This window comes from Antechinus flavipes, chromosome X (genome assembly GCF_016432865.1).
Source record: "Antechinus flavipes isolate AdamAnt ecotype Samford, QLD, Australia chromosome X, AdamAnt_v2, whole genome shotgun sequence".
Classification (NCBI taxonomy): Eukaryota; Metazoa; Chordata; class Mammalia; order Dasyuromorphia; family Dasyuridae; genus Antechinus; species Antechinus flavipes.
In genome coordinates this window covers 44,688,600-44,760,688 of record NC_067404.1, presented here as the reverse complement: position 1 = coordinate 44,760,688, position 72,089 = coordinate 44,688,600, and the positions used below count along the sequence as shown (strand labels likewise).

Genomic DNA, 72,089 nt, shown 5'->3' with positions numbered 1-72,089 from the left:
AGCTGAAAATATGGAACACTTCACTTCTCTCCTTTCCTTCCCCCCACCCACGGTGGAGACTTCTAGTTCCTCCATAACCTCAGTGGGGCTGTTCCCCTTTCTTTCTTCTCCAAGCACCCAAGAGGAGGATTTTTTCCCTCCTTGGAAGATCGTTGTTCACGGTCCGGAGCTGGAAGGGAGTGACTTGGATGGCCTAGAGCCACCCTTCTTGCTTTACAGATGAGGAAAATGAGGGCCGGATAAGTTGGCAGACTTGCCAAAGGTCACATATAGTGGTAAGCTGGAGAGCCACGATTCACACTCAGATCCCTTGATTCTAATTACAATCCTCTGTGTCACACTGCATGCTGCGGTCAGGTTCCTGCCTCTTAGGGACGTTGTGGAGAAGACTCTCATTCCATTCTGGCCTAGATCTGAGGCCCAGAGCAGATTCTGTTAGGGGAGAACTCAACAGCAACAAAAAAGACTTATCTGCTTTCGAGGGAAGAATGGGCAAAATGAGCTCCCAGATCCCAGACAGGCCGAGTTTTGAGTCTGCAGATCAGATCCCAAGAGTCCTTCCTCTGGCTTCACTGGCTGGCAGAGATTCTAGGCAAGCCAGCACCAAGAGAGGTTATTCTTCCCCCCCACACAGGAGTAAGTAATAATGAAAATGGTAGCTGACACAGACCCACGGATTATTGGGATCAGAAGGGACCCCAGAGACTGGTGGATTCAGTCACTACCTGACTAGGAATCCCTTCTTCAGCATCTTTGGTGGGGCAGTGCTAGGTGGTGCTGCAGCGGATGGAGCACCAGCCCTGGAGATAGGAGGACCTGAGTCCAAATCTAACCTCAGACACTTACTAGCTAGATGACCCCAGGCAAGTCACTTAACCCCAATTGTCTCACCAAAACCAAAAGAAAACCCCAAAACCAAAAAACCCAACAAACCAAAAAATGAAAACAACAGAGATCATCTAGACTCTGCTCAAATACTTCCAGTGACAGGGAACTCACCATCTCCAAAGGCAGCCCAATTTATTTTGATGTTGCTCAATTATCAAGGGGTCTTTCCTTACATTGGGCTGGAATCCATTCTCTTCAAGCTCCTAGCCTTTTCTTCTCCAAGATAAAAAGCCCCAATTCCTTCCATTGAGCTTTCATGACCATTCTGTTCATTCCTATCTAAAGGCAGCCCTTCTAGGAAGTATTGCTTAGAACTGAGCACAAGACTCCAGACGTGCTTCATGACCAGGCAGGCTACCTCGGGGCTATCTGCCTTCTGAATTCGGGTCATAATGAAGCCTTGGTTTGCTTTTGGGGAGTGCCATCTTCAACGTATTTTGAGCTTACAGTCCACTAAAACCTGGGATTTTTCTTCTTTTCGACATGAATTCTAACCAGCCTCGCTGTCCTCACCCTGTGCCCAAACGATTTATTTTTATCTGAATATAAAACTTATTATTCATCATTATTTCACCTTCTTAGACCGAGTCCATTATTCTAGTGAGATTTTTTTCTATTTTGATCAACTCTGTCGTTCAGAGTGCTAGCTTAATCCCTGCAACTTCATGTTGTCTTCCAAACTGGCAAGAGTCTCTGCTGCAGCTTCATGCAAATCAACAGATAATGATTGGTTGGAACAGGGTCAAGGCCAAAGCCCTATGGCTTCCCATTACGGACTTTTCACCAATCATTCAAGCACTTTCATATCTTCCTTACTACATTATATTTTCATCTAGCCCACATATCTCCATATTCTTCATGGGAATGACCTTACTGGGTTTTCCAATGCCTTTCTGAAATCTCCATAAACGATATTTACTTTGTTCCCTTACCAAAAGGAGAATAGTCAGTATAGCGTATAGCATGACCTATTCTTGGCTCTTTTTTTTTTATAGCTTTTTACAAGTTATATGCATGGGTAATTTTTCAACATTGACTATTGCCAAACCTTTTGTTCCAATTTTCCCCCTCCTTCCCCCCTACTCCCTCCCCCAGATGACAGGTAGACCAATACATGTTACATATGTTAAAGTAGAAGTTAAATACTATATATATATATATATATATATACATATATATATATATATATATATATACATACATGTCCATACAGTTATTTTGCTGTACAAAAAGAGTCAGACTTTGAAATAATGTACAATTATCCTGTGAAGGAAATCAAAAGTGCAGGCGGACAAAAATAGAGGGATTGGGAATTCGATGTAGTGGTTCACACTCATTTCCCAGAGTTCTTTCGCTGGGTGTAGCTGGTTCAATTCATTCCTGCTCTATTGGAACTGATTTGGTTCATCTCTTGATCAGAATTGATAATCATATTGAAGTATATAATGATCTCCTGGTTCTGCTCACTTCACTCAGAATCAGTTCATGTAAGTGTCTCCAGGCCTTTCTGAAATCATCCTGTTAGTCATTTCTTAGAGAACAATAATATTTCATAACATTCATATACCACAATTTATTCAACCATTCTCCAACTGATGAGCATCCGCTCAGTTTCCAGTTTCTGGCCACTACAAACGGCTGCCCCAACATTTTGGCACATACAGGTCCCTTTCCCTTCTTTAGTATCTCTTTGGGATATAAGCCCAGTAGTAACACTGCTAGATCAAAGGGTATGCACGCTTTGACAGGCTATTCTTGGCTCTTGATAATCACTATTTTCCTTTCTAAATGTTCATCTCTTTAATAGTATTATTTTAACAGAGTATAATGATCAAATCTACTCTCACTACAATTTACCAGTTACAGCCTCCTCCTATTTGCCTTTCTCAAGGCCTTTAGTGCCTCTTCCATTCCAACTGATGCATCAAACATGTCTGATGATGACAGTATATATATGTATGTACCATTATGTCTCCATAGTCCTCCACCTTTTCAAGGAAAGGAAGGAAATGCATTTCTTCTTTTTTGCTCTGGGGCCAAGATTGGTAATTACACACATTGGTCTTCTTATATTGTGCCCTCCCATTTTTTCTCCCATCAGAATTGTTTCCGGTTTTTTTCTTCAGAACTTCTCATCTCTTTCCCCTAATGTCCTGCAGAAATTTAGATCCACTTTTAGAAATCTACTCTCCCCAAAGCCAGGATGTAGGTCAGACTGCCTTTTCTTCCCTTTTTCAGTCACAGAACCTGAGGTGGAGTAGTTACTTTCCCCTGAAGTTCCCATCATCTCAGACTGAGAAATTAGGGCACAGTAGACTTCTTAGTTGTTTTTTGCTAGGTTGCTACATGGCCCCCTTGGTATTCCTCCAGGGGAGGTCACCACCTCTCTGAGGCCTTCCCGGATCCTTTCTTTTCACCTCCTCCCAACTGAAAGTGAAAATTGCATGCCTTTCCTACATTTCTCTTAGCACTTAGTTTGGCTTTCCTTTGCCCCATCACATCTCCACTTGAGGAAACATATCCCCAGCCTCATCAGTTCATCCTTCTTGTCCCAGGGCTGTGGGCACTGAAGTAGACAAAGTGGGGGACTAACGGGGAATGAGGGAGAATGAACTTAACAGAAGAACATATTGACTCATAAGAAATGGTCTCCAAGAATGACCTATAAGTGATGACCCATAAGAAATGACCTTCATCAGAGGTCCTGTCCGTGGATGAGACATTGTAAAGGTAAGTTTGTGCTTTATCTGTCCCTTCCCTTGGGAGAAGCCCCCCACCCCCATACACACATAGCACAAGCAAGAGAGTAAACAAATGAATTTGTGGAAGAAATTGTGTTAGTTCATCTTTAGAGAGATGACCACGACAGCACACTGTCTTAGACTGGTCTCTAGTTCCCACTCATGGAATCATGGGATCATAGATCTAGAGCTGGGAGGATGACAGCAAGCATTTTTAAAGCCCCTGCTATGTGCCAAGCACTGTGCTAAGTTCTTTGCAAATATCATTTCATTAGATCCTTACAACAATCAAAAGGGAGGTAGGGTGCTGTTTTATAATGGACGAAACTGAGGCAGACAGATGTTAAATAGCTTGACCAGGATCACACAGCCAGTAAATGTCTGAGGCTGCATTTGAACTCAGGTCTTCACTCCTCCAGTCCCAGTTCTCTCTCCACTATAACATCTGATGCTTCTGAGGTCATCTAGTCCAACCCTCTCATTTTACAAATAAAGAAATTGAGACCCAGAAATGTTAACTAGCTTAGCTGAGGTCGTACTCTGTACCCCTTGACTCCCTTAGCTGGTAGCTAGTCCCCCTTCCAATGGCCATTTTGGTTTCTTTTTCCAAAAATGCATCAATGTCTTCTGTTTTGACTTTATTTCCAAACATGCTTTATTCTTTATTTCTTGCAAAACCATCCTTTGTTAAAAAGAATAAAAAAGAAAGTGGAAAAAAAGTAATTCAGGAAAATGAATCCGATAACATATGCTATGTTTCCAACCCACAGCCCCCCACCTCTTCAAAGAAAGGAGAGAGCATCTTTGCTAGCATCAACCTTGGTCCCAGATACCATTTTCTTTCTTCTTTTGAAATTGTCTCGAAACCTTTTTGTTTGCACATTTCCTCCCCCTTCCCATGCCCATCAAGCCCAGTATAATAAAGAATAAGAGCAAAAAGAAGAAACCGTCCAGCAGAATTAATCAGCACATCGGCTGAGTTTGACAGGATATTCAATGTCCCTTCCCCATGGACCCCCACCTCTTCAGAAAAAAAGAGGGAGGTGCATTTTCTCAACCTTTCGGGGGAACTGGATGGGGAGCCCTGTTGCCCTAGACTGACTTTTTCCTTTACAGTCCCTCGAGAGTTCTCCAACCCCAGGTCGATTACCAAGCACGTCTGGCACATCTGTCCTCTGAGGGAGGCCAGCTAGTTTACAGAGGTGGCTGGGAACCAAGGCCCAGGGTAGTGAGTCTGCTTTTTCACAGGTGGGGGTTCGACGAGTGGCAGAGCTCACGCTGGGACGGGGTATTTCGTGTCAGTCTCACGTGAGTTCTGAATTTGCCCCCATCGTCTCAGAGGTAGGTTGGCTCTCAAACTCATCAAATCACAGCATTTGAAAGGACGCGAGAGGGAGGGAGGAGAGTGAACCGCATAGAAAAACAGCTATTCTCTCTCCGATAATCCCAGAGCCACGGTCTGCTCTCGGAGTACTTCCACGGAGGGAAGGCTTCCCAGTTAGCAGGCTCCATAGAGACTCTGGCTCCACTGCCTCATTTCACAGGTGAGGAAACTGACCTTCTCAGTCAGAAAGTCAAAAAAAAATTTATTAAGCACCTACTGTATGAAAGGCACTATGCTAAGCAGGGAGAATACACACACAAAAAGGTAAAAGATAGCCCCTGCCCTCAAAGAGCTTATAATCACACAGGTAGAATGGAGCTGAAACTTGAACCCAGACCCTTTGACCTAGCTCATTGGGCCCTGATTGCAGGGGGTGATTTGGAAATCAGTTTTAGAAGACTGGGGGATGTGCTGAAGGCACCTCTGCAAGCCTTCCTCTGTCCTGAGCAATCTTCTCTCCCTCTTTCTAAGAATTTTTTTGAAGGCCAGTGATTCTCACTTCCTCCCCACCCCCAAGCTCTGGTAAAGAGGATGGCTGGAGTTCTGGAAAGCCCTTTGGGGATTCAATTCCCTTCTCTAACTTCTATCCCATTTCAGCATTCTGCCTCTCTTTTAGATTACAGCTAAGGGGTAAGTCATCAACTTAGAGTTTTCTTATAGAAGTATTCGAGGATGTGAGTGGGTGAGTGGGGGACTATGGGTATGTAATGCTGTGTATACTGCCAGAGTCAATTGTTATGCTAGTTAGCTTTACTGAACTGTTTTTCTTCATTTTGTGTCTTTTTTTTCTTACAAGAGATGGCTTATTAGGTAAGGAGGGGGAATATATTTGGAAAGGAAGATATATAAGAAAGAAAAGATAGCAATGAAAATCAAAAAGAAAAGGAAAAGGGAGGAAATGGTTATTGGGATCAACGTTGACTCTTGAGAAAATCTGAGAAATCCATCTCCCTCCTTCCCTCCGGGGCTGAGGTGGGGGACCATAGGTGAGGAACACTGTCTGTAACGTCACACTGAATATGTTTTGGTTGGCTTTGCTGAACTGCCTTTTATCTTTCTTTTTTTATTTTTCCTTACAAGGGATACTGGGTAGGTGGAGGGATCTATTAGGAAATGACGGTGATGTTAAAAAGAAAAAAGAAAGAAAGAAAAGAAATTATAGCAAAACAAAAAAACAAACGTAAGAAGTAAAAAAAAAAGGGGGGGGGGGAGGCAGGACGAATGGCCATGGGGACTAAACTTGACCCTAGAAAAAACGGAAAGCGAGCTCCCTCCCTTCTTGCAGTGGTGAGGGACTAGGGGTGGGAAACATTGCCTGTAATTTCAGACCGGTTAACATGGTTGTCAGTTTTCTCGGACTGCCATTTTTCTTTCTTCCAAATAATTTTTTTTTTTCCTTACAAGGGGGATGGCTTACTGGGTAGAGGAAGGGCTATAGGTCGAAAAACAAGCTGATCGGGGGAAAAAAAAAGAAAAGATGGCAATAAAAATTAAAAAGAAAACAAAAGAAGGAAAGGGAAAGGAAGGGAAGTGGCCATTAATACCTATCTGGGTAATAAAAGGGAAGATTTGCGAAAATGCACCAGCCTCCCTCCTCTGCAGAGGTTGGGGGGGTGAGGAGGGGGAAGGGACCGTGGGTGTGGAACATGGCTTGTAATGTCAGACTGTTGATATTTTTGGTTAGTTTTCCTGAATTTTGTCCCTTTTTGTTTTGTTTTGTTTTATTTTGTTTTATTTTGTTTTGTTTTATTCCTTATTATGAGGAGGCTTTGCTGGATAGGGGAAGGGTGGCAGATGTACTGAAATAAGGCTGATAGAAAAACATGATATCAAGACGAATGAAAAAAACACTAACTAAAAAAAAAATCTCGGGTGAGGGTAGCGCCGTAAGGAAAACGTCGGCTCCTTCAGAGATTAGATTATCCGAGTAGCCTTAGGATCCCGGAACGGGAGATGTTGGAGCCGGGAGGGACCTTGGAGATGGAGGCCGGCATCTCGCAGGAGGGAGAGAGGAGCCCCGGGAGCTTTAGCTTGGGCCCCGGATTCCTACAGGTAGCCAGTCGCAGATGTGGCCAGCGGGCCCCTGCTCCCGGGCTCGCCAATCCGACGTCTCGTAAAATGCAGCCCGGATGTCATCTCGGACCCCAGTCGGCATGATTTCCCCTCAGAGAGGGCTAGGTCTCATAGACAAGTCTAAAAACTCCGAAATCGAACTTAATGCAGTCAAAAACCCCAAACCAAATCCAAATCCCCCTAAACCAGCAGCAAAATCCCTTCGTCATGCTGCTTGGAGATCCCCAAGCTGTCCCCCTGCTTAGAGGCTGGCGGCATTTGGGCATGCAGACGGTGCAGAAACACGGATACACACCAAGTAGCGCTTCATCACCAAGGAATGAGCTATTCCCCAGAACTGCCTTTCCTGGAAAAATGAAGTTTCTCCCCTTTGAAGCTCTCGGTGTGTGCCCGGGAAAGAGCATTCCCAGCCCGCACAGTCTCCGAACGCAGCTGGCTTGGGATTGCGAACTAGAGAAGTTGTCCCCCCACACACACACTCCCTCCTCTCTGGGCGGCAGAGCAGGGCTGGGGGAAGATCATACCGCCAATCCCCTCCTTTACCGGGGGAGACAGCTCCGAGGCGGCCGCTCCGGAATTGGGAAGAGACTCCTTCGCCTTCCAGCCAGCGCTCGTTCGCTGCAGAGCCCCGGCAAAGGTCTGCGGGCCCGCAAGGGGCCTCGGGAGGGGAAGGGGAACCGGGAGGGGACCCGTCGGTCGCGGCTCCGGCGGGGGGCACCGGGGAGGGGGCTACTTGGGCAACTTCTCGACCCCGGCGGGGACCTGTTGAGTGGCGCGATCGGCGGCGGCGGCGGCGGCAGGTGTCCGCTCCCGCCGCCGCCGTTGCCGCCAGCCTGATGCTGCCGGGGTCCCGAAGGAGCTCGTGCCGCCGCCGCCGCCGTCGCCGCCGCCACCACCACCTCTCTCGGAGCCGCATCCCTCTTAGCCGATCGTGCCCTAGTCGCCGTTTTTCCCGGAGAGGCTCATCTGGCCGCCCTTGGTGCTTCTGGGGTCGTTCCCGCCGCCTCGCACCTAAAGCTGCCGTTACCGGCAAGTGTGTCTGGGGGGGGGGTGGCGGGGGGCTGCAAAGTTGGGCTTTCTGGGGAGCTGCATCGGCACCGGCGGCGGGAACGGCACCAGAGGCATAAACAGCGGCCAAATGAGCCTCTCCGAGAAAAACGGCGGCGGCACGAGCGGCCCGAGCGTATCGTGAGGGGTAGCTGGAGAAGCGCAAGCCGGGGCCGGGGCCAGAAGCAGGCTCTCGGTTCCTGCGGCCCCGCTACCGCTTCTCCTACTCCCCCCTTTTCGTACCCCCTTCCCGCCCCCCCCAAAAGAGCGCTGAGCACCAGGCACTGGGGGTGCGGGAGCTGCGGCGGGCGGGGGGGGCTGAGGGGGCGAGGGAGGGGGCGGGATGGCTCCAAAGCCGCAGCCCAAGCAAGAGAAGCCCCGCCCCCTGCGCCCCCCAAAGGGGGGACGGGAGGGGCTGGGCGGGACCGGAGGAGCTCCCAGCCAATCAGCAAGAGCCCCCACGCCCCCACCCACACCGTCTGGAGCTTTGGTTCTCACGCGCTTCGCTCCGGTAGGCACTCGCGCTTCGCTCCGGACGACGGTCAAGCCTCTCCTGAGCCAGCCCGAGCCTCTCCATCTTCCCTCGGCGCCCCCCGGCGCCCTCCGGCGCCCCGCGGCGCTCCTTTCCCCTGCCCTAACGCCCCTTTCGTATCCTGCCATTTATTTACCTCCCCTCGGTCCCCTGCCAACCTGCCTTCCGCTGCCCTCGGCTCTCTGCTGCTGCCCCCCCCCCCGCGCTGTTCCCCAACCCTCTCCGCTCCCCATTCCCCCCTTCTCCACCTCCTCCGATCGCTCCCTCTCCCCTGTTGCTTCCCGCCTTTCTCCACTGCCGTCGGTGCTGGTGGAGAAAGCTTAGTGTTGGGCTTGCGCTTTTTCTCTCCCTCGCTCCTAGTTGAAGCTGCTTGTCCCAGGGCAAGGGCTGAGGCTGGGGGCAGCCGAGACCGAGAAAAGCTTAAAGATTGCCTTTTCTTTTAAATTCCTTAACGTTTGACAAGGTTCGCTTGTCGGGTCTTTCGCCCGAAGGTAATGAGTTTTTTCTTTTATTCCCTCCTCCCCAGGCTGCTCAGTTTTGGCGCAGGGAGTGCTAGCGGGGTGGGGGGCATCCTAGTGATGTGGGATGAGATGGCGAAATCAGACTCCCCCGTGGCCTTTGGGGACACGCAGGGCTGGGGGCTATGGCTTTTCCATGGAATCCAGCCCTGGAACGCGTCGGGGTAGAAAGAGGGGATTTCGAGGCAGATCGGCGAATTTTTTTTTTGGGGGGGGGGCTAGCGAGCCCTTTGTAAGAGTTATGGGGGACCGTTTTGTAGGTTCTAGAGAGAAGGGCAATTTTAGAGATGGTCTAGACCGTCCCCCTCTTTTTGTGTGCGTGTGAGGGGGAAGCTGAGGTGTTGCGTATAGAAGACGGGCCTCGAGTCGCACGGTAAGTGGCAGAGTAAAGACTCGAACCCAGGGCATCAGAAAACAGATTGGGGCAATTTGACAGTTTCTGAGGCTAGGACTGGGTAGGGGGAGAGTCAGATTTGCTCCTGGTGTTTGTTCACATTTGGAGCGGCTGCTGTTATTTATGAGCTTTGCGGGGGGGGGAGGGGGTGAGGAGGGGGGGCAATTGTGGAGGAGCTCTTGGCGGCGATGTTGGAGACTCTGGGTTCGGATTTGGGCTCTTGCATTGATGCGCACTAGAGAGGACTGTTGGAGGAGTGAGGAGCACCTGTTGCCAAGGCTGGCTGTAAGATCGTCTTAGTGTTCTTTATATAGAATAGAATCAGTGGAGGAGAAAGGGTCTCGCCCTCCCCCCTCCCCCCGTGTGCCGTGCCCGGCGGGGGCCACGGGATGCGAGGGGGCTAAGATCTAGGATGGTCAGAAAATGTCGTCGCCTCTAGTCTCAGCTCTGTCACAGACTGACTGTAGGGCCAGCCCCCCCCCCTTCCTTTTTTTCAACCTCAAAATATTGAGGATTGGACTAAATGATCACTAAAATCCTTTCTAGCTCTAGATCCTATGGTCTAATGCTAGACAAATCAGTGGGGGGGGGGCTTTGGGGGGAGTAGATCCCATTTGGGTGGAAGGAAAGTGAGGGAGCTGAGGGAGACGTCAGTGGAAAGGTACTATGTGAGTGCTGGTGTGGACGCGACGGATGGGAGGGGGGAGGGAGGGAGGGGTGGGGTCGATTTGAGCCAGGAGCTTGTTTTGGTGCTGAAGAGCAATGGTTGCTAAAGATGATGTGGGGTGCTTGGTTTTCAGGGGTCCCCCAGATGATCAGCATGGTGGGAGGTAGAGGGCGATTATTGGGGTTCAAGGGGTGGGAGCTGAGGTCCCATCCCCCAGCTCACCTCTTCAGTGTTAGCTTCTGGCTAGCCACTGGGATTTCTCTCTGACAGGACAAACCTCTCTTCAGAATTTGAGAACCAAGCACCCTGGGATGAGGGGGGGGCGAGGGGGGAGGGAGACTTGGTCTTGCTGACCCTTCCTCAGGCGCTGAGGAAGTGGATTGAGCCTCTGGTCAAAAGGAGGGGAAGGGGAAGGGGAAGGGGAAGAAAAGGCCCATTTTGAGGTATATTTGCTGGTGTTATTGAAATGAAAAAAAAAAAAGAAAATGAAAAAATTCTAACCTTGGTATGGTATATTTTGCTTTGCAAATTGCTTTCATGTATGTTATTGTCTTTCATGCTCAAAGCAGCCCTGGAGGGGTAACTAGCATAAAAATCACTGGTCCCATTTGACACAGGGGGAAACTGAGGCTCAGAAGTAAAGGGATGTGGCTGAGATCATCTAGTTCCCACGTCTCTTATTTTATAGATGAGGAAACTGAGGCAGTGAGAAGAGGAAGGGATTTGCTCTTGGTTGCACAGCTAAAAACTGCACCAAAAGCTAATTTTGTGGTCCCCCCCCCCAAAAAAAAAAGATTTTTAGATCGTAAGAGATCATCTGGTCTCACCGTCCTATTTTTTAAATGAGGAAATCGAGGCATTGAGATGCAGAAGGGACTTGATCATGATGACGCAGTTAAAAAGAAGCAGAGCTTCCTGTGCCCCCCTCCCCCGAAATCGCTCTCCCCCTAATTCCCCAGAGTTTAGCACAGTGCCCGGCACATTTAATCAACGTTTGTTGATTGAGAATACCTAATTTTCAGAATTTAGAGATCATCCGGCCCCACCTTCTCATGTTATAAATGAGGAAACTGAGGCACTGGGACAGGCACTGACACGCAGTTAAAAAAAGGCAAAGCCTGATTTAAAAGCCAATTTTCTCCCCCCCCCAAAAAAAAATGGACTCTCAGAATTTAGAGATCGTCTGGTCCCACCCGCTCATTTTACAAATCAGGAAATCGAGGCACGGAGACAGACGGTATTTGATCATGGTTATGAAGCTAATAAGAAACAGGATTAAAAGCCAGTTTTTTTGTCCCCCCCTCCCCATTCTCCAGAGCTGAGCCCAGTGTTTGGCACATTTAACCAATGCTTGTTGATTGAGAATACCTGAGTGTCAGAGTTTAGAGATCATCTGATCCCCCTCCCCATTTTACAAATGAGGAAGCCGAGGCACTGAGAAAGGGAAGCAGCTTATTCTTGGTTGCGCAGCTAATAAGAGCCAGGACCAAGATTGGTAGCCATTTTCCCCTGCCCCTCTAGCCCAGCTCCACCTCCCCCCCCCCCCATTCCTTCTACGCAGTCATATTAAGACACACACACACACACACACACACACACACACACACAGGGCTGGAGGCTAAGGGATGTGCTAGGATTCGAAGAGTCCCTGAGAGAAAACCTGTCCCTCAAATCTCAATTCATCACAAACAAGCCCTCCCCTGCCTCCCTCCCCCCCATTTAGCTAGCCAGCCCCCCAGTAGCCCTGTGACGCAGTTCATATAGCAGACTGCATCTCCTTGGTCTTTGAAGGGTTTTTTCCCAATGTGGTGCAAATCCATCAGGGAAGAGCCACACCCTCATGCACCTCTTGGCCCTCCCCTCCTCCCCCTCCCACCCCCTCCCCTTAGCTGGGACTAGTTTACCCCAGTTTAGGAGCTACGCCCAGCTGCAGTGTGACGCAGGAGAGGAGGAGGGGGCAAGGGCTGCAAGGATTGGCCTCCTGAGGCAAAAGTCCCCTCCTTTGCAGGTTTGTTGGGGGGGCAGCCCTATCTGGGGGGCAGTGAGGAAGCTTGAGCTGTTCTTCAGCCTAAGAACATTCTACATTCAGATCCAGAAGACTGATTGTCTACTTCAGTCCCTAATTTTCCAGAGGAGAGGACCCAGCCCCTGACAGGATGAGGGACTGGAATAGGGTCTCCCCGTTAGTGAGGGCTGACATCCAAGGCCCCTAGCTCTGCCCTGTTTCAGACACCATACGAGCTGGGAAGGGGATTAGAATGTAGAACAGACTGTCAGAACTGGAAGAGACCTTGCACCAGAGACTGTCACAGCTGGGAGGGACCTTGAACAACAGAATCTAACAGCCAGGGAAGACCTTAGCATATAGAACACAGTGTCAGAGATGGAAATGACCTGAAACATCACAGATGCTTCATTTTACAGAAGAGAAAATGAGGTTCCGAGAACGTGGGAGAGCCTAGACAGGGCCACAGAGATCTCCTGATGCTAACACCACTAGCAATAAGGGCAGCCCCCTTTGTTTCATGTTGCTTTAAAGGCTTGGACTAGAATTGTCAATTGTCTGGCATTTAGAAGAAAGGTCTCCCATTCGACTAGGTAGCCAAAAAAATTGGATTTGGGCCCCTCCCTGGCTTGGGAATCCTATGCCATTTCTGTGCCTCAGTTTCCTCATCTGTAGATAAATTAGATCAGGATTTTTCAAACTGTATGTTCTGAAGAGCCTGAGTGTCCCCCTGCAGTGTGAAGAATGATGGTGATATGTGAAAATATGAAATTATGCATGTTTCAAAATACATGGGGTGCTTTTTGCTATGAAAATAAGCTTAATTTCCTCTATTTTTCTCCTAACTCACCCCCCTCCCCTTTAGCCTAGGAGGTACTCAGTATGTTTAGAGACATTGAAAATGTTTGTTGAACTGAAATATGGCTAAATAAGGTTGAGAAACATTGGCCTAGGGGAAGTAGCTAGAAAATGTTGTGATTCTGTGACATCAATTAAATCTTTTAAGCAAGTCCTAATAAAGACTCTAGATTTATCCAGGAAAGCGACACGCAGTTGGATGGAGTGATCTGCCTGGTAACACAGCCACGACTCAGACAAGTGGCATGTGACGCTAGAGATAGTGCTTTTCCCACTAACTGCGTATGCTCCTGTTGAAGTCTATTAGCTCATCATAAGCTCCATTTTGAGATCCTTGATTTTAGAGAGATGAAGGGTTCCTTTTTCTAGGGAACTTCGGTTTATTATTTCCTTATTTCTTCCTCAGTTCAGTACTAGCCAGCTGGAAAAGTATTTTCCTGGTTGGTTTTGGTTTTAGGTTTTGTTGTTTTTGTGTTTTTTTTGTTTGTTTGTTTGTTTGGTGTTTTTGGTTTTTTTTTTTTTTTTTTTTTTGCAGTCTGAGGATGTGATCTAAAGGTGATGTGTGTATATGTGTTTGTGGTGTATTATTGACATAATACATGCATTTATTTTGAAAAGGGTCAGCCATTGGCAGAAAATTAGAGCCTGTACTGGAGAACATTCAGGGAGGGGAGGGGGCTGTAAGCTGAGATTCTGCCAATTCCTTACCTTCTCTGGTTCCTTTTTGTGCATGGATTATCAAACCATTGGGGGGAAATTGCCTATCAGTGTCTCCTTTTTGCAACATTCTCTGGCATGATGATGGGGGTGGGGGCGGGAGGGGGGGCGGGAGGGGGAGGGGATGTCTGGCACGGTCTTGACTCAGAGCTTATTTCATATTCTGTTTGCAGCTCAAAAAGGGGCCCCCTGCACCATCGCCAGAAGTGGGCCTTGGCAGCAGGGGCGGGGCTTTAGGAATCCATTGCACAACTACTGTGTGCTAGAATCCAATTCAAACAGACATGTATCAGGCAGTTTCATTTGCAAAGCATTATGCCAGGGGACGGGGATAAAGAGATGAGGGAGATATTGCCCCTTTCCTCATCGAGGATGTAATCTAGTGAGGGTGAGGTGGGAAAGCTGTCCACACAGAGATCACTGATTTCCTGTGGGATTTGGAAGTGTCAAGAGAGCTTTATGGATCACAGAATTTGTGGGAGCTGCGGAAGGGACTTCAGAGGCCATCTAGGCTGGCCTCCCTCGTTATCCAGAGGTGGAAACTGAGGTCCAGGAGCATAAATCTAGAGTTCACAGGAACCTCAGCCTAAGTCCAACTCTCTCTTTTTTTTTGCAGAGGGAGGGGGAAAATGAGTAGGTACAGGATATTGCAAGTGGTGATCCTCAGAAGCAGAATTTGAACCCAGCTCCTGTGGCTTTAGCCCTGGTGCCCTTTCCACTCTATCAGATAGCTGAGATGAGGGAAAACTTGCTTCTGATTGGCAGAGAAGGGGAAATGGAGATCATGGGTTTGGGGCTTGGTGGATCCATTTGGGATATGTCAGAAAGATAGGTGAGAAGTGGATCGTGGCACGGGGAGGGCTGGCCTTGCACGCCAGGCCAAGGACTCTCTATTTAATTGGATGGACAATGGCAAGCCACCCACGGGCGTCAAAATGAGGAAGCTCGTTTTGGCAGCTGGATTGGAAAGTAGGAGAGATCAGAGACAGAGAGAGCAGTTGGGAAAATACTCCAGGTGATCCGGCCAAAGAAGCAATGGGGGATTGGGCTAGGGTGTAGGAGGGGATGGGTTCTAGAAATTTCTGCAGTAAAATCTCCAAGGCTGGGAGGGCTGAGGGGAGGGAGCAGGGAGAGGGGGTGGGAAGAGGAGGGAGGGGAGATGAGCCTGTGCAGCGTGGGAGGAGACAAAGATGACTCAGTCACACTTGCAACCTGGAAGTGAGGAAGGGTTCTCCTTCTTCTGCAGGTAAGTCAGGGGAAATGGTCCATTTCCAGCACTCCCCTCCAGAGGAACAGATGAGAGGAGATAGGTTTCCACTGTAGCAGGCGAGACCTCGGTTAGAAACAGAGGCCCTTGCCTCCATGATGGCGCTGTAGACATTTCCTGTGCATGTGGCCTCTCTCCCAAACAGCATCTCAGGTCCTCAGTCCCAAGGATGCCATCTTGCCATTTCCATCGTGCCTCACTCTCGGTGCCCAATTTGGTTCCTCGAAGGCCAAAGTTGGGTGTCCAATGCCGAGGTAGGCCACTTAATTTCCCTCTCTTTCATGGCCACAGACCACAAGAGTGATTTGTGAGGAGCAAGCCAGAGTGAGTGGTGATGTCTAGCTGCAGCAAATTCTCCCTGTTTGACTCCGAGCTCCCAGCTCATGTCATACTAACATTGGGTGAGTAGCACTCTTTGCATGTTCGAGGTATGACATGGACCGTTTTTCAGGAGGGGGGCTGCTCCGTTTGCCTCCCCAGGGCTCCAGGTGCTGCTCCTCTGTGTATTTCAGGAACTGAGGGACTGGCAGTGCAGAAGGCTTGGGGTAGAAAAGAGAAAGCCTGGTTTGAAATCAAAAGGCTTGGATTTGAATCCTGTTCCCAACTAGCTCCGGCCTTGCCTTGCCACTTCATCCCTGAGACACATTTTGCTAATCTGGAAAACCAGGGTGGGGAGGGAGAGTTGGGAGGGAGGGGAGAGCAGATCTCCAAAGTTCCTTCCAATTCTAAAATCTCAGGACCCCCCCACCCCCCGACCACAGCTGCATGGCCGCAGCGACCCCCTGTCCAATAGAAAGGCCAGAAGTCTATTTTCTGAAGCAGATGATTGAGTGGTGTCTGGCCTCCTGGCTCTGTCACCAAACAGAGAAATGCCCAGAAATAAGATCCCAAGAAACCGAAGCTGAGAAAAAGAGGCAGGGGGCCCAGGAAGCGCTGGGTGCAGTCACAGGGGGAGGGGGAGCTGGCCAGGGGGTCCCTGACTCCTTCAGATGGCACCTTGGCACCAACTTGATATTAAAGTAGACTGAAGGAGGTGGTGTGGATGTAAGCAGTCAAGGTTGTGAGGGAAATGTGTTTTTCCCACTGTCAAAAAGTGGGGAGGGGGTCCTCTGGTGAGCAATCGCCCCGTTGACCCCGATTCTTTTGCCAGAGAGGAGTGATGGGCAATTTTTTAGGCCAATGGCCATGCTGGCCCAGGGGGAGGGGGCTTCATGCCTCTCCCTCATACCCCAAGCTCAGAGAAAGGGGACCCAACCCAACCTGCTTGCTAAGGCCACAGGACCAACGGGAGGCGGGGACACGTAGCCGGCTGGGGGCTCAGGAAGAACCTGTGCTCCAGAGGGCAGGGAAGCTCACCTGGTACTGCAGGTCTTCCCTGTTCTGTGAAAACCCAGAATGGTTTCAGAGATCCATTTTGGCAGCTGGCTGATGGGTCCGTGGGCTGCTTTATGTTTCAGTTTCTGGAATGATATTGCTTGGAGGCAGCTCCATTCGAGCCTGGGGAGGGTCTGGGGTAGGATGGGCTTTGCTGATGATCAGAAGGGGGAGGCAACCCCCAAATTAATGGAAGGATTGAGGAAAATAACTCCCCGGGAAAATAGATGAAGGGGAAGCTGAGTTCCAATCAAAGCCACCTTTGGGAGCCTCTTTCATTTTTTTTTTCAATTCTGTCCCCCAAATAAGGACTGGCATCTGCCCATTTTTCAGTGCCAGCACCCTCCCTCAGAGGGGGTCTTCTCTGCCTTGGTTTAAGTTCCAGGGACTCTCTTTCCCACTATGGGATGCCTGGGTTCTATGAGGAGGGGGAGGAAGGGAAATGATGTTGAGGAGAGAATTGGGAGCAAGGTAGGCAGCTGTGCTTACTGAGCACCAAACTAGGCCCCCAGATTTAAATGCAGCTCTGGAAATGACTTAGCTAGAGTAACTTGGGCTTGAGCCCCTTTTGGGCCTCAGTTTTCCGGGCTGCTAACTGAAAGGCCTGGTCCCTTCTAGCCCTAGTTTGTCCTTGGGAAGTGTCCTAGCCAGCCACACTGCCCCTGTACATTTAGGACAAAGTGGAGGCCTCTCAATTGAGATATCCCTTAAAACTTTGCCAGCTTTTATACTGCCCTTCTCCTGTTTGCCCCCCCTAGAGGGCATGGTTTCCCTCTTCCCCCCTTTCAGTGGCCAGATAATGCCACAGGTGGTTCAGTCACCATATAGCAGCAGTCCCTTCATGTTAAATGGCTTCCTCAGGGCAGGGCCAGGATTGGACAGGGAAAGGAGACTTTGAGGTGGACCCGCCCCCTCCAGGAATGAATTCAGCAAATCACAGGCCGCCAGGAGGATCATGCCCTCTCCCAAACCCCTATAAGAATAGCATGAGCCCACCAGCTAGCAGCAGAAGCCTAGTTCACAGGCAGGGGAAGAACCATACATACAGAGTCCTTAAGAGTGCTACTTATGTGTACACAAGCCTTGAACAGCTGGCAGAGAGGTAGATGGGAAGTTAATAAGTGCCCACTGTGTACATCACCTGAACTACTAACATTTATCCAGTGCCTATGTATAGAGTCCTTAAGGGTCTGGTAGACAGGCAAAGGTGATATTAAATGCCCACTGTGTACAGAGCCTGCCCAACTAACATTTATTGAGGTTTTACTGTATACAGAGTCCTCAAGGGACTGGGAGAGAGGCAAAGTTGATAGTAAATGCCCACTGTGTACAGAGCCTGCCCAAATAAAATTTATTGAGGACTTACTGTATACAGAATCCTTAAAGGACTGGTGAAGAGGCAAAGTTAATAGTAAATGCCCACTGGGTACAGAGGCTGCCCAAATAAAATTTATTGGGGGCTTACTGTATACAGAATCCTTAAAGGGCTAGGAGAGAGGCAAAGTTGATATTAAATGCCCACTGTGTACAGAGCCTGCCCAACTAACATTTATTGAGGCCTTACTGCACACAGAGTCCTCATGGGACTGGGGGAGAGGCAAAGTTAATAGGAAATGCCTACTGTGTACAGTCTGCTCAACTACATTTTTTAAGGACTTACTGTATACAGAGTCCTTAAAGGGCTGGGAGAGAGGCAAAGTTGATATTAAATGCCCACAGGGTACAGAGCCTGCCCAAATAAAATTTATTGAGGACTTACTGTATACAGAATCCATAAGGGGCTGGTGAAAAGGCAAAGTTGATACTAAATGCCCACTGTGTACAGAGTCTGCCCAAATAAAATTTATTGGGGGCTTACTGTATACAGATTCCACAATGAGCTGGGGGATAGGTAAAGTTAATAGTAAATGCCCACTGTGTACAGAGCCTCCCCAAATAAAATTTATTGAGGACTTACTGTATACAGAATTGTTAAGGGGCTGGTGAAGAGGCAAAGTTGATAGTAAATGCCCACTGGGTACAGAGCCTGCCCAAATAAAATTTATTGAGGACTTACTGTATACAGAATCCTTAAAGGACTGGTGAAGAGGCAAAGTTAATAGTAAATGCCCACTGGGTACAGAGGCTGCCCAAATAAAATTTATTGGGGGCTTACTGTATACAGAATCCTTAAAGGGCTAGGAGAGAGACAAAGTTGATATTAAATGCCCACTGTGTACAGAGCCTGCCCAACTAACATTTATTGAGGCCTTACTGCACACAGAGTCCTCATGGGACTGGGGGAGAGGCAAAGTTAATAGGAAATGCCCACTGGGTACAGAGCCTGCCCAAATAAAATTTATTGGGGGCTTACTGTATACAGATTCCACAATGAGCTGGGGTATAGGTAAAGTTAATAGTAAATGCCCACTGTGTACAGAGCCTCCCCAAATAAAATTTATTGAGGACTTACTGTATACAGAATCATTAAGGGGCTGGTGAAGAGGCAAAGTTAATACTAAATGCCCACTGGGTAGAGAGTCTGTCCAAATAAAATTTATTGAGGACTTACTGTGTATAGAATCCTTAAGGGGTTGGGAGATAGGCAAAGTTTAAATATTAAATGCCCACTGTGTACAGAGCCTGCCCAAATAAAATTTATTGGGGGCTTACTGTATACAGATTCCACAATGAGCTGGGGGATAGGTAAAATTAATAGTAAATGCCCACTGTGTACAGAGCCTCCCCAAATAAAATTTATTGAGGACTTACTGTATACAGAATCCTTAAGGGGCTGGTGAAGAGGCAAAGTTAATAGTAAATGCCCACTGGGTACAGAGCCTGCCCAAATAAAATTCATTGAGGGCTTACTGTATACAGAATCCTTAAGGGGCTGGCGAAGAGGCAAAGTTGATATTAAATGCCCACTGTGTACAGAGCCTGCCCAAATAAAATTTATTGGGGGCTTACTGTATACAGATTCCACAATGAGCTGGGGTATAGGTAAAGTTAATAGTAAATGCCCACTGTGTACAGAGCTTGCCCAACTAACATTTATTGAGGCCTTACTGTGTATAGAATCCTTAAGACGTTGGGAGATAGGCAAAGTTTGAATATTAAATGCCCACTGTGTACAGAGCCTGCCCAAATAAAATTTATTGAGGGCTTACTGTATACAGACTCCTTAAGGGGCTGGTGAAGAGGCAAAGTTAATAGTAAATGCCCACTAGGTACAGAGCCTGCCCAAATAAAATTTATTGAGGACTTACTGTATACAGAATCCTTAAGCGGCTGGTGAAGAGGCAAAGTTAATACTAAATGCCCACTGGGTACAGAGGCTGCCCAAATAAAATTTATTGGGGGCTTACTGTATACAGATTCCACAATGAGCTGGGGGATAGGTAAAGTTAATAGTAAATGCCCACTGTGTACAGAGCCTCCCCAAATAAAATTTATTGAGGACTTACTGTATACAGAATTGTTAAGGGGCTGGTGAAGAGGCAAAGTTGATAGTAAATGCCCACTGTGTACAGAGCCTGCCCAAATAAAATTTATTGAGGACTTACTGTATACAGAATCCTTAAAGGACTGGTGAAGAGGCAAAGTTAATAGTAAATGCCCACTGGGTACAGAGGCTGCCCAAATAAAATTTATTGGGGGCTTACTGTATACAGAATCCTTAAAGGGCTAGGAGAGAGGCAAAGTTGATATTAAATGCCCACTGTGTACAGAGCCTGCCCAAATAAAATTTATTGAGGGCTTACTGTATACAGATTCCACAATGAGCTGGGGATAGGTAAAGTTAATATTAAATGCCCACTGTGTACAGAGCCTGCCCAAATAAAATTTATTGAGGACTTACTGTATACAGACTCCTTAAGGGGCTGGTGAAGAGGTAAAGTTTAAATATTAAATGCCCACTGTGTACAGAGCCTGCCCAAATAAAATTTATTGAGGGCTTACTGTATACAGACTACTTAAGGGGCTGGTGAAGAGGCAAAGTTAATAGTAAATGCCCACTGGGTACAGAGCCTGCCCAAATAAAATTTATTGAGGACTTACTGTATACAGAATCCTTAAGGGGATGCTGAAGAGGCAAAGTTGATATTAAATGCCCACTGTGTACAAAGCCTGCCCAAATAAAATTTATTGGGGGCTTACTGTATACAGATTCCACAATGAGCTGGGGATAGGTAAAGTTAATATTAAATGCCCACTGTGTACAGAGCCTCCCCAAACAAAATTTATTGAGGACTTACTGTGTATAGAATCCTTAAGGGGTTGGGAGATAGGCAAAGTTTAAATATTAAATGCCCACTGTGTACAGAGCCTGCCCAAATAAAATTTATTGGGGGCTTACTGTATACAGATTCCACAATGAGCTGGGGGATAGGTAAAATTAATAGTAAATGCCCACTGTGTACAGAGCCTCCCCAAATAAAATTTATTGAGGACTTACTGTATACAGAATCCTTAAGGGGCTGGTGAAGAGGCAAAGTTAATAGTAAATACCCACTGGGTACAGAGCCTGCCCAAATAAAATTCATTGAGGGCTTACTGTATACAGAATCCTTAAGGGGCTGGCGAAGAGGCAAAGTTGATATTAAATGCCCACTGTGTACAGAGCCTGCCCAAATAAAATTTATTGGGGGCTTACTGTATACAGATTCCACAATGAGCTGGGGTATAGGTAAAGTTAATAGTAAATGCCCACTGTGTACAGAGCTTGCCCAGCTAACATTTATTGAGGCCTTACTGTGTATAGAATCCTTAAGACGTTGGGAGATAGGCAAAGTTTAAATATTAAATGCCCATTGTGTACAGAGCCTGCCCAAATAAAATTTAATTAGGGCTTACTGTATACAGACTCCTTAAGGGGCTGGTGAAGAGGCAAAGTTAATAGTAAATGCCCACTGGGTACAGAGCCTGCCCAAATAAAATTCATTGAGGGCTTATTGTATACAGAATCCTTAAGGGGCTGGCGAAGAGGCAAAGTTGATATTAAATGCCCACTGTGTACAGAGCCTGCCCAAATAAAATTTATTGGGGGCTTACTGTATACAGATTCCACAATGAGCTGGGGGATAGGTAAAATTAATAGTAAATGCCCACTGTGTACAGAGCCTCCCCAAATAAAATTTATTGAGGACTTACTGTATACAGAATCCTTAAGGGGCTGGTGAAGAGGCAAAGTTAATAGTAAATACCCACTGGGTACAGAGCCTGCCCAAATAAAATTCATTGAGGGCTTACTGTATACAGAATCCTTAAGGGGCTGGCGAAGAGGCAAAGTTGATATTAAATGCCCACTGTGTACAGAGCCTGCCCAAATAAAATTTATTGGGGGCTTACTGTATACAGATTCCACAATGAGCTGGGGTATAGGTAAAGCTAATAGTAAATGCCCACTGTGTACAGAGCTTGCCCAACTAACATTTATTGAGGCCTTACTGTGTATAGAATCCTTAAGACGTTGGGAGATAGGCAAAGTTTAAATATTAAATGCCCATTGTGTACAGAGCCTGCCCAAATAAAATTTAATTAGGGCTTACTGTATACAGACTCCTTAAGGGGCTGGTGAAGAGGCAAAGTTAATAGTAAATGCCCACTAGGTACAGAGCCTGCCCAAATAAAATTTATTGAGGACTTACTGTATACAGAATCCTTAAGCGGCTGGTGAAGAGGCAAAGTTAATAGTAAATGCCCACTGTGTTACAAAGCTTGGCCAATAAAAAATTACTGGGGGCTTACTGTATACATATTCCACAATGAGCTGGGGGATAGGTAAAGTTGATATCAGATGCCCACTGGGTACAGAGCCTGCCCAAATAAAATTTATTGGGGGCTTACTGTATACATATTCCACAATGAGCTGGGGGATAGGTAAAGTTAATATTAAATGCCCACTGTGTACAGAGCCTCCCCAAACAAAATTTATTGAGGACTTACTGTATACAGAATCCTTAAGGGCCTGGTGAAGAGGCAAAGTTAATAGTAAATGCCCACTGGGTACAGAGCCTGCCCAAATAAAATTCATTGAGGGCTTACTGTATACAGAATCCTTAAGGGGCTGGTGAAGAGGCAAAGTTAATAGTAAATGCTCACTGGGTACAGAGCCGGCCCAAATAAAATTTATTGAGGACTTACTGTATACAGAATCATTAAGGGGCTGGGAGATAGGCAAAGTTTAAATATTAAATGCCCACTGTGTACAGAGCCTGCCCAAATAAAATTTATTGAGGGCTTACTGTATATAGAATCCTTAAGGGGCTGGTGAAGAGGCAAAGTTAATAGTAAATGCCCACTGGGTACAGAGCCTGCCCAAATAAAATTTATTGGGGGCTTACTGTATACAGATTCCACAATGAGCTGGGGGATAGGTAAAGTTAATAGTAAATGCCCACTGTGTACAGAGCCTCCCCAAATAAAATTTATTGAGGACTTACTGTATACAGAATCGTTAAGGGGCTGGTGAAGAGGCAAAGTTAATACTAAATGCGCACTGGGTACAGAGTCTGCCCAAATAAAATTTATTGAGGGCTTACTGTATACAGATTCCACAATGAGCTGGGGGATAGGTAAAGTTAATAGTAAATGCCCACTGTGTACAGAGCTTGCCCAACTAACATTTATTGAGGCCTTACTGTGTATAGAATCCTTAAGGCGTTGGGAGATAGGCAAAGTTTAAATATTAAATGCCCACTGTGTACAGAGCCTGGCCAAATAAAATTCATTGAGGGCTTACTGTATACAGAATCCTTAAGGGGCTGGTGAAGAGGCAAAGTTAATAGTAAATGCCCACTGGGTACAGAGCCTGCCCAAATAAAATTTATTGAGGACTTACTGTGTATAGAATCCTTAAGGGGTTGGGCGATAGGCAAAGTTTAAATATTAAATGCCCACTGTGTACAGAGCCTGCCCAAATAAAATTTATTGAGGGCTTATTGTATTCAGAATCCTTAAGGGGCTGGTGAAGAGGCAAAGTAAATAGTAAATGCCCACTGGGTACAGAGCCTGCCCAAATAAAATTTATTGGGGGCTTACTGTATACAGATTCCACAATGAGCTGGGGGATAGGTAAAGTTAATAGTAAATGCCCACTGTGTACAGAGCTTGCCCAACTAACATTTATTGAGGCCTTACTGTGTATAGAATCCTTAAGACGTTGGGAGATAGGCAAAGTTTAAATATTAAATGCCCACTGTGTACAGAGCCTGCCCAAATAAAATTTATTGAGGGCTTACTGTATACAGACTACTTAAGGGGCTGGTGAAGAGGCAAAGTTAATAGTAAATGCCCACTGGGTACAGAGCCTGCCCAAATAAAATTTATTGAGGACTTACTGTATACAGAATCCTTAAGGGGATGCTGAAGAGGCAAAGTTGATATTAAATGCCCACTGTGTACAAAGCCTGCCCAAATAAAATTTATTGGGGGCTTACTGTATACAGATTCCACAATGAGCTGGGGATAGGTAAAGTTAATATTAAATGCGCACTGTGTACAGAGCCTCCCCAAACAAAATTTATTGAGGACTTACTGTGTATAGAATCCTTAAGGGGTTGGGAGATAGGCAAAGTTTAAATATTAAATGCCCACTGTGTACAGAGCCTGCCCAAATAAAATTTATTGGGGGCTTACTGTATACAGATTCCACAATGAGCTGGGGGATAGGTAAAATTAATAGTAAATGCCCACTGTGTACAGAGCCTCCCCAAATAAAATTTATTGAGGACTTACTGTATACAGAATCCTTAAGGGGCTGGTGAAGAGGCAAAGTTAATAGTAAATGCCCACTGGGTACAGAGCCTGCCCAAATAAAATTCATTGGGGGCTTACTGTATATAGAATCCTTAAGGGGCTGGCGAAGAGGCAAAGTTGATATTAAATGCCCACTGTGTACAGAGCCTGCCCAAATAAAATTTATTGGGGCTTACTGTATACAGATTCCACAATGAGCTGGGGGATAGGTAAAGTTAATAGTAAATGCCCACTGTGTACAGAGCTTGCCCAGCTAACATTTATTGAGGCCTTACTGTGTATAGAATCCTTAAGACGTTGGGAGATAGGCAAAGTTTAAATATTAAATGCCCACTGTGTACAGAGCCTGCCCAAATAAAATTTATTGGGGGCTTACTGTATACAGATTCCACAATGAGCTGGGGGATAGGTAAAATTAATAGTAAATGCCCACTGTGTACAGAGCCTCCCCAAATAAAATTTATTGAGGACTTACTCTATACAGAATCCTTAAGGGGCTGGTGAAGAGGCAAAGTTAATAGTAAATGCCCACTGGGTACAGAGCCTGCCCAAATAAAATTTATTGAGGACTTACTGTATACAGAATCCTTAAGGGGCTGGTGAAGAGGCAAAGTTAATAGTAAATGCCCACTGGGTACAGAGCCTGCCCAAATAAAATTCATTGAGGGCTTATTGTATACAGAATCCTTAAGGGGCTGGCGAAGAGGCAAAGTTGATATTAAATGCCCACTGTGTACAGAGCCTGCCCAAATAAAATTTATTGGGGGCTTACTGTATACAGATTCCACAATGATCTGGGGGATAGGTAAAGTTGATATCAAATGCCTACTGGGTATAGAGCCTGCCCAAATAAAATTTATTGAGGACTTACTGTATACAGAATCCTTAAAGGGCTGGTGAAGAGGCAAAGTTAATAGTAAATGCCCACTGTGTACAGAGGCTGTCCAATTAACATGTATTGAGGCCTAACTATATACGGAGTCCTTAAGGGGGTAGAAAAGAGGAAAAGTCAATAGTAAATATCTACTGTATACAGAAGTTGCCCAACTAAAATTTATTAAGGACTTACTATATACAGAGTCCTTAAGGAGCTGGGGAACAGGCAAAGTTGATATTAAGTGACCATTGTATACAAAGCCTGCCCTGCTAAAATTTATTATGGTCTTACTGTGTATAGTATCCTTAAGGGGTTGGGAGACAGGCAAAATTTAAATGTTAAATGCCCACTGTGTACAGAGCCTGCCCAAATAAAATGTATTGGGGGCTTACTGTATACGGATTGCACAATGAGTTGGAAGACAGGTAAAGTTGATATTAAATGCCTACTGTGTACAGAGCCTGCCAATTAGCATTTATAGTGGGCTTACTGTTTACAGAGTCCTCAAGGGGTGGGGGATAGGCAAAGTTAATATTAAATGCCCACTGTGTACAGAGGCTGTCCAACTAAGGGACTGTAGGAGAGGCAAAGTTAATAGGAAATGCATATTGTGTACAGAGTCTGCCTAACTAACATTTATTGAGGTGTGACTGTATACAGAGTCCACAGTGGGCTGGGGGAGAAGCAAAGTTGATATTAAATGGCCAATGTTTATAGAACCTGCCCAATTAACATTTACAGAGGCCTTACTGTATACAGAGTTCTTAAGGGGCTGAGGGAAAGGCAAAGTTAATATTAAATGCCTACTGTGTACAGAGCCTGCCCAAGTAAAATTTATTGTGGGCTGACTGCATACAGAGTCCTCAAGATTGTGGGGGAGAGGCAAAATTAATAGTAAATGTCCATTGTGTAAAGAGCCTGCTTAACTAATGTTTATTGAGATCTTATTGCATAGAGTCCTCAAGGGAGTGGGGGAGAAGCAAAGTCAATAGTAAATGCCTATTGTGTGCAGAGGCTGCCCAACTAACATTTATTGAAGATGTACTGTATGTATAAAGAGTTTTCAAGTTGATATTAAATGCCCACTGTATACAGAGCCTGGCCAACTAAAATTTATTGAGGTCTTACTCTATACAGAGTTCATAATGGGCTGGGGGACAGGCAAAGTCAATAGTAAATGCCTACTGTATACAGAGTCTGCTCAACTAACATTTATTGAGGGCTTACTGCATACAGAGTTCTCAAGGGACTGGGAGAGAGGCAAAGTTAATAGTAAATGCCCATTGTGTACAGAGCCTGCTCAACTAGTATTTATTGAGGGCTTACTGTATACAGACTTCTCAAGAAACTGGGGGAGAGGGAAAGTTGACATTAAATGCTCATTGTGTACAAAGCCTGCCCAATTAAAATTCATTGAGGACTTACTATATACAGAGTCCTCAAGGGGCTGGGGGAGAGGCAAAATTATACTAAATGCTCACAGTGTACAGAGCCTGCTCAACACATTTATTGAGGCCTTACTCTATACAGAGTTTTTAAGGGCCTGGGGATAGCAAAGTTAATAGTAAACACTCACTCTGTGCTTGACGAGAAGTAAAGTTGATATTAAATGCCCCCCATATACAGAAAATGTCCATTTAACATATATTAAGGGCTTACTGTGTACAGAGTCTTTAAGGGGCTGCAGCACAGTGAAAGTTGATATTAAATGTCCACTCTGTATAGAGCCTGCCCCACTAACATTTATTGAGTGCCTACGGTGAACAGAGTTCTTAAGGGATCAATAGGAAGTAGAGTTGATATTATATGCTCCCTGTGTATAGAGCCTGCCCAGTTAACATTTATTGTGCATTTACTGTGTACAGAATTCTCAAAGGGCTGGGGGAGAGACAAAGTTGAAGGTGGTAAATACTCATTGTGTTCAGTAGACCTCAGTAACCTTTATTGAGTGCTTACTAATTACAGAGTCCTAAAGGGCCGCAGGAGACGATGTTGAGTATTTGTTCATGAGTTCCTACTGTCTACAGAGTCTCTTTGTCTATCCTTTTTTAAGTGCTTATTGTGTGTGCTACCCTATTCTTGGAGTGTGAGACAGAGTTTATAAGGTTACAGGGTCAAATAATCTCAGGCGCCATCTATTCTAACCACCTCATTCTACAGATGAATAAACTGAGCCCTAAAGAAGGGAAATGACTTGCCTAATATCACACAGGTAATAAACATCAACACTGAGATATAAGGTTAAGATAAACAATTCAACAACCAATTATTAAGCATCTACTGTATTCAAAGCTTATCCAGCCAACATTTATGTAAGTCCCAACTGCTAATTGAGTCCTGGGCTGTGGGAGATGCAAACTTGAGGTAAGCCAATTCAACTATTATACATTTACTAAGTATAAAACCTGTTCTACTAACCTTTATTAAGCTCTTATTGTATTAGAGGACTGAATTAAGATTTGAAGAAATGTATAGTTGAGGTAAATCAATTAAGAAATTATTAAGCACTTACTGTATACAAAGCTTATCTAAAAGAGTTATTGAGTACTTAATAGAAACTTGTGCTCTGGACTGGGATGGGGAGAGATAATAGTTACCTTATTAAGCACCTACTATGCACAGAGTCAGTGGACATTTACTAAATACTTTCTCTGTGTAAAAGCCTGTGCTCAGATTTGGTGGAGATAGAAACTTATGGCAATTCAAATAGATTAATTTATTAAGTGATTGCTTTGCACAAAGTCTAACATATATTAAGCACTTACTGTGTGCTGAGCTTTGTGTTCTGGATTAAGGAAGATGGAAAGGTCAAATATTTCATTTAAAAGTCATTCATCAAACATGTCCAAGTAATATGCACTAAGTATCTACTGTGTGCAGAGCCCTGTAGAAAATTCAAAGTTCAGATGATTCAACTGTTTGTTAAGTGCCTGCTGTATACAGAGTCTCAGTCATTTTTATTATATATTTGCTGTATATAGAATTCCATGGTCAGTTTAAGGGGCTGATACAGAGTTAAGAAAGTTGAATGAAAAGTATTTATTAAGTACCTACTGTACACAAAGCCTGTCCAAGTAATATATATATATATATATATATATATATGTATGTATGTATAAATTATATACCTGCTATATTTAAAGACCTGTACTCCAGGCCAAGGAAAATGCAAAGTTGGGATAAATGAATTCATCAGTCATTTATTAAGCAACTACAGTATGCAGAGTCTGGGTAATTGACATTTATTAAATTATTATTGTTTGCAGAGCTCTTTACTCATGACTGGGGGACATGTAGAATTGAGATAGTTCAATTAAAAATTTCTTTAGTAAGTGCCTGCTGTATGCAGAGCCTGTTCAACCAAAATTTATTAAACTATTTGCCCAGCTCCATGGGAGATGCAGAGTTAAAACAAATCAATTCAACAACAAATCACTAAGGACCTACTGTTTGCAAAGCTAAGTCAACTAATATTTATTAAGCATTTAATGTATGCAGAGCTCTTGACCCAGGGCTGCAAAGATGTAAATTTGAGATAACTCCATTTAACCACTATGTATTAAGCACCTATGCAAAGATCAAATAATCCAATTCAAATCCTATTTGTTAAGCATCTAATGTATACAGAGCCTAATCAGATGTTGTTTATTAAATGCTTATTGTATATGAAGCCATGTGCTCAAAACTACAGGGCATGAAAAATCAAGATGATTCAATTGATAGTGATTTATTAAGTCCCTGCTATATGCAGATTAGGCTTAAACAACATATAGTAAGCATCTCTGTGTACAAAAGCCCCATGGGAGATGCATAATTGAAAATGAATCAATTTAACAATCATTCATTAAACACCTACTGTTTTCAGAGGCTGGCCAACTAATATTTAATAAGTGCTTGCTGTATGTCGATCCATATGCTTAGGGCTAGGAAAGTGCAGAGTTGAAAGAATTCAATTCAGCAATGATTTGTGATTTGTGAGCAGTATTCTGGGCGATGCCTAGGTGACTAACATATTAAGTGCTTATTGTATACACAACCAAATATTTAGGCTGAAGAATTGCAAAGTTGATCTGATTAAATTCAATGTAGATTTATTAAATTATTGCTTTTGGTGGAGCAGGATCAAACAGCATGCATTAAGCACTTATGGTTTACATAGCTTTTGGGGAGATGCAAAGATGAGATAAAGCAATTCAACAATTTATGATTTTTCAAGCTATATTCTCTGCAAATTCTGGGCAACTGACATATATTAAATGCTTACTGTATACAAAACAAGTGTGCAAGCTGAAAAATCACAAAGTTGATCTAATTCAATTCAATAAAGCTTTATTAAGTGCTCCATCTTTGGTGAAGCAGTATCAGACAGCATGTATTAAGCACCCATTGTTTACATAGCTTTGGGGGAGATGAAAAAGTGAGATAAATCAATGCGATTATTGCTCATTATGTGCTGAATGTATGCAAAACCTACCCAGGTAACATTTATTAACTGCTTATTGTATTCAAAGGCTTGTTTATTAATTATGTAGTCTATGCAAAGGCTAACCAACTCCCATTTATTAAAGGTTTACTGTAGGTAAAAGTCTGTCCTCAGTATTGGGAACAATTAAAAGTTGATATCATTCATTTTAAAACTAAGTTATGTACTACTTATTGTGTGAAAAGCTTGTCCAACTAACATTCATTAAGCAGCTAGTGTATAGAATCCAGTGTTCTGGACTGAGGGAGGTACAAAGTTGGGATTATTCCATGTTATAGTCATTTATTAAGTGCCTACTGTGTGCAAAACATGTTCAATTAACATATATTAAACATCTGCCTATAGTGTAGCTTAGAGAAGCAAAAAATGAGGTGTCAAATTCCTATTTATTAAATACTTATATGCAGAGTTTATTAAAATAACATTTATTAAGTGCCTACTCTGTTCATGAGTTCAAAGAGATGAGAAATCAAGATGATTTAATTCCAACCATTTATTACCATAATACCATACATTCCAACCATAATACCAACTACTGTTGGTAGACTCCTATTTAACCAATCCATCTTCAGCACCTATTGTGTGCAGACCCCTTTTAATCTGATCTGGAGGAAGTACAGAATTGAGTTAACCTAATACAGCAACTACTTAAGTAAGTATGGTATACAAAGTCATCTCAACTAACATTTATTCAGCACTTATTGTATGTAGTGCCTGTGTTCAGAGCTAGGGAAGATGAGAAATTAAGATCATTTACTTCAAAAATCATTTATTACATGTCTACTGTATACAAGAGGTTATCTAACTAATATTTATTAATTGCTTGTTGTATGTAGAACTGATTAGGGGATACAAAGTAGAGATAATCCAATTCAACAAGCATTTTTTAATGGCTTTTATGTTCACCTAGCTAACTAACAATTATTGAATTCTTATTGTGTCCTGAGCTCTGTTCTCTGGGAAGGGGGAAATGTGAGGTAGAGATACATTGAGTCAATAACCATTTTTTAAGTATCTACTTGAGCAATAGATATCCAAATAACATTGATTAATTGCTTGCTGCATGCATAGGTCCAATTTTGGGGACCAGGGAAAATACAAAATTAAGAGATTTCAATCAAACACTACAGGCATTCATTATGCTTCTACAATTTGCAGATCATGTACTCCAAATTGGAGAAGATACGATATTGACAGAATTCTTATTAAGCCTCTGCTAGGGCAGAGCACTATGCTCCAAATTAGGAAGATACAGAGTAGAGAGAAATTAATTCAACTCAAACATTTATTAAATATTGCACAAAACACTGCGTTATCTCCAATCTGTGGGATATGCTACATTTAGGTGATGCGATGCAATAAGTGTTTAAGAAGTACCTATTGCATGAAGTGAGATGGAGATACAAAAGATAGATGAGAATGATCCCAACCCTTCATGGAGCTTATGGGACCCTTTATGCCAGAGTAGTTTTTCCTGTTCCAAATTTAGCAGGGCTTCCATGACTGATTGATACATTCGCCTGTGTCGGGTTTACTAAGACAACATCGTCCTTGAACGGTATTAAATACTGTTGACTGCCCTCTAGGGTCAACTCACCAATGCTCTGTATAAAAGTACGCAGAAACTTATCAGAGCCCTGAACTCTAAGAACTGGCCACCCACTTGGGTCTCATATTCAAAGACAGCCTGCAAGTTTGCAAAACATTTTCTTCATGGCACCTCCAAAGAGGTTGGCAATGGCTCCCATTTCTAGAGCACTTTAAGTGAACCTAATTAAAATAAGAGTTATCTTGTTTCTACTACCTGTCTTCTGTGGGGCAAGTCATCTCATCTACATAAGAAGACTTTCCTTTCTCTGTAAAATGTGGAGGTCAACTTAGATGACCTCTAAAGAACCTTCCAGCTACGATATTTGATGACTCTGTGGCAAACTAGCCACGTGACATTAGGCAAGTCACTTCCTCTCTGGATATCAGTATCCCCATCTATAAAATGAGGTGGTTGGACTATATAATCTTTAAGGTCCTACTGATCTTTAAACTTTTTGTTCCTGTAAAAGGTGCAGCAAATAAAATGATTTAAGTTGAATCTAATTTCCCCACAGAAACAGTGGTGTAATAAGGGTTGTGTTTGTGACTCAGGAAGTCTGAGGTTGATCTTTCATAGAAATGACGACAAATATCACATTTAATCAACTCTAAACGATCTATCTGTACAGTATAAAGCTATCTAACGTGTATGTAATTTAATTAAGCACGGCAACACACCAACCAATTACAAACGATTTTTATGTAATATAAGATAATATCATGGTGAAGTATACAAGATCCTTATTTCCTTGATAATTCCTGATTTCCTTTAAATGCAGCAAATCAAAAGGTGAAAGGTCATTAGGCTCATGGAATTCAGAATGGCTTTTTGAGGGAGATGTTCATAACTATTTTGAGAAGACTTTGGGCTACCCTGAGACTTTTGGAGAAACTGATTCAGGGATGTCTATTTGGTGACCCTTTTTTTACTTACTTCAGACACCTCTGAAGAAAGTGGGGATTAGAGATCAAGTTATTGTTCTTCCCTTGTTCAAAAAGAGAAAGTCTTCCTGCTTTTTTTTAACTGCTATTTCATAAATATAAATAGCATTACCTTGACCCTAGGTTTTCTAATACATAACCTGTCATCAAAATACATGAACTAACTCATCAGCAATGGATTTTTCATCCCTTTTCCTTGACCATGTTGCTATAAAGCACCCCCAAAATGACTTGGTTGGGGGCCAAACCGAAAGGTCTATAGCATTGAGTTGAGTCCTGAATCCACTTTTCTTTAATTATTGCCCATTGTTTTATGATAGCGTGTTACAACCATTATCAGAGTACAGCTTATTCTTTTGATCAGCCAGCTTTGAAGGACAGAAGATGAACTGTGACCCTAAAGTCACAATATCCTTTTTGAAAAACAAACTTTAGGAACTCATACATTCAAATGAACGTTTTTCAGTGTGGTCACTTTAGGAGGTTATACAATTCTTTAGCTCAAACTGTTTCTGAAATTCCTCCTTTGGCTTTCAAAAACACCAAACAGAAGAAAACTAGTCTTTAGAGGTACTAGAACACAGCTAGTGAGTGGTAGAAAAGAGACTTAGATGCTCTAGGGAGCACAGGGAAGGAGAAGATAGGGCAGAAAATTAAATAATTGACAATAAGGGGCTGTAATAATCAATGGCAAAAACCGTGATGCAGGCAATGAGAACTGTGGGCATATAGGAGAGAGCACTGTGGCCTAGGACAATCAGGAAAAACTCCCTGGGAAATATGGCATTCAAATTGGCTCCGGAAAGATGGATGGGATTTAAATTAGTGCAGAATTGGGAAGGGGAAAGAAGTATCAAAATATCTTGGCATTCTGTTTATTGGAAGTCCATTGCGTTGAAAGAACAAGACTATTTCGAAAGTCCAGTAACTTAGAGAGTATATATCCTCCCTAAGAATAATAGTGTACTTATTTATATTCCCACTTTTTGAATAATAATAATCTATTTATTGATATTCCATCTTGTTGAATAACAATGTATCTACTTATATCCCCTCTTTTAAAGTAATAATATATCTATTTACTTACATCCCTTCTATAGGAATAATCACGTATCTATTTCTTAATATTGCCTCTCCCCTTAGAATGGTTGCCCCTTGAAGGTAAGACTCTGTTTTGTTTTGTTTTTTGTTTTTTTTGCCTTTCTTTATATCTCCAGTTCCTAGTACAGGGCCTGGTATATAGTAAGTACTTAATAAATGTTTATTTGCTTGATAAAAGCTGACGTTCAGAAGGCAGTGTGTTATAGTGGATAGAGAGCTGGCCTCATGGTTGGGAAGAGCAAAGTGAATGACAAAATGCAGCACAACTGTTAGGAAAGAAGGAGCACTGAAGGCACTGAAGGTTCAGAGCAATGCCATTAAAAACCCTGAGGTAGCAACATCAAGGACCATGGTTGTTCATAGAACCAGAGCATCTTAGGGTTGAAAGTGCCTGGCACATAGTAGGCCCTGCTACAATAGAAACTTTTGGACTTGACTTAATATAGCTACAGATGATCCTACTGGAAAGAATCTTAGGGGCACAGATGGTGTTTCATCACATTATATTCGCCCCTCCAGAGAAGGGATCTAGAAGGGGTTACTCAAGTGCTTCATCTGTATTTGTGAGACAAACTCACCCAGGAGGATGGGCTCACAAAAGGCAGCTTCCCTAGTTCCTTACAAATTGGCTGTTGTCAGAAATTTTCCTATTCGTTATTTCAACTCAGGACCCAAGGGTGACAACTAGCTAATCTGTTAAAATGATCTGAGTTAATGTTTTAATTCAATTGTCTCAGGTCTTCAAAATGCAGGATGACAGTGGGCTTTTGCAAATAATACCACATCAGTCCTCCTTGTTGTTTAATTCATTAATGACTCTTGTAGTAGTCATTTCCAGGTGAAAAGAGTGAGAAAGGCACAAGACTGAATGGGGAGGAAGAATATATTTGGGGGCAAGAGGAATTGTAGGATTTAGGGCTGGAAGGGTTTCTAAACATTGAATACAAACCCCTTAGAGGCATCTAGGTGGAGTAATGGATAGAGGTCTGGATTTGGAGTCTTGAGTTCAAATCCCACTTCAGACACTTAATATCTGTGAAAAAAGTCACTTACCCTTTGTCAGCTGAGTTTCCTCATCTGTAAAATGGGGTTAACGATAGCACCTACTGCTTCACAGGGTTGTTGTGAAGATAAAATAAGATAGCATATATAAAGCTCTTTGAAAACTTTCAATCAGTACAGAAATACTCACCAGCGTTATTATTATTTTTTTTTGATGAGACAATTGGGGTTAAGTGACTTATCCAGGGCTACACGGCTAATAAGTGTCAAGTGTTGGAGGCTGGATTTAAACTCAGATCCTCCAGACTCTAGGGCCAGTGCTCTATCCATGACCCAGTATCATTTTCAAAAGAGGAAACTGAGACCTTGAGAGGGCGAATGATTTGCCCAAGATCACATGGTAACGAAGTAGTCGAGTTGGGATTTGAACCCTTCGCTTTTGACTTGAAAAGCCGAAGTTCGTTCTTTTGCTCTGTGTCTGCTGTCTTGGAACATACTTGAGATAAAACTGCGTAGGTGGCCTCCTCTCGTTTGTTGGGAAACTTGACTAACCTAGAGCGAGGCTTAGGAACAAGTTGGCCAATGATGCAGCAAACATATGAAGTGCTGAGTATCTCCGATGGGTCTTGCCTTATGCTTCGCATCTTTCTCCTGCTCTGCTTCTGGCTCCTTTTGCATATTCTCCAGTAGGGCCTCTGAGGGTTATCCTCACGGGTGCCTCTAAGCTTTGCTCCAACCTTCCCAGCTTTATGCCTTTTTTTGAGGTTTATTCTTCTATTGCTGGGTCAGAGGAAATGACCATTGGGGGGGCAATTCATATCCGTTTGGTTTCCTTTTAAGATGATAAGCTCTTGGGCTGGCTTTCAAGAGTTGTGTGGTTTCTTGTGTTGCTCTTTCTTTGTGGGGATGCTCTTAATCCTGATGGCTAGGGGTCAGAGTGATCTCCTTCCATGAGAGGACTGCTGGGATGGGTAAGAGCAGATGGGAAACCCAACTCGGGACACCTAACGACTGGCACTCTGGGAACCAGGGATCTGGATTGACCGTCCCCAGAAGTGGAGTGATGTTAATTGCAAGCCATTGATAGCACTGTTGAACAGTGCTAGACAAGCCTACATCCCAGACTTCCTTTGGAATCCTCATCCAGATGATGGAGTACAGGGGCAGGGCAGGTTGGAAACATGGAGTGTGCTATGCGGGACCTGTCTTGGAGTCAAAACACCTGGATTCAAGTCCCGGATGTTATACCTCTGAGCTGTGTGATCCTAGATAAGCCATTTAAGCCTCTCTGAACCTCAATTTCCTCCTGTGTAATAGGAGGGTAGTAATACTTGCATATCTTCTCTCATGGGAGTCATAGAAAGCACTTTGGAAATTGTGAAGCTATTATAATTGGAACCATCCCAGATAGAGTGCCATATTAGGGAACCCTAAACAGCTGGGAGAAGGGGTGTCTGAGTCTCTTGAAAAGGGGGAATCAGGGAAAGGCAGTTGAAAGGAGGAGTGATGTTGATTCCAAACTTCCCAGGTTTGCTGGGGCTATCTCTGCCCTTAGATCCTCTACTGGAGAACTAGAGGTAGGCTAGGGTGAGAAGCTTTGGTTTTTGTTTACCACAACCACAGTCTGTGGTTCCCTTTCTGCCTGAAGCATCTCCTCTCCCCACCAACACCTCTGCTTGCCTTCTCACCACCTAACCAGCTCTACCCCTCCGGTTTGGTCCTGTGACAGTGAGACCATTCTGTGTGACTCCTTCAACCTGGAATCAGAGGACATGCTAAGGAGATGGTCAAGTCCAGAAGGGGCAAGTTAACAACTTGCTTCTCTGTTTTTGTGCTTTCTTTAGTGACTACTCTCGGTAGCATCCCTGGAATCGGAAGAGGCCTAGGGATGCAGGCCGTATTCATTCAGAATCTCTCGGAGCTGGAGCGTACCAGGCTTCGGGAGATAGCCTTCTTCTGCCTTCAGGAGAAGAATCCCACCTGGCCCATCAAGATGCCCAAAGGTAAGACCAAAAGGACCCAAGAAGGGCCACTGGAATATTTCTCCTCCACTTTTTTCCTTGACTCTCCTGGGCAACTGGAAAGATTCTCACCAGCTTCTCAGTCTCAGCCAGTCCAGGCTCCAGAGGGGAGGGGGACAGGGCTGTTGTTATGGGAAGCTTTGGATAGAGGACCCGGATTTCCATTTCAGTTCTGCCACATCATTGTTGGATGCCTTAGGACAAATCTCCAAATTGCCCTCATTTATAAAATGAGGGTACTAAAATGGATTTTGACAGGGGCTAGAAGGCTGGCCCTAATCTGCCTCTGACACTTATTTGCTTTTTAACAGTGGGAAAATTGCTTAATCTTTCAGACCCCCCTAGCAATTCTCTAAAACTTCAACAGATCAATTCAACTTTTCTACACTAAGGGCGGTTTCAGATCCCTGCCCTCCTCACCCTCCAAAATACAAAACCAAAACAAAACAGCAAAAAACCCACAAACCAACCCCAACCTTATCTTTAGCTCCGGAAAGTACTTCATCAAGATCTGTTTACTAAGGCAGGTGGTAGAATGGGAGAGGCACTTGGCTTGGAATCCAGATCCCAGAATTGGCTTTACTCCTGATTCTGGTATGATTTTGAAGAAATCTCTTCCTTTTCCTTAGAGGTCAGGTTTTACTCTGCAAAATCAGAGTGCTAACTAAAGTGATCTCGAAGGTTTGTTTTGGCTCCTAATTTTTCACAATTACATTGTACCAGAGACCACCGCCAGGCCTGGGGGATTGCTAAAAATCCTTTCCAACATCTTCATTTGGTTACTGCATGGGAAGCAATGCTCACAAAATGTATTGCAGTTGAGTACAGGTGCCCACCACTCTGCTTTATACGTGATTGACTAGTCTTTTAAATTGGATTTTGGAAGGATTTTAGGCAAGTTCCAGGTTGGGATGAGAGATTTGAGTGGAGGGGGAAGTTCAGGAATCAGCCTCTCCTGTTGAAGGTGTCATCTCTCTCTGTGCCAGTCGTGTTTGGGAAAGTCAATTCTGAGCCTTTTGTGATGACTTAAGAACCTCCTCCCTCACCCCCTTATGAACCCCTAAGCTCTTGCTCCTTATGTTTGAGACTAGTAGTCAAGCAGAGCATGGGGAATAATAATATCAATACTTATTAGGAGCTGCACAGAGATGCTACAACGAACAACTGAGTCAGTAGCCATCACCTCTGGGCAGCGTGCCTTGGTCGGACTTGATTTGCCCTGCCGTCCAATTGGCACACATTGGCCGGACGTGCCAGGGGCACCGATTTACTGGATGCTAGAGAGTGGCCTGGGGTCTGGATTTCACTGAGCTGGGCAGGTGGGAAGCTGTAAATACAGTCATCAGTTCCAGTTGCCATGGGCAGAGACATTAAATAATGCATGTCATTGTCGGACGGTAATAACACTGCCCAATTATGTGATCAAGGCAGCTTCAGTCTCTTTCTGAGGTAAGGAATTGTCTGCAGGTATCAGGGCTAAGGTAGCCATGATCATGATCATCCCCTTCCTTTCTTCTTCTTCTCCCACTCCCCCCCCCCATCCTCAAGTCAGAGGGATAGAGATTGCTATGAAACTTTTTGCATTGATTGATTTGGAAATGACCAGAGTGAAGAGAGGAGGAAGCCCAAAAGTCCATGGTGGGTGGGTATGTGTGGTGGAAGGGAGGGGTGATGATTGCTGAGAACATTCTGAATGTTTGGTCAGTCCTTTGTGCCAGTTGCGTGTTCAAAAAGTGACCACCCACAAACAGATTTGCCTCCCCACTGTCCTCTTTTGAGAGAGTCAGTAGAGAGAGTAGTAAAAAGAAAACTGGATTTTCTTGGCTTTGCCACTTACCATATGACCCTAGGTGGAGCCTAGGTGGAGCCTCAGTTTCCCCTTCTATAAACGTGGGATATTAATGTTTCTCCTGCCCACCTCCCAGGACATTTATGAATAAAGTGCTTTGTAAAGCCTAAAGCACTCTAGAAATGGGGAATATTATTTTTGACATTTCAACAAACAATTTAAAAAGAGACATGCTAGGGCTAATTAGCACAGTTTCTCCCTTTGAGCAAACGATCTTGAAGGCTCACCCAGCCAATACTGCTAGCAATGGCGGTTGTGTAGTCCAAGCCCTTGAGAGGAACCAAAGGGGGAAGAATATTTTTCCTGAGAATCCAGTCCTTGGGGACACTCAGTCCCAAGGTAAGGGCTGAATGATTGATAATAGTCAGTAAACAATGTACAGAGTCATGTGATAAGGGGTCCCAGGCAACAGATAATGCAGAGAAAGTACGCGCTCCACTTAAATGGTTGACTCTAATGTAATTCTGAGAAACCCTAACATAGATGGCTTGCTTATTTGTGTCTCTCTAATTTCCCACTCGGAATTACATTCATGTTTGGGTAGCTTGTTGCTGCTCTTATTATTTCGAAGAGATGTTTATTAAATTTCCTTTATACTAGGGTACAATCATTTGGTTTTCTGGTTCTGCCCATCATTCTCTTCAATAGCCCCTCTTTTTCCATGATTCTGAGGCACATGGCCTTTGAATCCTGGGTCTGGGGGTGCCTCTTATTTGGGAAAACTAGAATTGGGGGGCAAGGAAAGAGAAAGGGAGAAAAATAGCCCTTTCTCTTTCCATTTCTTTGAGCTGTTTGTCCCTTTTCCATTCCATATTCCATGGTTCCCCCCCTTGGTATAAAGAGAAAAGAGTATTTCACCAAGAATCAGTGTTTCTGGGTTCCCATCCCAGCTCAGCCACTTACTATGGGTATAAATTTGGGCAAATCTCATCAACATTCTAGCTGTCAATTTTCTGATCTGCCAAGTGGGTGAGGGGCGAGGAGGAATACTCCTAAGTGATCACTATTCCTCTGGGCTTTAAAATCATGTTATCTTGTTGTTAAGGAACAATCAATGGAATGGTTTGTATTGAGGGATCGTTATACCTAGAAGGTCTTAGAGGCAATTCCAAACTCCTCACTCAACAGATGAGGAAACTAAGGCACAGAAAATTTGACTTGCCCAATATTACACAGGAAAGAAGTAGCAGAACTAGGATTCTAATTCAGGTCCCCAAATCCAGTGCCCTTCTCATGCCTTCGAAGTCCCTTCCAATCTGGGCTATTCATAGATTTAAGCAGAACTTTCTGTTTACAAAGCAATTATGTGTACATTATCTCATTTAATCTTCACAGCAATCATCTGAAGATATGTTGGGCAAGCCTTTTCATACTCATTTTGTATATGAAGAAAACAAGGTCTGGAGGGGTTAGGTTGTTAAATGACTTGGCCGATGGCACACAACCAGTGGCCCACAGTCGGGTGGAGCTTGACCCTGAATCCAGCTCTTATGACTTATGCTATAAGTGGAAAATATAATAAATTTGTAGTCTGGTGTCCTGGGGGGTAGTGTGAGCACCATTCTGTATTAGCTATGTGACCGTGGACAAGTCATCCAACCACTCTAAAGCCTCAGTTTCCTCTTCTATAAAATAAAGGGATTTGACTATATGACCACAAATAATTACTCTAGTTCTAAAATAAGATGATGGTATATCTCCAAGTGTAGTTAGTAGTCTTTTCCTTACAGCATGTTGCCTCCTGGACAAGACACTTTCTTGTACTAAAGCCCCATTGGCTAATGTTTGATGGGTTGAACCAGTTTGCTCAGGGGTTAGAACCTGTCTTTTATGAGATCAAAGCCACGAGCTTCATTTCTGTGTTGGCCAGTTAGATATAGAAAGAAAACAATTCTATTCCACGGTCTGGACTAGACTGACTCTTTCTAGATCGACATTCTCATCCTCAGTGTGAGTTATCCCCATTACTGGAAACCGGAGCCAAAGTGACCATTCTTTCTTTTGATGGTGGGTGTACAATGTTTCTCTATGTAAGATAGTCCATTTCACCTGGGTGAATCTGCACTTGTGGGTCTGGAACCTCCTACTCCCAGTGGAGTGGTTGTGCTAATACAGTCAATTAATTGCTCTCCTGCAGCTTAATTGCCTTGTTGTGTGACTGACTGATGCTTTGGCTCATTTGGCTTGGTTGGGTGCCAGTTCCTGCTGGCGCTGCTAAACTGCTTCAGGTCTATTTGGCAAGCACTGCTTAAGCACCAGCTGTGTGCAGAGCACTGTATTAGGAACTGGGAGAGATGCAAAGTGTAAATGATTTCACTTAAAAAACAGTGATCAGGCATTTACTGTCAATCAATTAACAAGCCTTTATGAAGAGCCTCCAATGTGCAAGGCCCTTTGGTAGGCACAGAGGATACGAAGCCAAAAATGTGTGTGTGTGTGGGGGGGAATCAGTCCCTGCCCTCAGGGAGCTTACATTCTATGCACAAAATAAATATGAGGCTATTTTGATAAAATGTGTAGAGTTCAGCTAAGACATGGCTCCTGCCCTCATGGACTTCACAGTCTAGTTGACTGATGGAGGGAATCTTGTTCAGGACCCTTGGGGACTAGTCCCAAATTAGAGGGAGACACACTTGTCTTTCTTCTTCACATTTCATTTCCTGTCCCAGTGCCTTCGTACTTTGTACTGGCTATTTCCCATGCTTGGGATGCCCTCTCTCCCCTCTCCCATACCTTAGAATCCTTAATTCCCTTCAAGGCTCAGCTCAAGTACTTTCTTCTACGTGAGATTTTTTCTGGAGCCATCCCCCCATCTCCAGCCACTTTCCCCCCTAAAAATATCTCATATATATTTCATATATACTTTTATATGTGTATTCTGGCTTTCTGACTCCCCAGTGCCTGGCACATAGTAGGTGCATAATAAATGCTTGTTGGTTGATTGATGATCACTTGTCAGAGATGCTATAGAGGTTCTTAACCTGAGGTCAACGGAATGGTTTTCAGAGAGTCCGTGGACTATGATGGGCAAAAGTTTGTATTTTTATTTTCATTAAGGTCTAACTAAAATCAAGCAATTCCTTCAATGATGAATTTTAAAAGACACCCATTATTCTGAGAAGGACTCCACTGGTTTTTACTAGCTTGCCAAAGGAGCTCCGAACCCCCAAAAGGTTAAGAACCTCTCCCACACAAGGAGCTCACACCCTGGGTGGGAAGTAAAGCAGATATTCTCCAAAATTGCTTCCAGCTCTGCGAATCTCTGATTTCTCACCCGAGTCTGATTTTTTTCATCTGTGCGGGCTGAACTCGGTGAGATTGAAGGTAGAGACAACTGGCATCGGTCCGATAGCTGAAGGCACTGAGCAGAGCTAGGGAGTCAGCATGGCAGTACTCAGCTTGGGGCAGAAGAAGCTAGAGGCAAATTGAGGTTTGGGGGCATCTCCTGTTCTTTTTAATGAATAAGAACTAGGACCTTAATATGAGTCAAATTTAAAAACATGCAATCCCAGATTTGAGTCCCTACTGTGGTCCCATACTGAGCCTTAATCCTATCTCCAGACTGAATTCTTGACTTCTGGCTCTATTGAACTGTGACCTTTGCCCTAAACTGGATATTTGCCTCTGGCTCCAGACCGAGCCCTCCAGTGCTAGGGAGAAGAAAGTACTCTTTCTTTTTCTTTCTTTTTCTTTTTCTTTTTCTTTTTTTTTTTGCATATCTTTTGTTTTTACATCACCTTCATTTCAAAATATATTCCTTCCCATTCCTTTCCCAGAGAGCCATAACCTACAAGAGAGAATTAAAAAGTGAGAAGAAAAAGGCAGTTCAGCAAAACTAATCAACTGAGCCTGACAGTGTATGCAGTATTTCACACCCCTAGTCCCCCTCCTCTGCAAAGAAAGGAGGATGGGTCATTTTCTTATCTAGAAAAGCATTTTTATGACATTGGATCTCCCCAATTCTGCTTCCCCTAGCCACAACTCCCCCTTCACCCCGCCCCCCACAAAGCCTAGTGATCCATGACATTTCCATAACTGAGGTTTTTGAGGAATTAGGGAAAGGGTGTCCAGAGTTAAGAGAAGTGAAGAGAGGGAGGAAACATGAGTGGAGAAATATAAGGCAGCAGAGAGGCTGCCCGAGGGCTGTATAGCTCTCCCCTGCCCTCCATTTTCTTCTCCTGGCTCTTGGAAGGTTCTATGGTGAACCTTGCTGGAGAGGAAATGGTAAACAGAGGAGACTTTGAAACACATTGAAGCTTTTGGTCCAGGAAGGCAAATGTGGAATTAAAAGCCAATAAATAACTACGAGGAAGCTTTTTGGTGTCGTTCCAGGACTCCCTGGCCTCTGCAGCTTCCCTGGAATCCTGCTCAAGGCGGGCTGAGACTTATATAACTGTTGCCAAGCTGACTTTTCTGCAGAGCCATGGGGCATATGCCCTTTCCTTTATGGACACCCACTCCAGAGGCCTCCCCCTAGATGGAGAGACAGAGAGAAGGAGAGACAGTCAGACACACAGAGATGAGAGAGACAGAAGAAGAGAGAGAGAAAAGAGACAAACAAGAAAGACAGAGACAGAAGGGGAGAGGAAGGGAGGGAGAGAGAAAGAAGGAAGAACAGATAGAGAAGAGAGAGTCAGACAGAGGCAGAAGAAGAGAGAGAAAAAGAGACAGGAAAGACAGAGACAGGAGAGACATACAGAAAGGGAAAGAGGCAGAAGAAGAGAGAGAAAAGAAGAGAGACAAAGGTAGAAGAGAAAAAGAGAGAAGAAAAGAGAAGAGAAAAGGAGAGGAGAGGAGCAAAAAGAGGGACAGACAGAGAAGAGAGAATCAGAGAAGAGAGTCAGACAGAGACAGAAGAAGAGAGAGAGAAAAAGACAAGAAAGACAGAGATAGGAGAGACACATACACAGAGAGAAAGAGACAGAAGAAGAGAGACAAAGGAAAGAAGAGAAGAAAGAGGAAGAGAGGGAAAGAGGGAGAGAGGGAGAGAGGAGAGGGAGAGGGGGAGAGAGAGAGAGAGAGAGAGAGAGAGAGAGAGAGAGAGAGAGAGAGAGAGAGAGAGAGAGAGAAAGAAAAAGAAAGAAAAGCAGAGAAGAGAAGGAGAAGGGGATAGACAGAGCCAGAACAAGATAGAAATGAAATGGGGCCAGGGAAGATAAGAGAAAAAGAAATCAGGGTCATGTACCCCATGTAGCAGATGAGTTGGCTCAGCCTGGGGTCTAGGGTGGGTAGTAGGTATAAAAAGTCTCTCAGAATGTCTGAGTGCAAAGGGCCCTCCAGTTCAGCCCAGTTCCCCTATGGGGTCCCTTCAAGACCATAGGAATCATCTAGCTTGTGTTTGGAGCCCCAGGGAGGGGGAAGTTGCCACTTCCTCTCTTGGTTCTCCTTGTTAACAAATATTTCCCTTTCATTTAGAACATATGGGCCTCTGAGCAGCTTCCAGCCATTATCCCTAGATCTGCCCTAGCGGGCCAAGCAGAATGAGTCCAATTCCTCTTCGCCAGCTCTTCACAGACAGCTAGAAGTTCTTCCCTTAAGTCTTCTCTTCTCTAGAATAAACACCCCCAGTTTCATGTTTGTACCTGTAGCTTTCTACCTGACATAAACAGGAAAATTGAAAGAGTCAGGAAAAGGGAGAAGTTTGACAAGAAATCAGTTTTGGGAGAGGGTCTCTCAAATTAAAATGAAATCTAAATAATTACTAGCTTCTAATAGGGACCAGATGTCAACTGTGGCCATAGTGTTTGATGGTAGAGGCGTATAGAAGAGAAACAAGTGATTCCCATAGCCAGCTGGCCTGTCTCATTTCCGTAATAGTAGTCTACGACTGGCCTTCCTGCTGGATCTCCTAGGTGGGGGCCTTATAGGTTTGGCTGTCTCTTCCCTCTCCTCCCCCCAAATGAACTTGCCCAGGATTCTTAGGGCTCTAGAAAAGGATGGTGCTGAACCCATATTTTTGATTTGTTCCCCTTTCTTTCTGTAACTTTAGCAAACAAGAAGGGCAAATTCCTTCGCAAAAGGTTGGATGTTCTAAGTCGTGACAAAAAAGGTAGGACCTCCAGTCATTGCCTGTTCTGGGTTGCCATGTTGTGGGAAGATAAGAGGCGTGGGTAATATCGCATGATGCTGAGCATGGGGAGGGCAAAATTTGGGAGTGGGGTGGGGGGTGGGATTCTTATGTGACAAATTCCAAGGATAAGGGGTGAATGGGAGTTTTGAATGGGGGCTATTTCCATTTTGCTTTTATATCCCCCCCACCAGTGCCTAGCACATTGCCTTGTAATAGTAGGCATTTAATGAATTCTTATTGAATTCGACTGAATAGGGTGGGGGGGAAGTGGTCAGTGGAACTCAGAACTTGACAATGGCTGTTCTGCCATCACCCCTCTTGGGCAAGTCCCCAAATCCTATAAATACTAAATCGAATAAAGGAAACACATTGAACATTTCTTTCCAAGACTACAGAGAGGGCATACCATTTCCACACACTGTGGAACAAACTCCTTAGAATCGTAGGATACTGGAAGAGATCCTGGAGACCACTGAATCCAACTAAGACTAGACTTAAGCCCCCTCTACAACATTCCTGACAAGGAGCCATCCAGCCTCTGCTTGAAAGCCTCCAGAATATTGTGGGAATCAATCAATCTCCTTGATCTGCCCATTCTCCTTAATTGCTAGCTGTCCAAATTGTTAGCCATGATAATGTTATAATAGATAATTGATTTCTAAGATAAATATTTAATGATATCTTAGCCCAAATTGTCCTTTCTGGAACTTCCACTCATCGCTCCTCTTGTAGCCAAGCAGAACAAACTTGCCCCTCTTCCATATGACAATCCTTCAGATGCTTGGAGATGACAATTGTGTACCATCCCACCCCAAGTGTTCTCTTCTCCAAGCTAAACGCTCCCAGTTCCTTCAACTGATCTTTAGATGACCCTTCATCATCTTCCTAGCTCTCCTCTGGACATGCTCCAGTGTGTCAAAGTTTTTCCTAAAATGCCGTCCCCAGAACTGAATTTAAAGTTGGAGTCTTCCACTTGGATAAGATGCAAGATTTTATCAGATGCTCTGCTAAAAATTTATTTTTATAAGATCATACTATATGCTTTTATGATTTTTCTTTATTACCTACCCGTATTTTCATCTCTTGTACATGACCTTAAAATCAAAGTTAGGATGAGTCCCCTGTGCATCCACATTGTTCTTTTCAGACATCTCTCTCTGCCTTTTCTTCCTCATTAAAATTGTTTCACTTTGGATAGTCTGAATTTCATTCTGCTGAACTTCTCATCCTTCCAGGGATGACTTATGCTGCAGAATTTTAGGCTATGTTGTCCTTTTCTGAAAGGAAACCTTTTCCTTTGAAATGTGCTCTCCAAAAATCTAAGGTGGTATATCAGATTATCCCTGATTTTCCTTCCCTTTCATAAAATCTGAAATGGAGTAGTCACTTGTCCTCTAGGTTCTCATTATTTCCATCCCAGAAATTAATTTCTCTTTATTGTTGAGAATCATATCTAGAATAAAAATTTTTCTTCTTGTTCTTAATGACTCCTTTTCCTTCTCTTGTTTCTTCCGCCCTTTTATTTGAGCCCTTCGTCATCTCCAATCCTCTTCCTTCAGGGTGAGATCTTATCTGTCTTCTTAAATTTTTCAAGTCCTTCTAAATTTCCCCTTCCCCCAATCTCTGATCCTTTCCCCACTATCTTCTTTATAATTCCTTCTTCTTCTTTTCCTTTTTCAACCCAAATCTTTCTTCTATATTCTCCTTAGAGTTCCTGTCCAGAATTCTTCAGTCCTCTGTACAGTCCTCTGTTTTTCAACTCCCAGAAACCAGTCTGATTTAGGTCGAATGAGAGATAATGAAGTCAGAACAGCTGGATTAGAATCACTGCTTTGCTAATTACTGCCTTTGTGAATTAGGATGAATCACTCAATGTTTTAGGGCCTCAGTTTCTTAATCTGCCTCTTCATTAACCTTTTAGAAACTCAAAATTCTGATTCTTCAGAGGTTATGGTATTATATGTCAAAGAAGCAGATCACATCACTTGAAAAACACTAGTGTTAAAAAGATACGTTTTTCCTTCCTTGGGGAAACTTGGGATCATGGAAAGTATTGTATAGTTTTCCAAATGCAATCTAGATTGCTCTCATCTAATCAATTCTAAGCACTGCCCTCTACGATCTAGACAATAGGCATTCTATATCCAGTTGATTTTTCTCGTGTGCATTATAAGGACAAATTCTTCTCTGAGATGATTGAGCTCATTTAATAGGTTTTACAGTATTCTTGAACTTGATATAGTCCAATTTCCTGCAGACAAGAGCATGTGGAGGACTTCACCTGTATAGATACAGGTAATAGCTCTTGTATTTGGCTTCTGTTCTGGACATCTTCCATCATGAGCTTTTGTGATCCATATGCCTTTCTGTTTCATGTTTCAATTGATTTTTAAAAATCAGGAGATTTTCCAACAAAGTCCTGTTTTGTCTATTAAGAAGCCCTGCATGGTATTAACATGTGCATGGGAAACATTTTGTTACGGGAGAGTCTTTAAGCTTGCATTCTGTTCTACCCAATCAAATGCTTTTAAATAATCAACAAACAATATTTAGAGTGGGATCTTGTACTCCTTGAGCCTTTGTCAAGTATGAGACTGTAAACATAGTGTCTGTTGTAGAATATTATTTATAAAAGCCTGCCTTTCTCTCTCATATTTCCACAAAGGATGCCTTTGATATGTAGGCAGATTAATCTCATAAAGATTTTGTTGAGATGAGAAAGTAGGCTTGTAGGTTGGTAGTTATCAATAACTTCTCAATCATCTTTTTTGTAGAGTATTAACATCCATGATTTTTTCCCACTTGTTTGTTATCTTTCCTTTTTTCAAATATTTTGGTTTGTTTGTGTTTTTTCGTCTCTCCATTGTGGTGATTGATTTACTTTGGTTCAACTTCCATAGGAATTGGTGATGGTCCATGTTAATGTCTGTTCCTTGTTCCTTCATCCATTTATTGAACATCAGTAGCCATTTAATTAGGTCAACTTGGAACTATTTTGATTGTACACCATGCTCACTTTTCATCTTTACACTTTTTTTTCCTAATTTGGTATTGATTTAGATCTTTACTCTAGCAAGTTAGTGGTCTTCAACATGACTCCTGTATCAGCAACAAGTTGTTTCATATATTATAAGAGAGTCAGTTTGGTTTTTGAAATGTTTCTTGTGAATGTCTTTTTTTGTTAGGAGCATGAGCATTGCAAGATAAGATGACCAACTACTCTTTGAAATGATGTTTCTTGTCTTTAGAAGTACAATGAAATCAACTTCACTTCTTTCATTATATCTTTTGGTATCATTTATAGTGAGACTGTCCAATATTGGATAATTTAGTTCCTTCGATGCTTTCACATTAGTTGGGGAATGGACAAGAATATCACATTTAGAATGCCAACAGGTTAATAAATTGTCTAAAATAGTGTGATTCTTAGCAACTTCTACCCCTTTTCTATAACTTTACCACTATAATTCTAGAAATGGAAGGGAGCCATAGAAGTCTTGAGTGCCATTTTGTATTTTTCTTTGTTTTACAGTTTGCCATAGCCAAAGAACCTATCATCTAGTTTAATCCCTCATGGTAAGGTTGGCCCAAAACAATCAATTAAAACTCAAGTAAGGGAACTTGGAGTTTTGTTGTTTAGTCATTTTAAATTGTGTCCAACTCTCCATGACCCCATTGGGAGGTTTGTTTTTTTTTGGCAAAGATATTGGAGTAGCTTGCCGTTTCCTTCTCCAGCTCATTTTACACACAAGGAGACTGAGGCAAATAGGATTAAGTGATTTGCCCAGAGTCACAGAGCCAATAAGTGTCTGAGAACAGATTTGAACTTGGGAAGCTGAGTCTTCCTGACTCTAGGCCTTCCACTCTATCCACTATGGCACTTAGTTCCCCCTTAATCTGGAAGTTACTGTCAGCCATTCCCTAAAGAATCACCTAAATTCTGTGTAGAGGTCTACTCAATACTCCTCAAACAAGTAGAAATGGAGCTAGAGAAGTTTCAGACAAGGACAACTAAAGTAATTGAAAGGATGGAGTGGTGGTGGCTATATGAGCCTGGCCAAAAAGAAAAGTTGAGGCTTGATGTTTCTAGGCTCAGGAATGATGATGGAGCTGAGCAAATAAATTTGTTTATCAAGCTCTAGAGGGAGATTCTTGGAAAGATGAAAAGGAAAAATTCGGACAAAACAAAGGTCAAAATTTACTTTGGGGAACTCCTCTACAGAGAGGATATAAGCTAAAAGGACAAACAGTTTGACAAGTGGTTGGATCAATTTTTGGGTGACAGATCTGGACTGAGAGCCAAGAGACCAGGGTTTGAATCTCATAGCCACAGACCAGTGGTGATTCCTCTTCCTTCTCTTGGCCTCAGTTTCCGCTTGTATATGATAAAGGGGTCTTACTGCTTAGATGATGTCTAAGATCCCCTTGACCTTTGATCTATGAATCAGTAATCCCTTGAGGGGTAACCGCCAAGTCTTGAGTTCTAGCCACCTCTGCAAATTCCCATGAGCACACCCCTTATCTAAAATGTATGCAGCTATCCTCTTGCACCTTCCTCTTTTGACCCAATTTAGTTTCCCCAGATAATGCTCAGACCTTTGGGATCCCCCTCTCCCAAGTCATTGCCAACGACTTGGCCAACAAACGGCAGAGGGAAGCCATGAAGGTTCCTCGGAGACAAGGCATTGATGTGGAGGCTTCCGTGCTTCGGTTCCTCACAGAGAAACATCGCCAGTGCATGCAAGGAGAGCACTCCCTGCTGGGAGCCCTGATGGAGTATCACAGGGAGCCTCTGATTCCCCTGTTTGCAGACCATCCACCCAAGATCCAGAGAAGGGTAAGTTCGAAACTTAGTATGGTACGAGGAAGTATTGTGTGTGCTTTGAGAACCATGTAGAATTGAGCGTTGTGATAACAATTATTCCAGAGAGGGTACTACCCTCACAAGGTTAATGGAGAGGGGCCAGAACTGGTTTCTCTGGCCCTTTCTTGGTGGAAGCAGCAGTAACCTGAGTTCTTGGACACTTGTCCTACAGTGAGCAGTCTTGGATGGCTTAAGGAAAGTGATTAATTTATCTAAGTGAGTATTGTTTAGGAAGTTATCTTGAACTTGCATGCTTTTTCTGATTAAAAAAATTAATGTTTTTAACTAACAAGCATTTAAAAATTAATCTGTCCCTTGTCTATCGTTCCTTGTCCTTCCTTACTTTCGTGAGCAAATTAAAAAGAACCCCCCCTCAATAAAGCCCTCAATATCTAGTCCGGGAAAACAAATTCCCACATTGGCCATGTCTGAAAAAAATATCTCTTTCGGCATTTTAAGTTCATCTCCTCTCTGTCAGGAGGTGAGTGGCATGTTTCATGTTCATTCCTTTGGATTCGTGATTCATCATTGTGTTGGTTGAAGTTCTAGAGTCTCTCAAAGTTGCTTCTCTCTGTGACGTTATCATTGTACAGATCATCCTACTTCTGCTCACTTTGCTGTGCATCGATTCATAAAGGTCTACTCGTCTTCCTCAGAAATTGTCCATATCACCATTTTTATGGCACAATAATATTCCATTGCATCAATACATCATGATTTGTTTAGCCATTCCCCAATAGGACATCCCTTTAGTTACTGATTTCTGGCTACTGCAAAAAGAGCCACAATTAATATTTTTAGGTCCTTTCCCTCTTTCTTTAATTTTCTGGGGTTATGTCTATTAGTGGTTTATCTGGGTCAAAGGCTGTGTACAATTTGGTTACTTTCTGGGAATAGTTCTAAATTGCTTTCTAGAATGGCTGGACCAATTCAGTTCCACCAACTATGCATTAGTGTATCGTTTTTCCATTAGCCCCTCCAACATTTGTCATTGTCCTCTTGTCATCTTTGGCAGTCTGATGTGTGTGAGGTGGAATTTTAAAGTTGTTTTAGTGTGCCTTTCTCTAATCGTGCATGGCTTCCCTGTTACACATTTCATGCTCCCTGGTTGTCTTGGCAGTTTCCAGGAGAATCCCAGTGGGTTCAGAGTGGGGAGGGCATCAGGTTTAGAGTCCTCACTACCCAATTCCTTCCTAGAGTTTCCCCATTTTTCTGCAGGGGGGCTTATCTGTTGACTGCATTTTCGATTTGGATCAAGGCAACTCGCGCCTATTGGAGGCCCTGCAGCTCTCTCTCCCTGCCAGTCAGGAGGGTGTAAAGCTCATGGGCAATGAGGAGAAGTTGGGGCTCAACCCTATTTTCCGACAGGTCCCCGTTATTGTGGACAAGTGTTGTGAGCACATCGAGGAGCATGGTAAGGATATGAGGGGAGGAGGGAAGGAGGGAGTTTTAAGTGGGGTGAAAAATAGTAAAATGGTTTGAGCAATGTCTAATCATCCCACCTTTCGCTACTGCATGTAGTCTGATCACATTAGATATAAGCAGCATTAGCACAGAAAGAAAAGGGAAAAAAATCCATGGAAGAAGAGATTAGGGAAGTTCAGTTTGTTGAGGAGAAACTATTCCTACCTTTGTATCGTTAGAAAGGTCCTCAGAGGTCATTTAGTCCAACCAGCACCTGAATGAGAATGCCATACTCTCTACAACACACCCAGCAAATGGTTATCCAGTATCTACCTCAAGACCGCTAGTGACAGAGAGTTTGTTACTCCAATAAAAATAGCTGAAGATGATTGTTACTTATCAGGTCTTTCCTATCCAGAACTTGGTTAATTGATTTACAAAAATACATAGGAATTTGTTTATTCCCTTTTAAATTTCATATCATTAATTTTTCCAGCCATGATATAATTTTGTAACTCGATTATCTCATCTATCATATTTGCTCTGGCCCCAGCTTTATGTTCTCTGCGAAAATGAGCATCCCATCTGTGCCTTTATCCCAATTAATGACAAAAATATAGACTGGCCAGGACCATGGACAGAGTCCTACTGGCTCTCTAATTAAGGTTGACATTGTTCTCATCTACCAAGACTCTTTGGAAGATTTTTTTTTTTTTGACTAGCTAAGAATCTACATTACTGTACCTCCCCACAACTTGTTCAAAATGGCATCATTACAGATTTTGTCAAATACTCGGTCAAAATCAAGACATACACATCTATGGCCTTCTGCTGATTTCCAAACTTAGTAACATTTTAAAAGGAAATACAATTAGTTTGACATGAATTATTCTTCATAAATTCATTAGCTCCTAATTATCATGGTGTTTTTTTCTAAGCCCTTACGACCTCTTAATTTAATTGTCAGTTCTTGCTAGGGATTGATAGCAAACTGAGTGGTCTACAAGTTTGGGATTCCACCCTTTGCTACAACTTTTTGAAAACTGGAATGACATTTGTGGTCAGAATATGAACAATTCACTGATCAAAGTTAAAGCTCAGTGTAGGGCTAGGGTTAGGAATAAGTCTAGAACTAGGAGCAAGGTTTACTCTGAAACCAGGGTTAGGCAAAAGCCCCACACAGAAATTAACAATACAGCCTAATGAGATATGCAGATACAAGTAAAAAATTCCAGGGTGCTACTCCAGTAGATGCCAGAGCCATGATTTCCATCAAAATGACCCCTGGATGAGAGAAGGAATTTTGTCTTGGCAGTGGGCAGTAGGCATCAGGAGGTGGATAGTGGACTGGCACTTAGGGCTAGTGTTGCCCCATGTCCTGTCTAACTATTCTTTCAGGTCTGAAGACCCTTGGGATTTTCCGTGTTGGAAGCTCCAAGAAGAGAGTGAAGGAGGTAGAGAGATATTTATGTGACTGATTTTGGGAGATACAGGGATAAGGGTGGGGCTTGGGGACAGGTGTATGTGTGGGAATTCCTTCAGAGAACAGTCAAGGTATGCTCCCTCTGGGGACTTGCCTGATTGGCTATTTCTCCTCAGACACTCTTCTGGGTGACCTGGCTTCCATGTCCCGGTGCAGTGGGGAGAGATAAAGGGGAAGAATAACAGAAAGCACATTCAGGAATGTTAGAAACTAGAAAATGGAAGAGGAGAATGAAGTTGACGAATGTTCAGGAGAAATATTAGTGGGAAGGGAAGTCAGGGAGGAGGAAGTTAAGATTATTGGACAAACTAAGGGAGCACATTTTCCATATTTTCCAAAGAATTTTCACTGGTTTGGGACTAGGAAACCAGTTTCTCCATTTATATTCTCCATCACTGGAGGGTAAATTGAACTTTCTCCCATGCTTTGAGGCTTGAGCAGAGGAAGAGAAAGGGAAATACAGTCAAAATCCTGTCTGATGGTGGAGACAACTTGTCATGAGGAAGTTTCTGGCTTGACAGGGAAGAAAAATCTCTAGTCTCAGGGAGCTACCTACCATTCTGAGAGAGGCAGTATGGTCTAGTGGATAGAGTGCTGGATGTGGAGTCAAGAAGATCTGTATTCAAATCTAGACTCTGACATATTAGCTGTGTGACTTTGGAGAATTCACATCAACTCACAAAGTCTCATTTTCCTCATCTTGAAAATGATGGGGTTGGATCCAGTGGCCTTTAAGGTTTCTTCCAAATCAAAATTGATGAGAAAGCTACTCATTTGCTGGGGGAAGTTACCCACAGGGAGATCATGGTAGTGTGGAGGAGCCATGGCTCTTCCCATGAAGAAGACCCGGTCTGATGGGGAAGCACAGTCTCTGAAGAGTTCCGTGATGGGATGAAATAGCGAATGGGCAGGATGGGAGAAGCATGGTAGCATGAAGCATGGGAGGGAGGAATGCAATGGGCAGTGGGGGGGGGCATAAGGGAAGTGATGAAAATGGTGGAGGGGACACCCAGGAGATTGGGGTGAGGAAAACTTTGGGCCTTCAGGTGTTCTGTGGATGGACCCGATTGTGTTTCATGAGTTCTTTGAGCTTATTTTAGCAGGTATCCTTGCTGGAGCACCTCTCAACTCCTATAGCGAATTGTGCCTCTTTTGTTCCTATTTCTTATCACGTCCTGACTCTTCTGGTAGTTTCTCGGGTCCATGTCTTATTGTGTCTTGTCTTGTCTTGTTCTGTCTTTTCTTGTGTGTGAACTAGAAGCTCTCTGAGGGCAGGGATCATGTCTCAGGCTCCTCTGTACCCCCCATCATTCCATGGGATAGCAATCAACCAATCAATCAAAAGCTATTTCTTATATATTCTATGCCAGGATTGGAGATACAAAGACAAAAGTGGGTTCCCTAGAATTCTCAATATATGCTCATAGTTTCAGTTCTTGTAGCACTTACCAATTTTCAAAGAGGTTTCCTCATATAACTGTGAGGTGATTGCTATCCTGGTTTTATAGATGAGGACACTGAGTTTGAGAGAAGGGAAATACTTGACTTTGGCCACAGAGCTAGTAAGTGGGAGAGCCGACACTAGAACCTAGGTTTCCTAACAGGCCTGAGTGTTTCTCACTCTACTGGGCTGGCCCAAACTAAAAGGGTTTGTGAATTTGACACCAGATAGAGCACTTGAAGGTTTACAGATCACCTTTCTCACAGCCACCCCCTGGGATCAGTACTGCCAAGATTCTTAGCTCCATTTTGCCAGTGAGGACACTGGGACCCAAAGAAGGGAAATCCAAGTTCAGATGGGGAGCAAGTAGCAGGCATTCAATCCCAGTAATCCCAGTTCTCCTGGCTGCATATCCAGTATTTCCTTGTTCACTGTAGGTCTCTAGCAGACTGTTTGGAAAGGTGCTTTGAAGCTGGGAAGCCTTCCCAGAGTCTCTCAAACTGCTCCAGCTACACAGAAGACTAAAGGGAGGGAATGGGAGGAGGGAGAGGCAGCAGGACAGCTGCCTTATTCTTCCTCTTTTCCTCCTTTTAGCTTCGTGAAGAATTTGATCAAGGCTTGGACGTCACACTGGATGAGACCCAGAGCGTTCACGATGTGGCAGCACTGCTTAAGGAGTTTCTGCGGGATCTCAGTGAGCCCCTGGTGCCCCGGGAGTTCTACCAAGTTTTTCTCCGAGCCGCCAGTAAGTAAATTCTTAAACCCGGTGGAGCAAAGTAAAGGCAAAGGGTCCGCTTTTGAGCACAAGTTTATATGGGATGAATGGCAAAGCAGGAGGGCATGGAAGGAAAGGCCGGCAAAGGTAGGACCTGGTTGTTCCCTAGACAGAGGACATCCACCACTCTTCCAGAATGGAGAAAAGTCCTCACAGTGGGAGGCCCTTTCAGTTTCCAGAGAGACCATCTTTTCTTTGGTCGCAGGTGGCTACCAAGCCACATCTCCTAAGATCCAAGATGTCTGGTGCCTAGCTAAGATGGCTCAATCTCATGCCTTCCTTCTCCACAGGTCTGCCTACCGGTGAGAGGCTGGCTATCTTGCAGCTGCTGATTTTTCTGCTGCCCCCGTGCAACTGCGATACTCTGTACCGCCTCCTGCAGTTCCTGGATAAAGTGTCCAAGCACTGCGAGGACACCATTGGGCCTCAGGGCCAGATGGTAAATGGGCAAGGAAGGAGGTTGAGGGAAGGGATGTGAGATGGACAACAAGGACAAATCTGACTGGATGCAAAAAGACACGCTAAGGAAGTGACAGAAATGTCCAACTGTGTCTTCTTTTGTTTCCTGCTCACTCCTTCATTTTCCTCTCTAGATTTCTGGCAATCGGATGACCACCGCCAACTTGGCTATGATTTTTGGACCCAACATCCTGCAGAAGGAGAAGATGCACGAGAAGGACACCAAAGTTCTGGGGATGGAGGAGAGCACAGCCATGATCACTGTGCTCCAGACACTGATTGAGAATTTCCAGCTCCTTTACATGGTATGAAAAAGAAGCTCAATTGGGTGATCTTGACTTACCATCTCCCAAATCCTTTATCCATTTTGTTTGTTGGTAGTATATGGTGTTCCACCATCTTGGAGCTCCAAATATTAGAAGAAAATGATGAGTTTTAAAGGGGTTTTAAAGGAGTTTTAAAGAGAGCTGGTCAGTAGGGGACCTAGAATTATTTCCGAGACAATCCATTTTGTATGAGAGCTCTTCAAGGAGTTGAAGAAGTTTGTCCTCAACTTAAGTCCTCTCTTCCTTCCCCATCCTCATAATGATATGATCTCCAGGTCTGTCATATTGGTTGCTCTCCAGCTTACCAATGTCCTTCCTAAAATGTGGCAGTCAAAACTAAACACTCCAGATGTGGTCTAACTAGGGGACGGTAGCAAGAGACTGGCATTTCCCTGCCTCTTTCAGCACAATGATTTTCTCAACTTTTTTGGCTTCTGTATCACACCATTACCATGTGTGAAACTTGCAGCGCATTTAAGAAAAGCCTCTCCAGATCATACAGTAACTTAGTTTTCTTGACTCTTAGGCCATCCCCATGAAATGATCGAACTAGAATAATCCTACAGGCAAATCTTACAGGAAGGGGGAGAAAGAGAGAAACAAAGGGAAGAGATAACTCTCTGGAAAGCTATAGGTGTAAAGGGGAATCATAGGGATGAAGCTTCCCTGATGGCGCTGTCCCTGAGGAGGCTGACAATGAAGGATGCAAAGTCTCTAGGCATTTGGCTCCAGAGTTAAGACTCCTGGAGAGAGGTTCTAGCCTGGGAGGAAGAAGGCTTGGGATGGTTGTCCATTGAGGAGCCAATTCCTTTCCCAGGTGCCCCCTGATGTGCAGAGCGAAGTGCTTCTCAGCCTGTGGCACACTGACCCTGATGTCATTGAATATCTTCTGCGTCAAAAATTCAAGACCCCCATGCCCCTGGCGGTTCCCGAGACATCAGCTTCTGATAGCGAGTCCACCTCTGCTTCTGAATGTGTCTCTGCTTCTGGATCGCTCTCCTGCTCTGCCCTCGAATCTGCCACATCCTCCATCATTCACATGTGAGTAACTCAGCAGAATGGGTGATCATCTAAGGTTGAGGGGGACCCCGGAAGCCATATTTTTCAGCCATGAAGAGTAGAGAAAGGCAGCAAGAAATGAGAGAGAATGACATCGAATTATCTTCTATGAATCCCTGTTTATGCCGATTTTGTGTGCGGAAGGGAGGGGGCTAGAATTTCTATTTTTAAGTTTAGTAGAAGAGTATACTCAAAGTACCCCCAATGGACAATGGTGGGCTTCCGCCACAATTGCGAATGTCAATTCTGAAAGTAGCTCAATTTGGCTTTTCCTGCTTCCTTCCCCCACCCCTGCAAAAATGGTTCTGTCTAAATCTACCTTCCTTCTTCCCCTCAGCAAAACCCACCATTCCTCTCCTTAAATACAGATAATGAAAAATTAGCCAAAGATCCTGGAGTAGCTTGCCCTTTTCAATTTCAGGGGTGTGCGCAAGGAAACTGATGAGGCCGTGGCCAGTACCAGTTCTGGGGCAGTCCAGATCCCCACTCTCTTCCCGCCGTTCTCCTTCCTGAGGCTCCCCGGCCGCATGGAAAAGGAAACTGCCAAGAGCTCCAAAACTCTCTTCTGCCTGCGCCCCTTCAGGTCTAGCCATGGAGCTCAGAGCCCTGATGATGCCTCCTCCAGCCAAGGTGAGCCCAGAGTCTGGTGATAGGTTTCAGGGGCCGTGTTGGGCAGGGGCCCTCGAGATCCTCTGAGAGGCCCCTGTCAGCCACTGCCAAGCCTGATACAGAGCTCCATTTCAGCCCTGGGCTGTGGTTTTCAGTACCTAAGGAAAACTGAACGGGTTACACGATTATAAGATCATTGCTAATATTTGATTGTTGATGATTGTTAATATTTTTCAGGAGTCTGCATGAGGCTGTTCTCATCCCACAGCCAGCGCCAGGCGGCCCGTGCCGAGGAAGATGTCGTGGAAGAGCAGGCCCCCCAGGCTGCGGCCAAAGAGGAACAGGATGAGGCCGAATTCAAGGGCAAGGGCAAGGGCAAGGGCAAGGGCAAAGGCAAGGGCAAGGGCAAGGGCAAGGCCCCCGCAAAATCTGAAAAGCGGGCCAAATCCCCCCTTTCTGATGATAGCGATTCTGAACCACGCCCTGGCTGCAGCTGGTTCCAGTCCTAAACGGACACCTATCTATTGCTCGCTCTGCGATTTCTGCTCCCCTCCCCCCCCACCACCCTCACCCCCGTAACTCCCTTGCAACGTGCCGGGCAGGATCTGACAGGTGCCAACTTGTAGAGTGGTGTGAGAGATCTAGGTGGGTGAGAAATTTGAGGCTGAAACTCCAGAGGCTGTCATTCAGGACTGAGTCAGACTTCTGTGGGGAGGTGGAGAGGTTCTCGTGAGATCTCACACCTGGAGAGCCCTCCAGGCCAAGATTTCCAAAATATTTCTGTCCTCAGCAGAAGAGATGGTCCGGGTCTTCATCTCTTCTGACAAATACCACACAAATTGATGACCCAGAAACATTCCCAACTTCTTTGGTGCTGTTCTCTACTTGAGAACCTCATGGGAGAGGGACCAAAATTTGAAAAGACCGAAAGACCATGGGATGGGAGAGCAGAAGGGGACTTTGGGGACCACTTAGTTTTTCATCCTAAAATGAGGTGATTGACCAATGGTCTTTGAGGTCCCTTTCAGCTCTCCATCTTATGCGCCCAAGACTCCCGATTCCAAATCCAATAAGCAAGAACCAGGTGTCTCAGGCACCTTGTCCCTCTGGTTTCATTCGAGCAGACCTGTTACCCGTGCACAATTATCTCCCTATTGATGTATCTTTTGGTGTAAGAACTCCTTTTAAGGCATACTGCCTAACCACTCCTCTTCCCCTGCTGCTTTTCTCTTGTGGATGCATGCCACTTACGTATACTATCCCTACCCCCAGCTATTCCCCACAAAGAAGTTCAGTAGGGACCTTCTCAGGCCCCTTGTGGAGCTGGAACCTAGAAAAGCCGAGAAACTTGAGGGGATACACATACTAGCTCATAGCCACCTCTGGGTTCTATTCTCTACAGTCAGACCACTAGCCGCCCCAGACGGCCCTTCTTCCATCATGGTGCAGTCTGCTCAGGTCTCATTACCAATAAACCTCATGTCAGACACTCTTACAAGTCATACACAACCGGTGAATGGTTTACAACTGGAGAAGGTACTCGAATCAGTCTAGTTGAAGATGCTTTCACGTGTAGAACGAGTTGTTTGCAGATATCCTAGGTAGGTTTTACGTAGGAATCTTTTATATGCAACCCTCTCCTCTACCGTTACTGTATCTTCACTATGCAGGGTTTCAGAATTCGCAGGCTATGAGCTGGAATGTAGGATTGAGCATTTCATCCGACAGTTAACACTACAATTGGCTATGAGCCATTATGATCTATCACGTGAGCAGTATAGTATGTTGATCGAAAGTACCTGAAAATGCATGACACTGATGGATAAAAGCTGCTGGGGAAATCAAACTTTAGATGTATACTGTTTCTGTGGTGTGTTGTAATAAACAATGTGATTTCAGCATCAAAATGTTGTCCTTGGCTGTGATTTCGAGATTGTAGTGGGGGGGGGGATGTTCATGGAGGCGCAGCAAGCACTGTACTGTCCTTTACACTCTTGGGGGGAAAGTCTCTAGAAGAGCTACTGAACAAGTTGGATAAGAGTGGAGGGGATTGCATTACCATGAACAGAGATCCGAGGGGCTCAGCTCATAGCACGGACCAATCCAATATTAGCCATTTTCTCCCACATATACAGAAAAGGTTCCAAAGCAGTGGTTCTCAAAGTCTGGTCCAGAGCATCCTGGGAATCTCTGAAATCCTTTCAGAGAGTCTACAAATTCATAATTAGTTTTTATTTTGAATGTGATCGATATCTATAACTATAAACCACATAAACAAAAACTCTCTGGACAGATCCTCAATCATTTTTAATAGGATAAAGATATTGAGAACAAAAGTTTGAGGACCACTGCCTTAGAGCCTCAGTTTCTTTATCAGTAGAGCGAAGAGGCCAGATGAGATCATGGCCTGATCAATCTGCAGCTGCAGTACCCATGACATTGGGCATTCCTTTCAATGTATGGATTGCAACTCCTCTACGTCTTATTATTAGACTGCCCTTGTGAGTTTCTCCTCGCCCCCCCGCCCTCGTTCCAGTCCACCCCTTGATATTCAACCTCTGGTAATAAACCTCTCAAAATTAAGATAGGGTGATCCTTGAACTAATGGGCTGGAAAGTAACCTTAGAATTAATAGATGGATTAGTCAACAAGCATTTATTAGTCACCTACTATGTGCCAGATACTGCCAGGTGCTGGGCATACAAAGACAAAGACTAAAACAATAAGGGATCCTTCTTTTCCCCTGAGGGGGGAGACAACAAATACATACATACATACACACGCACACACACACGTATTGGGTCACAAAGAGTCAGACGTGACTGAAACAACTAAGCAACAAAAATATAGAAATTTGTACCTCTGACTCCAATTCTACCCCAGCTCATATTGGCAACATGGGTCCCCAAAGGGAAGCTACCTTGGGTTTTAGAGAGAATCCTATGGGTGACTATCCTAATATTGTTCTAATAGTGTAAGTTCTGTGCCCCCACCAACGTATTTTTCTCTTAGCAATCAGCCGGTAGAATTAAAAAATGATTTAGAAAAGGAATTTATTCAAATGGAATAATATGTCAGAAGTTACATAGCAGTTGCCCCCAAACCTGGGGCACCTTGTCCCACAGATATACACAGAGATCACGGGGGAAAGAATGTGATGTAGTTTGAGCACCAAAATGATGTATGTGGGTGTTACAGACACCAGACGATGGCAGGCACCAAAAGTTGAGTTTTGGTCACGTGAAGAATTCACAATGGCCATTCTCTTTGGCCAAAGGTAGACTTATTTAGGTGGATAGGTTACAGATAAAATGGAGGGATACAATAGGCATCGGAGATGATAAATATGAAATAGAGTTGGGAGAGCATATAAAAGACAAGTTCCTTAGTGGAACTCACAATTACCCATAGAAAGGAAATATACCATGAGGTTGGGACATGCCCTTAGCTGGCAGGCAAATCTCGAAAGGGACTTAGCACCCTAAAAGAGTTAGCTATAAGGAGGAGAAGTGGGGTTGGGAAGCCTAGTGGAGTTAGTAGCGTGCGGGAAGGGGAAGGAGAAAGATGCTACAAGGCAGAGTGCCATGGCAGACTGACCCAAAGGAAGGCAGCAGCCATGGGATGGTCCATAAATAGATTTTATAGGGAAAATTTAACTTCAGAGACACGACTGGGATTTCTGATTGAGCATGGCAAGGTAATACTGTTTGAGACCTCTACAGAGGGTGAGTCTCAGGGGTTTGACATAACTTGGATTTCAGAAGGTGGGACCATGAAGCTAAACTGATCTCCATCAGTGCCTTCTCCCTACCTGTCTCAAGGATTCATTTTTATCAATTCCTCTGTTAACCACACCTAACATCGAAGACCTCATCAAAATGGACATGAATTTAAAATACAATGGTAATGAGGCACACACATTCATGCCCAAGGTAACCTCTGAACTGATAGGACCTCACTATATTTCTCCAGAGAGTCCTCATGAAGTTCACTGAACTTCAGTATGAATAATGAACAAAGAACTCAACTGCTAAACTGAGATGGGTCCTTGAAGGTCACAGAGACTCCGCTGGATGGGTGGCTCAGCTGAACTAACTCCCCCTCATAGGGTATGGTACCTGGATTAGATTGGTTTTGCCAGTGGGTTGACTTAAACAAGTTGCTCAACAGTTGAGCGGTTCCACTAGGCTGGGAAGATGGCTTGGCTGCTGGGGTTGTAGCTATCTGAGCCGGGCTGAGTGTATTGCACAGCTGCTAGGCTCTCACATAGTACATGTCTGCTGGATGGATTGAAGGATTTTAGGTTTAGGGGTGCTAGGTCTCTTTGAGGCCATTAAATCCCCTCATTTTATAGATGAGGAAACAGATTGAGAGCACCAAAGGGACTTGTCCAGGTTCATACCACTAGTAAGAGTCTGAGGCAGAATTAGAATTTAGATCTAATTCTAAGCCTAACTCTACCCATTGAACCGACTTCCTGGACTCCCTTCTAAATAGACTGCAAAAGTCTTTACCAGCTTCAGCCTTTGGCTGGGTGTTACCATATTCTCTGCAGCATCTCTTCTTAAACTCACTTGCAGTCTTGGTTCTATCATTTGTGCTTTCCAGAAAAGAGGTGGGAGAAATCTAGCCTCTCTTGCTTGGTAATTATTCCTAATTCAGTGCAAGTTCCCTCCATAAAAGGCACCTATACTAATTGTAATCTGCCAGTTATACTTTCCAGATTTCCTTTGAGGTCCTACTCAAATGATCGACTGGGGACAAAGGTGATGAAATTATTGTTGGTGCCTCAGACCGTCCCTTCACTGAGTTATTCAAGCCCTGAGCCTCTTTCTAAGGTTTGGGATGTTTCCTTTACACCTGAAAGAGTTTCCACTTTCCATTTCATTGTCCACTTTTTGTCCCTTCCTGAAGTCTGTAGGACATGCTATTAGAATGGAAAGTAAATACAAAAAACACTAAAGTAGTTAAATACAAAGTAGTTGAGGTAGGGTTCTTGGGAAAGATTTGTAGAGAATGGCAAAAGAGCAGAGTACAGAAGGGAGAGTCTGAGGCGGAGGTGAAGAGGGAAAGCATCCAAAGCGTGGGGAATAGCCAAGGCAAAGACGCAGAGATGCGGGAGGGATGATCATGTATAAGGCACAAAGAGATTGGTCACCTAAGCCAATACCCTCATTTCACCCATGAGAAACTGAATCCCAGAGAGATTAAATAAGAACATGGGCACTAAGTGATCATGCTCAGATTCCAAAGCAGGTCCTTCCAACTCTATATCCATTACTCTTTGGAGTCCCATGATCCCCAAGGGCCTCTTCCTGTTCTAAGCCTATGATCTCATAGACCTTGGACTCAATGGACAGCCTTTGAAGATCTGTCCATGGATGACGGTGCCACTATCTGTCATTAGACCACATCTGAAGCCTTTTCACCTTGGATAGGCCTGACCCACTGAATATTGGAAACTCTTTATTAAAGCAAGCAAAGTAACATGCAAATAAGAAAACTCTCTTTGAGGGTATACTTTTATCATGTCTTAATCTGCTCCTCATCTTTCTAATAACAATATCAGTTAGAATGCTCTCTCAATAACTCACTCCCGGTCTCTAATATGGAGTCCCAACTATCAAAGGGTGGATGGAGGGCTTTTTGCCCTTCAGTTAAGTAAGTCTTCATAACTGCCTTTATAGGCGGCAATCATCCATTCATTCAACTGAAAATGTATTAAGCATCTACCTTGTACTAGGAATTGAATAGCATCCAATTAAGACAACTCCTGTTCTCATAGAACTCATCATCGAGTAGCTCTCCCTCTAAGCTGTTCCTTTCCACCTTGTAAAAGAACCATGGGAAAGAGAAAACAACCTCACTGGGCTTTGATACATTGCTGTTACTGTTCCTGCTAATCATGATATATTTGTAGCACTCCAAGGTTTACAGAGGGCTTTCTTTACAATGCCCCTGTTATGGAAGGAAGTATTATTGTAGCCATTTGACAGATAAGGAAACTTAGAATCAGGGAGGTTAAGTGATTTCTTCTGGTTTATGTAGCAATGGCAGAACTGAGTCTACTCACCTCCAAATCCATTCCTTTCCACCTTACCATGTTGTCCCTCAAACCAAAAGTAGAGGCCCTGCCCCGAATAGCTTTCTTCTAATCGTGTGTTTCACTGCTATAGTTCTCTGATTTTACGTGTCCTATTATGGATACATCCTTGGTGGGGGGTAGGGATTGTGGCTGCTGTGGCTCCTGATAATGTCTTTCCTCACCATCTCTCAGGTGAAAATGGACTCAAGTTTCTTGGCATTTAACAGCAGAGCCACAAACAATACAACTCTCACCTACCCCAACCCTGGATATGTACAACTTTCAATTCCATAGACCACTTATTCCAGTGTAGGAGAATTACTGGCATGCTAAGGCAAACCAATCAAGAACATCCCCGACTCTCATCTGTCTTATTCAGCCCCCAGACCTCAGTGAGCTTCTGACCACCTAGGATCATCATGTGTGCTCTCCCTGATTGTTCTAACAAGTGATGTTTCCAAAATTTCATTAGTGTGGCTACTTCTTTCACAGACCAATTATAATCCCTTCATGCCTTGGTAGATCTTTTATATTGCTATGACCAAAATGATTGATTCCCTGGCAGCCAGTCCTCTGATAAATTTTCTTCAGCTTAGCTCGACTGGTCTGAGAAACACAGAGATAGTTGATTACTGGGTTTGCATTCAAAGCTTTTTCTGGCTTGATAGGACCTGACCACTAGTATATATGTTTCCTGATGGAAATTTAAGACCTCAGGGTCACCTCTACACATATGTGGCAATAGAGAAGGATCCTAGGATATGAAATCTAGACCTGGAATGAAACTTTGGGCCTACTGAGTCCACCTCCCCATCTTACAGAGGGGGAAACTAAGGCCCAGGTCAGGTAATAATAATAAGACCTTATATTTATATAGCACTTTAAAGTCTGTGAACAACTTTACTTATATGATCTCATTAGATTTTCGTAATCATCCTATGAGGTAGGCCCCCAAATCCCCATTTTACACATGAGGAAACATGAGTGGAGAGAACTCAAGTGACTTGCCCAATTCCACATATCAAGGATGTGTAGTCGTATTCAAATTCAGCTTTTCCTGATTCCAAATCCAATGCTCTAGCCAAGAGGCCTCCCAACATTCTGCCCACCCCCAAGAGTATTTTAGTAGAAGAATTTCCCTGTAAACTTTCTCGCCTAAAATAGCCTGGCTCCCACAGCCCTGGGAGGATACACTGATTAAAACTGGTTAGCATTTCAAACCCATATGTTCTCATTCACCACAGAACAGGTAGATATGTCCCGGATTACCTTCTTCCCCCTAGGTTTCTACCTGTAATTTTCTGGAATGGCTCTCCTCACTATAGTGACATTCAAATGGAGTCCTTCCTTCCTTTCTCCCTCACCTTCAGAAAGAAAAGTCTCCTCTCCCTTCCCCTCCGCCCTGACAGATTTGGACCTCCCTTAGCTAGAACTCAAATTTCTTGACTCAGATCCCCTTAGCAACTGTTGTAGTTTTCACAGTCTGCTCTCGGTTCCCAAGCACTTTCGTAACAGCTTTCTTTTATCAGGGAATAACTTTAAGAACAACATTTAAACAGAAACGCTGACAAGTTTCATCAACAGCTTTCATCCATTGGTTTAAGTATGGGCACAAATGAACATTCTATAGCAAAACAGTGAGATCGCTCCAATTGCTTTTCCCTGCCTTCTCTTTCTTGTCTTTTTCACTTTGCTCTGCCTTCTCACTTTAGCTCCCATCCCCTGTCCCCATGTCGTGGCTCTAGGTGATTTCTGCCTTTCCCTTTCCATACAAGTGTCCACATCCTGTGCCCCATTATGTGGGACTGCTACTTCCTCCTTTCTCTCCCTGCCCTACAATGCAGGCTAATGAGCAGACCATGTCTGGAGAGGAAGAGACCTAGCTTTGAATGGTTAGTGCCCTCCAGGTCTGGTTTGCCAACCAAGTTGGCCACATGGGCAGCCAACTGGAATCACTTACAGAAAGCCTTCATATGGTCTAAAGTCCATTTGGGGCTCCATCAGCCAGGTCCACTGCCCCTGCTCATCAGACCCCAGTATATATGGCCTGTCTAGGCTCTCAGGAAGCACCACACAATTATGACCACAATGACCACAAATGTTTCTGGCCACTTCTCCCGGGAGCCGGGACCAGGTGCGCAGGCAAACACAAGCACACCCCCACACACCCACCTATACACACTCACACACAGAGGTACAAAGACAAAGGGGCTCCAAACCAACATGATCATGCATGTACTGCCCCGTTAAACTAGCCAGGCTCTACTCCTGAACTCAGTCCAATGCAGCTTTTTCTGCACGTCACACTATATTCCCGGTTTAAGGAGCAGAAGTGCTGCTCTCTCCAGTGTAGACTTGGTATAGACAGACTCTTCCAGAGGCCTCCCCCAAGTCTTGCTATCCCTCCTCCCTTTATTCCTCAAGGGACCCATTCCCCTCTGCTGGTAACCCCTCCACAATAATTCTCCAACTAAGCTGGAATGGGACTGATCATGAGACTCATTTATCCAATGTCAGCTCATTGCATGCTAGAGTTTGTTTATAACCTGCTACACCTTCCTTCATGATCCCTGTGGCTTCTTCTGGAGGGCACTGACATGTATACGTCACTTTAGAACTTTGCTCTTTGTCAATGAGTCCATTAGAAAAGGGGCTAATGTAGTTCCCTTCTCAGGGAGTATATTGGGGCTGAAAACAGGGTGGGGGAGAGGGCAGTTGAGTTGGAAAAAATGGAAGAGAGGGGAGTTTACCAATAGCTCCGATGAGATTTCCAGCTTTTCTCCCTACTCTGAGACCATCTGTAGAAAGGAGAGAAAAAGAGGGAGCCAAGAGGCTCGTGGGATGATGCTTATGCCATTCCATTATACTGGACCAGTAGACTTGTATATGTATGATCATAAGAACAGAGATTTAAGAAGGGAGAGGACTATTAAGGTCATAAAGTCTAGCCCCCTCATTTTACAGATGAGGAAAATGAGTCCCAGAAAGGTTAAGTGACCCAGGGTCACACAGCTAATAAGTGTCTGAGGCAGAATTCGAATGAAGGTCTTCGGGACTGCAAGCCCACCGTGACGTGCACTGGTCCACAGGTAAGCCTTTTCAGTTCCAGGAAATCTGAGGTCAGTTATCTATGTGGATTTTCCTGTAAGCCTGTGCTGCTCTGTGTCTCATGCATACATAAGCCAGTGCAGGGAGCCGCCGGAGGTCTTGCCATGGAGTTTACCAAACGCTAAGCACAACTATACTACAGACTCCTGAGCCCTCCCCCATTCTTTCAGGTAATCAGACCCTTCCAGATATACATTTAGGAGATACCGACTAAATAAAATATTATTGTTGTTCAGTGGTGGCCAACTGTCTGAGAACCCATTTGGGGGTTTCTGGGCAAAGATACTGAAGTAGTTTGCCATTTCCTTCTCCAGCTCATTTTACAGATTAGGAAACTGAGGGAAACAGGGCTAAGTTACTTCCTCAGGATCACACAACTAGTAAGTGCCTAAGGTTGGATTTGAACTCAGGAAGAGGAATTTTAATGGCTTCGGGCTGGGTATGCAATCCACTATGCTATCCAGCTGTTCCAAAGTAAGTATAATACTGGGAATTTCAGAAAATTTGACAGACTGATGAGCAGAGGGGCTTTTGGCAGAATCTTTCACTTTATATTCTTTAGATATTTTTTAGTTGTCATGGGTCCATTTGGCAATTGGACCTCTTCTTGGAATACTGGTTTTAAGTGAATAAAACAAAATACACGGATTGCATAGGAAATCAATTATACTGAAGTAGTTCCCTATCATCCATCTATCTATCTATCTATATTAAAAAAAAACAGACCACCACTCCCTTTCTCCTCACCCCACTTCAGTTTAAAAGTCCCTGCTCTAGGGCCAGTTCTTTGGGAAAGATCCCTTTGTGGTTACCAGCCATGATTTCATCTTCACAGATTAGAGTTAGGCAGCCCATTCTGTCTGTTCCTCCCCCACCTCCTTAATGGCCTGTTAAAGCTTTTTGAAGCTTTTCTCACCCAGGGTCCTCTTGTTCTGGATTCGGTGACTTCCTAAGGCTGCCCCAATACATTGTCACCTTATGAGCTCCCAGCCTGCTGTTGCTTCCTTTTTCCAGATCAATAAGATGAGGCTGTTAATTATCAGTCCCAAGGAAGCTTGTTAGCTTGGCCTGATTATTTTCCCTGGATGTGAGAAAAACTTTCCAAAGTTCCTTTTCCAAATTGCTTTTTTCTCTAAAATTGACGTCAATGATTCCCAGGTATTAATAACATCCCAGGCAGTTTATTCCAAGCCTGGCCCAGGTGTTCCACCCAAAGACTTTTTGAAGCAAAGTTCTTGTTTTCCAGGAGTCCAGGCCTCCTGATTCTTTAGGTTCGGTCTCCTCTGTCTTTTTTATTTTTTTATTTTTTGGCTGAGGCAATTGGGATTAAGTGACTTGCCCAGGGTCACACAGCTAGGAAGTGTTAAGTGTCTGAGACTAGATTTGAACTTCGGTCCTCCTGACTTCAGGGCTGGTGCTCTACCCACTGTGCCACCTAGCTGCTCCTGGGTCTCCTTTGTCTCTACCATTTCCCAGGAAAGGTGAGTGACAAAGTTCCCTTCATTTCCTAGGACGGGCTCCAATCATTCTGTCCCTCTATCCCTTACCAAACAGATTTTGGAAATTTGAGAAACTAAATTCTCCTGTTATATTCCAAGCATCACACATGCAGGCATGGACGGCCAAGAGTAAATAAGTTCAAGACTTTATACAGTACAGAGGAAAGAGACAGAGGCTAGGACAAATGGCCACAGGACAGATGGCAAGTCCCTAGCCAGGTAGACCATAAGGGAAGTGAGTCAAATGGTTTGGGGCCAAGAGCCGCCCAGATTCAGCAGTCCAGGTACATTTGGCTGACTGCCTCATCCATTGTAACTCCAGGCAGGGTGGTGATTCCAAAGCTGAATAGATTAAGGGTACCCAGAGAGTGGTCTCAGAAAGTCTGGTGGTCCAGGGGGAGCGCAGATGAATGGATGTCAAAGAGATGGCAGGGGTAGGTGGTCTGTTGGGATATGAAACATGGAAATATTTTTATTCTCAGGCATTCTCTAGCCTCTGACTTATGCTCAGATAAGTAAATAGAAAGCTGAAAGAAGCCAGCTGGGAACTGGGGGGTGGGGTCCAAGAACTCTCCTTATAGGCTCACCTGGGCAGGCACAAAGCATTTATTCGGTCCTTCTTTGCCAAGTTTCTATTTTCTCTTCCTGGGGGAGGGGGAGAGATAAATCCTCTCTCCCTGCCCCTGACTGCTTTATTTTAGTCTGGAAATCCAAGCAAGAGAAAGTATGAGATAAGGAAAAAAGGGGATGAGGCTGAGGCACTACACAGATCACTTTCATAGATCCTAAAGGGATCGACTCTTCTGCCCAGAATCTATCTTTCTAAGCCCCAATCAGCAAATCATCAGGAGGAAGCTCCTATCTCTGAAACCTCAATCAAATAAATATTGGTGACTCAGTTGCCCTCCATGGCATGTGCCTCTTCTAACAAAAATTATTCCCTATAATCTCAAGTTCATTGGGGAGAACTCATTAAATTGATCAGGGCCTTAACCGATTCATCCGTTTATTACTCAGAGATACACAAAAACAGCTGTCTCTCTCCCCTTTATTTTCTTTTTTTTCATATTTAACAGAATATATTTATTTATTTATTAATAGATTTTTATTTACAAGTTATATGCATGGGTAATTTTACAGCATTGACAATTGCCAAACCTTTTGTTCCAATTTTTCCCCTCCTTCCCCCCACCCCCTCCCCTAGATGGCAGGATGACCAATACATGTTAAATATATTAAGGCATAAATTAAATACAAAATAAGTATACATGACCAAATCATTATTTTGCTGTACAAAAAGAATCAGACTCTGAAATATTATATAATTTGCCTGTGAAGGAAATCAGAAATGCAGGCAGGCAAAAATATAGGTATTGGGAATTCAATGTAATGGTTCTTAGTCATCTCCCAGAGTTCTTTCGCTGGGCATAGCTGGTTCAGTTCATTCCTGCTCCATTGGAACTGATTTGGTTCATCTCATTGCTGAAGATGGACACATCCATCAGAACTGATCATCATATAGTATTGTTGTTGAAGTATATAATGATCTCCTGGTCCGGCTCATTTCCCTCAGCATCATTTCACGTAAGTCTCTCCGGGCCTTTCTGAAATCCTCCTGCTGGTCATTCCTTACAGAACAATAATATTCTATAACATTCATATACCACAATTTATCCAGCCATTCTCCAATGGATGGGCATCCATTCATTTTCCAGTTTCTAGCCACTACAAAGAGGGCTGCCACAAACATTCTTGCACATACCGGTCCCTTTCCCTTCTTTAAGATCTCTTTTTCTCCCCTTTATTTTCTATTGGAAGTCTATTTGATTAGACTCTTAAGACGCCAAGCAAATGTTTACCAGCTCATGGCAGGTCCTCCTCATCCCTGGCCAAGAGCTTGCCATATTTTAAGTCACAATCCCCAAATCCACATCCCATCCCCAGACACCATTTATAGCATCTACTATGTGCTAGGCAGCATGCTAAGCATTTTACAAATAGATCTCATTTGCTCTTCACAATAAACCTGGAAGATAGGTGCTATTATTATCCCCATATTATAGTTAGGAAACTGAGGTAGAGTTTCCTGTGACTTTCAAGAATCACATATCTAGTCAATATCTAAGACCATAATTGAACTCGGGTCTTTCTGACTCCATGACCAGCACTCTATCCAGCTATTTTGGGGATTCAGTTTCCTCCTCTTTATAATGAGAAGGTTGGACTAGACGATCTCTCAGGTCCCTTCGAAGACTTACATCTAGGATTACATAGTCTGGCCCATTTGTGTATTCGCTGACTGACTGGATTCTCTGATGGACCCCTTGCTTGCTAAGTTGTTTTGCCTCGGAGTCTTGAGTTTCTCTATTTGGAAAATAGAGACAATCACAAGTTGTACTGTCTAGCTTACATTGTGGAGAGGCAATTGCTCTTTCAATAGCAAGGGAAGGAAATTAGTTCATATTATTGATAATGATTTGGGGAAGGATTTGGACCGCTGGGTTTATCAGTGTGGAAACTCCATCCACCGATGCAAGTTCATGGTTCCATGGTTCCAAAGCCAGTGGATGTGAGGGACGAGACCTGAACTCGGGTCTCCCTGGCTCCAAAGTTAGCCCTTTGCCCACTACACTATGCTTGTTCTCCATAATAATAATAGTAACAACTACCACAAGATGTACATGAGCATTTTCTTTGTGACTTCTAAGAGATTAAGTGACTCCACCAGCATCATACAACTATTATGTGTGAGATGTGGGGGTTTCTGAGCTCAAGGATAGCTCTCTAGCTACTATACCCCAATGCCTGTAATAATGATAATATTCATCTTCAGTGTTCCTGCATCTCCTTTTATGTATTGATCCTCTAGCATACGTAATACTTTTAGATGTTTCTTAAGCCATGAACCCCATTCCCACCCAATACGCTCTGATCACATTAGCTTCATTTCTTGCTTTATAAATAAGATAGTACATGCTCTGAAGCTACCCTACCAACCTCCACTTGCACTGGCACATCAGTTTCCCTCGGGATTCTAGGGATAGCCCTTAGGGGCCAGGATGATTTTCTAACATGATGGCTCAAGAACCCTCACAGGTATGCTTCTGATCATTAATTAGCATGATATCAATTAGTCAGCTTTTAGAAAAGAATCTTTCATAAGGTAGCAGTAATATAGTAAGAGCAATCAGTATAAAACATGCCCTCCTCCTATACCCCAATGTCAAATGACTCTCTCCCGCTAGTATATCCATAATCCAGGGTGAGGGAAAGGTGGGTTCAAGCTTATGGCAAAGAGGCAACTCACAGTTCCTAGAAGTCCTTTTGTTGGAATTCCAAGATGGTCCCCTTTCCTCAGTGTGTCAAGTTTGTCTGTGACTTCCCTCCCGACACAGACTCTGTGGTTACTGCCAGGAAATTCATGAGCATCACCAATCCTTCAGTTCTCCAAAATTTGCAGGGTTCTCCTTTGGTCAAGGGTGTAAAGGGAAGGAGAAAAGGCTCTCTTCTTTCTCTCTGCTCCCTGACCTCCTGGCCCCCAAATGATTTCCTCTCAAAGACTTGGTGGGACTACTCTCTCCTCTGCTTCCTGACACTTGAATCTCAATTCCAAACCTATCTGTTTCAAAATCTACAGGATATGCTTGAGTTTTCTCAGCCAATACCAACATACTTCCTGCACAGCATCATTCCATTCCATTCGATGGCTTTCAAGAACTTCTCACCTAGTCAACTGTCCTTAATTGATCAACTAACTTAATAGAGAGATGTCTAGGCCTTGTTTATAACGGATTTCTTGATTCAATATCAAGTGTTCTCACTTGATAAACCTATTAGCATCTTGCTAGTGGCTTTATGTGGGGTGGGGTGATCGATTGACTCAATTGCCTCTTACACTTATACTAACAAAGCCACCCAGTATCAGTGCCATCAATTCTAGTTGTCTTCACTGTAACTGACACCAGTCATTTCTTTCTCCATTCATCCAACCTCCTTTTCTCTAGTCTAGGTTGTCTTCTTCCTCCTTCAAAGCCAACTTATCCCCCTATAGACCAGAGTCACTGAAGGGATTGTAGAGCTGGGAGAGCAAGTAGAAGTTATTGCTTCCCCCATTAAGGGATGATGAAGCAAGCTGAGCATGTGGCAAATTCCCTTGGATCCTTCGGAGATGTCAGACAGTGGAAAGACTTTGGGAGTACAAGTGGTGGTGAGAACGGTACCAAGATCAGCTGTGACTCAGAAAATATGACATGGAGAGGACATCGGGCAAACAGTAAAGGAATGTTTGGAGTGAAGATGTTGGGAGCAGAGTTGGTCCTTCTTAATACAGTAGTATACCAGGAGCCCCCATAAGCCCTTGCACCAAGAAAATAGGAACTGTTTTGCCTATTTTTTCTTTTTTACCTTTTTAAGTTGTATTTTATTTCATTGTAGCTTTTTATTTACAAGTTATATGCATGGGTAACTTTACAGCATTGACAATTGCCAACTCTTTTGTTCCAATTTCCCCCCTCCTTCCCCCCATCCCCTTCCCTAGATGGCAGGATGACTACTAGATGTTAAATATATTAAAGTATAAATTAAATACAAAATAAGTATACATGACCAAACCGTTATTTTGCTGTACAAAAAGAATTGTACTCTGAACTATTGTACAATTAGCCAGGGAAGGAAATCCAAAATGCCGGCATTGCTTATTCTTTCTATCACAAAGCTTCTACTTGGAGAATAACTTTTGAGTTCTCTGCCAGAGACTCCACCTAATATTGAGAGAGAGAGTGGTACATTGAAAAGGATACTGGGAGTTCAGAAGACCCAAGTTCAATTTCGGCCACTG

The 72,089-nt window shown here is 43.8% G+C and overlaps 1 protein-coding gene across 1 annotated transcript; it reads left to right on the top strand.

The window, feature by feature from the left end:
* The first annotated feature begins 36,088 nt into the window (after positions 1-36,088).
* Positions 36,089-58,467, top strand: LOC127543136 (rho GTPase-activating protein 6-like). The gene is made up of 10 exons (XM_051969160.1): positions 36,089-36,203; positions 48,715-48,977; positions 50,223-50,418; positions 51,807-51,862; positions 53,927-54,077; positions 54,398-54,546; positions 54,701-54,871; positions 55,710-55,933; positions 56,373-56,581; positions 56,798-58,467. Exons 1-10 carry the CDS (start codon positions 36,089-36,091, stop codon positions 57,067-57,069), a joined length of 1,806 nt encoding a protein of 601 aa, XP_051825120.1. The 3' UTR covers positions 57,070-58,467.
* Positions 58,468-72,089: the final 13,622 nt, after the last annotated feature.

What these genes read in the sequence shown, in the direction of transcription:
- LOC127543136 (XM_051969160.1), top strand. Translation starts at nt 36,089, where the DNA reads ATGCAGGCCGTATTCATTCAGAATCTCTCGGAGCTGGAGCGTACCAGG. An exon ending in GCCCATCAAGATGCCCAAAG is followed by an intron (nt 36,204 to 48,714) that starts GTAAGACCAAAA and finishes GACCCAATTTAG; the next exon opens with TTTCCCCAGATAATGCTCAG. An exon ending in ATTTCCAGCTCCTTTACATG is followed by an intron (nt 54,872 to 55,709) that starts GTATGAAAAAGA and finishes TTCCTTTCCCAG; the next exon opens with GTGCCCCCTGATGTGCAGAG.